Source organism: Melanerpes formicivorus, unplaced genomic scaffold (genome assembly GCF_026170545.1).
Source record: "Melanerpes formicivorus ecotype bairdi unplaced genomic scaffold, bMelFor1.0.p_v2 SCAF_1, whole genome shotgun sequence".
Lineage (NCBI taxonomy): Eukaryota > Metazoa > Chordata > Aves > Piciformes > Picidae > Melanerpes > Melanerpes formicivorus.
The window spans coordinates 27,190,389-27,262,477 of NW_027142353.1; the positions used below are offsets into that span (position 1 = coordinate 27,190,389).

At 40.0% G+C, this 72,089-nt stretch overlaps 1 protein-coding gene across 1 annotated transcript; it reads right to left on the bottom strand.

Annotated features, from left to right (window-relative positions):
• Window positions 1-817: 817 nt before the first annotated feature.
• On the bottom strand, window positions 818-40,582 carry MRPS9 (mitochondrial ribosomal protein S9). Its single transcript, XM_068137824.1, has 11 exons — window positions 40,462-40,582; window positions 30,211-30,390; window positions 18,379-18,441; window positions 18,242-18,272; window positions 16,095-16,174; window positions 9,939-10,021; window positions 6,769-6,844; window positions 5,058-5,226; window positions 3,355-3,463; window positions 2,411-2,580; window positions 818-1,015 (listed from the first exon to the last, which is right to left on the bottom strand). The coding sequence occupies exons 1-11, from the start codon at window positions 40,540-40,542 to the stop codon at window positions 924-926; spliced, it is 1,134 nt and encodes a 377-aa protein (XP_067993925.1). The 5' UTR covers window positions 40,543-40,582; the 3' UTR covers window positions 818-923.
• Between the last annotated feature and the right edge of the window lie 31,507 nt (window positions 40,583-72,089).

The following is a 72,089-nucleotide window of genomic DNA, read 5'->3' on the forward strand; positions in this document are numbered from 1 at the left end:
AAATTAGCGGTAAACCAAAAACTTGTGCTTTCGGGTGAGTGCTGTAACCACTCATCTATTTTGGGAGGCTGTAATTATAGACAGGAGGTGGGCAGCACTGTCATCACCTTCTGCTTCTGATTTTCAAAAAAGAAAAGTTATGACTGTATTTGGCAAAGAGTCCAACGCTATCTTTGTGCATTAGCCATATTCGGAACGCGCCTCCTTCATCAGGCCCCTGGAGATTTAGGGGGTGGAGACAAGTATTCTAAAAGATTAACTTCAGCTTAATCCCTCCAGCTCTTTCTGCATTTGGGGGAAGAGAAAAACTCCTCCGGGGGGTGATTCAGAGCACCTAAATTTAGGTATTTGCTCTGAATCACTCTACTTAACCCAGGGAGGCATCCTGAAGACAACTGATTCCACAGGCAAAGGTTATTTCCTGTGACTGTTCCTCTCTCAACATCTCTCAATTGCCAATAGCATTCTCACTCATTTCTCAACTGCACTGTAGCTTAGATGGGAAGTTGTCACTTATGCTCTAATACTGGTGAGGCAAAAAGAGAGGTACCCCAAAGTTGTCCAAATAGCTATTCAGGAGCTGCCCAATTCCAGAATTTAGACAGTGAAGCCACTAAATAAACAGACTGATTTTTGAAAGTTGTAATCCATGGCCATTTTTTTTAATTGTTGCTGACTTCAGGGGAGCTAAGATGCAAAGCTAGCACACAAGTGACTACTTCAACTTCAGCATTTTGTGAAATGACACCCCAACATCCCACGATTTTAAATACATTTAAAGGAAGTTGTTGCTTTTTAAACAGAGAAAACATAGTGGTTGTAATGAGAAAAGTCTTTATTACTAAATATATTTATACAGTAGTTTTAAATCACAATTCATTATGTTTTGAAAGTCTCAGAGCACTCTGCCATTCTCTAAATACTCAGCGCTTTTTCCACGTGAATTTCCGTCTGGCTCCCTCTTGACCAGGCTTTTTTCGTTCCCTCACACGTGGGTCGTATGTTAGTAGTCCAGCTACAAAACACAAGAGAGTATCTATTTGTTTAATGGATGTTAAACAATAGAGAAATACTACAGGTGGTGGTGTAGCCAATTAACTTTGCATATGAATGTAATATCTAGAAGAACAAGGATTCAGTGTAAAACACCAAAAGGAATTTCAGGATTCCCCTCTGATATGTTAACTTTTCTTTACTAATGGAACTCTCTTCACATTTAACCTAACTAACCACTAAAAAAATTCCACATCATTTTAGGTTTCTAAAATCTCTAGAGCAGTGGTCCCAAAACATTTTCTGGTTGTACACTCCTACTAGTAAAATATTTCTGGGCACACACTCCCCATATATGTGTATTTATAATTAATTTATAATTATATTCACTACTGAAATTCTGAAATTGTCTTCTTGCAACCCAACGGATCATCTTGCACAACACCAGGAGGCACACACCCTACTTTGGAGACCGTTGCTTTGAAGTGCACTTAGTGTTCTCAAAAGTATATTTGGCAATGTCCAGAACTGTTCAGAATTATGCAAATCTCGTTACAGATATGCAACACATTTCAGTGTCAGTTTACATGGGCATCCCTGGCAAGTCTTACATATCAGTGCTGAAAAAAAATATAATCAAGGAATCACGTTGCAGAGATACTAACATGAAGATAGCTCTACTTCCACAGATGGCAAGAGACAGGAAAAATAAAAAAAAATTAAAAAATCACAGTTGTGTGAGTCACACATGCAGGTATTTTCCCTGCTAGTCCAGAAAGCACACTGGTAACAGCTCACTGCAGTTCTGTATTTGCTGAAACAGTATGGATGGCATCTGATCACTGAGAAGCATCAAGTGCTCCAGTTATTCAGATTAATTCTGCTTCACCTTAGGCAACTTGGAAACGCTATACAAAGCAAGAGGTCAAACAAGCTCCTTCAGTCTGGCTTGTTGTAAGTGGTATGTTTATACTCACTACTACCCCTACAAAGCTAACCCTCCAGTGGTGTTTACGTTCAAGAGTAAAACATTTTTTCAACATGAAGAAGCTGAGACTAACCAAGTAAAACAAAATACAATCTTAGGACCTCACAGTTCACTAATGTGTGATCGAGATACATTTGTTAAAGAACAGACATTCATGTTTTGTGATTCTATACCAAGGCAACGTAAGCTGATAAACAGACCCAAGAGAAGTCAGGAAGAGATGGGGAAAATGCTTAAGTCACCAGAGATGTACACAAAGGACGCTAGGAAAACAGTGAAATAAACAAATTCAGATCCCTTTCACACAGCATACAAGGTTTCACTGAGATGATTTACTCAAATGTGCACTATCTGATCCTTAATGATCCTTGTATTATTTCCATTAATTACCAGAAATGCATCAAACACTGAAATAATGTCAAATCCTACCTTGCCTCATGAACTCCACCTCTTTTTCTGTCACAAAACTCTTTAAGGCTTTTGCACAGGCTAAACGTATTGCTCCAGCCTGTGCAGATCTTCCTCCACCTGAGACTGTGCAGATCATATCATGTTTTCCAACCCTGCCAAGAAACTGGAAAGGGAACAACAACTGTTCCCTAAAAATAAAAAGTCAAAACATCGTAAGAATATATAGCATGTAATTTTATACACACATATGTGTATTTCTTACCACAATATATATACAAAACCAAGGTTAACTTCCAGGCAGAGATCCAAAAAGGCATTCATATCCAATTTCCTACTGATATCAACTAAATAAATGGGAAATTAGCTGCCAACGGTATGTATTTCAAGTTCAGTTTTCCATTGCTTTTGTTTCACTACTTATCTATTGATAAGATCTATCAGTTGTGGGTATTCAAACTAAGCAATCCCTCACTCTGTTATTGAACTCAGAAAGTGTAATACAAAACAAAAATCACATCTGCAAAAATTACATCTCCAAAATCTGAAGCTTTATATAAAAAGAGTCTCACCTGGTTTGTTTCCACCATGCTACTGTCTGCCAGAGTAATTACACATGCATACAATTTGCAAATCTCTCCAGAAACTCTTAAAACACACAAACATTTTGTCTTTTTATAAATAACTGCAAGCCCTTTCTAAGGGGACCAAAATTTGAGCTATCCAAATAGTCTGTGCACTTCGGTTTTGCATCCCTTCAGAAAGGGAGAGACAAGAAACACAGAGGAAGGCTTTCCTATCAGTTCTTAAACTAATGACTCCTGCAAACTTGGAAGAAAAGCAAGACCCATTTTCACAAAACAGTTACGGAGAAATAAGAACATAACGCCAACTCATCGGGCTCATGGCAAGACTTTCGGTGGACAATATACATACAGTAACAATACATTTCATAGTGATCTCACCTGTCCTGCAGCACTGGAAAGTAATGTAAAACATTGATTCCATTCACTGTAATTTGTCCAGTCCCATTGTCATAAACTACTGCAGTAGCTCTTGCAGTTTTTCTTTTACCTTCAAAAAATTAAAACTGATCTGTTACGAGCCTTCAACATTCCACAGAACTTCAACTGCCCAAGAGGTTAGGCAAATCTCAACACTTCATACAATACCAGCTGTTTCTCCTTGGGAGATTAAGTTAAAAATTAAGAGGAAATAAATATAATTAATTAACTACTAGCTTTCAATACATTTCAATCCATGTAGGGGAAGGAGGGGCTGTTGGGAGAAGATAGATGTAGAAGTCTACTCCCCATAACATTAGCAGATCAAGACCTTTCTTGACCTAGCGATACAGTATATGAAAATAAGCAGTGTTACCTGCAAACACCTACATTTACCATGAGTTCAAGTTCTAGCAATACTAAAATACTTTATGAAATTATTAAAAAAGTACAGAACTTTAAGATATTCACCTGGAAAAGGTTAACACTTTAATTATAAGCGTGTAAGCAATGCCTGTGCATCATTTAGCATAGTTTCCTCAGAAATTACTACTTCTCTGTAAGAGTATTTAGCTGCAAGTTAAATCAAGACTGTTCTTAAACTTGAAAATCTCAAATAGCACAGACTGCATGTTTATCAGACACTGAAGACACTATTTGAAAACAACAGTGTGGATTAAGTCCCAGGCTGGTACGCTCTGACATCATCTGGAAACCAGTCAAAGTAGAACCATACTCTAGCTATTTTGCCCCTCGCATTCTCTGTGAGCTTTGCTCTTGTCATCATCTGCTGCTTGCTGCCTAAGAACACAAGTAATTTCTGACTAAGACTCCTCTTAAATACACAGCATAGTGTGTGCATGCCCATATGCTTTGTCCAGAAGTCAGACTTTCCTATGTGTGTTGTTGCTACATTATTTCTTCTAAACAACCACTCATATACATCATATCATTCTTCCACTAAGCATCCCTCCATTTAAAATGTAAGCAGCCTGTGTTTAGAAGATATAGGGACCTTCACGGCTTTCTTCAAACATCCCTTCTGTCTCAGCACCAATGACTGATTCCTGTCTCTGCCCCATAATGATAGCTGTCTTTTGTCCATTTGTTAAAAAGAAAAAAAAATTAGGAATTCCCTCTTTCCATTTTCCTAGGCTGTTTGTAAACATCAAAATGCCTTGCTGTTCTTTTATTTGCATCTTCAAAATTCTCCTTTGCTGGACTGCCTGCAACAGTCATGATAAAGGTTACCTAGTTGTCTAAGCATGCCACTTTTATATTGAGTGCATCCACAGAATCCTCCTTATGCATTTGTTTTCCCAGTCCTCTGTTCTTTATGTTGAGCAGTAAAACTCTTGCCAGCAATGGAAGTCCTTTTGTATCCTACATTTAGCACAAGAGGGTCCTCTGCCAAGGTACTACTCTATAAAAACACAGATAAAAACTAAAAATTGATAGACCTTGTGCCACAAACCTCCACTTCACTAACAGTTCCTCTCATAACTTAGTATGCCACAACTTAATAAACAATTATACATGCAATATGCAGATAAACATACAAGATGAAGTAGTGAGACATTCAACAGTGTTGCACCTACTATGAAGAAAGTAGCGTGAAGGAGAAAAAATCTCTGTCTCATTATCAAGCAACTTGAAATTATTACCTTCACCAGTGCTGAAAGCCACTCCTCTCTCATCGTACTTCAAGGGCTCAATAACTACCTTTTGCAACTGTGCAGGAACTTCTTTGGAAAACTTTTGTATGTACTTCTCCTCGATGTCACCACATGGCAACGCCATCAGTTTTTGTAAGAGTTGAATAAATCTTGAATACTGTAGACAACAAGACTTCATTAAAGGATGATTTCTGACAAGATGACACTTTTGCACCTGCATGCAGATGCATCCTTTTTTGTGTGACTAAAGATACCTGGTTCTGTCTTCAAGGAACAATGAAACTTTATTCAAAGCAGAGCCAACTCTCTTGTAATACGGGGTTATTGTATTGGAATGAAGAACACTTCTCTTTCAAAAAGAAAACATTGAGAGAGGTCTTCATTCTTTTATTACTATTTTATTAAAATGGCAAAAGGAAACAATTTTCACCTCATTTTCAGTAAATCAGCATGTTCACTGACTTGGAAATAATTTTATTTCACTAAACTGAACCTCTCAAATTATTATATTTCATAATATATACAGGAAATACCTATCTATCTATCTTTGGCTGTTCAAGCTGAATTACTTTAATGTTTATGATTTCCTTTAAAACCGAACAATCAAGCTATTTAAAAATTCAAGTGATACTTGACTTAAAGGGCAACCTCTCAAAATAAATTATCTTTTGCTACTGTGAGGTTCTCCTTCCCCCTTATGCCCCTCCTTCAAACATGTGATTAAAGAGTAAACTCCACCATGTTAACCCATGTGTGCTAAAAGCTGGCATGTCCTATTATGAAATGTTACTGGCAGGAGCACTAGACTACCTGATCACCAGCTGTGCTATCATCCAAAATAGATCTTAGATACAGACATCACATTTTTTATCATAACCATTACTTACAAGCTGTTATTAAAAGTAGTTTTATCTCTCTGTTACCAGCATCTTCTGCACAAAATTAATACATACAACTACCAGGAAGAATAGTATTACTCCCAGAGATAAAGGGGGACTAGACAGTGACAGAGTTTGCAGATACTGGGGAAAATACAAAACCTTCTGCTCCCACCATATTCATATCAAAAATATAACATGAGATACCTGTGTCGGACCACTGATCTATGTAGCTTTGGATCTTGCTCCTGATTCTGTAGCCAATCAATATGAAAAAGGACTCCTTACTTCTGATCAGTCTTCTTTGTGACTTTTCTATCATTATCATGTCCTTCTTAAGATGAAATACTCAGAAATTCTGTGGTTTACCATTACACAAATCCATCATGTTTCCCATCTTGAACATATACCCCTTCTCTACAATCAGCAACAGAGGTTCTAGCCCTGTCTGATTTTCATCTGTAACAAGAATAAATTACCATTTATTTCTATTATCAAGTGTTTCTATACTCCTCCATTCCTAACTACATCATTAGATGACAAGGATCAAGACCTCTAGGCCTCGCAATGCTACCAGGAGGAAAATTAAACCATGCCAGTTACAATGGAAAACTGCACTACAAGAAAAATGCAACACAGGTCACTTCTCAAGACATGAATGTGACAGTACTGTGAGTGTATTTAGACTTTATGAGAAGACTGAAAATTCTTTTGAAGAGCACCTGCTTCCATATAGTACCTTTTCAGTATCCAAAAATGCACCCCGAGTCCATATTTTTAAGACACAAGTCTCCTTAAGATTAGAAAGATTAATTACTTACATCATCATCTGACAGTTTTTCTAACAACATTTCTTCCAATTCAATCTTAGTCAGCCATCTGCTGCCAGCCAGGTTTCTGTTTAAAATATCACATATATTCTGCCTTTAATTAACCATGCAATTAGAGTTACATCACAAAGGACCACACAGAGTCAGTCTTCATTCAGAAATACATTTTCCATTACAAATGAATATAGATCACATTCCTATAGTAAACATGAGAAGGCCTATGTTGATTTAAAGGATTTCACTTTTGAAAGGGATGATAACTTCATGTATTGAATTAACTACATGAAAATTATGAGTATCAAGTATGCATTATTCATATTATTGAAGTCTGAGATTTGATCTAGAGTAATATTGTAATAGTAAGTGATCCTCCCCACGACTTAAGACTTAATTTTAAAAGCCTGCTGCTAAAAAAATTTGGTTTACAAGCAGCAAAGAACAGTATCAAAGGCAGAACTTTAAAATCAAAATCTACAACAACAGAATTTTGCCTCTGGTCTTTACTTTTCTGATTGATACAAAAAATTCCACTAGCAGTAAGCATAGTTCTAATGCTGCAATGATACACTGTATTCTATCTGCAATGCAATCTTGACCCACGCTGCGCAGAAAGATGGGAAGGTCGTGAGTTCAAGCCTGCAGTGGGCAGTAGTGTCCTCCCTACTCTAGGCATGAGGTCTGGGGTGGCAGGTTGGACTCTATGATCTTTGAGGTCTCTTCCAACCTTAGGAATACTGAATACTGAAAGTGCACTGCTAACAGCAAAAGCAGACATTTCTAAGAAAACGGTTTCACTGGGATGTTAGCACAAAGGAATAACAGTGCTTGAAATAAATCTTTGTGAAATATGTATTTTATAAATCAGCCAAGTAAACAAAATGCCACCATAAATACACATGCCACCATAATCACGTAAATTCAAGGCAAAACTGCAAGCAGTTTCTTACCTCGCCATGTTTTTTAGAAACAATTTTAATGAATGTTTTTGGCAGCTTTAAGGAAGCTGTGATTCAGAAAATCACTCCTGAAAGTGATTTTAAAGTAGTACTTCTTCTTAAGTATGTATTTTAATGCTTTTTCTGAGGCAGAGCACGAGAAACGTTTATTTAGAAACAATGCTGGTTTTAACAGTAATTTTATAAAGCTTCCAATCTTCGCAGAATTTACATACTGCTTCTTCAAGTGATGTCAATGAACTGATCAACTATGAACTTAAAGTAGTTCAAGATCAGGTTAAAACCCTACAGTTAATATGCACACACACACACAATAGATTTTCTAGGGGCGGGAGGGAAAAAACCAACCAACCAAACAACCAACCAACCAACGACAACCAAACAACAAGACACCACCCCACAAAAACAACAAAAAACCACCAAGCAGCACACATACACAAAAAACACACCCCTCCAAAACAAATACACGTGCACACCAAAGAAACCCCAACCACCCTAAATAACAAACCTACTAAAACAAACCACAAAACAACAAAATACCAAACCCCCACAACCTACAGTCCTTCCCACCCACCCTTTACCTACACTTTGGAAATAAACTATCCAGTCTAATATCAGAGGAAGTATCTTACCCAGCATGGAAAATATTAAGTCTCATAAATCCTTTAAATTCTCTGGGCTTTTACAAATTTAACAGACAAAAAAACCCTTTTCACTCTGCCTAGTTTTAGGTCATTTTTCACATCAGTAATTCACATCAGTAAATCCACTCGCTGCACTCAGTTAGGAGTGAGGTTATTTTTCAGCAGCATACACCAAGAAACTAAATTAATTTTTTTCTCATCTGCTAAAAAGCTAACAAGAACCTATGATAAAACATTCCATGGGTTGTAGGACACTATTTGTATCACAAAGAAACACAAACTTTTGTTATTATGTTAAAATAATCTTGGCAAACGAATCCTTTCTGTTCGTAACAAAATGAAATGGCTGAAATGATCTCAAAGGTCTCTTCCAACCTGGTTAATTCTATTCTATTCTATTCCATTCCATTCCATTCTTTCTGTTGTTCTGTTCTGTTCTATATTACAAAATGACAAACCAACATGACATGCAACTGGAACAGCACATAAATCTGGCTAGAAAATACCCAGTAAGAACAAAGATAAAAACAACTTGGACAGTAAAATGTAACTGTATGGAAAAAGTATTAAATGTCAAACCCAAAACTTCCCAGCTGTATCAATTTATTTCATAGGCTTGTTTCATTTAATAACCTAATGTATCATAAATTCCTTGCTAAAATCTCAAAGTGGGAAATCAAAAATACAGCCCAAGAGAACAGCTCTTACAGCATATACCCACTTCAAAAATAATCCTGACTACACACTACAAAACTAACAACTGTAATAGCATCTCCCATAGCTTCTTTGACTTGACACGTATCACTTCTGTCCAGTGGCTAACTGGCTGAAGAGCTGGCTGTGCATGTCACAGAAGTTAGAGGAAAAATAAAAAAACAAACAAATTCAATTGCTATTAATGATGATTAATTTAAAAAAATACAACCAAATAAACTTTTCTAAACTTATTACTGTTTTTTATTATCTACTGGTTTGAAACCAGTAGAGGAAAATAACGAAATTAAGTATCTTAATATTCTTTAAGTTAAATATTGCTAAGTAAAACTATTTTTAAACTGTAGTTAGTGAAGGACTACTAGAGGTCAGCTTCAGACCCTTAGGATTTTTCAACAGATAAGCAACTTACTTGGTATTTTAAAAGACCTTGTTTTCTTATAAAGAGTTCAGCTCCTTTTTCAAAAACTTTACTAATGAAATGATTAGAAAGCTTCATATTCAGAAACAGAATGCTGGATGTTCTGCTTCTATTCAAATTACACTTCAAGACTTTTATGTAGGAGTGAATATTAAAAAGAGCAGCGAAAGATTAAAGTGCAAGAGGAACAGGTGGGTTTTTCCTGTTTTAGTAATGAGAAGTGAGCACTCCATAGGTATTTAACACCAGTAAGACTTTTCAACCTGAAATTACTACACAAATGTTAGACAACCAATAAGGAAAACGTGTGAAAATGTTTGTGAAATAAAAGGCAGATAGGGTGGGGAACCACAAGAAGTTCCAAAACAACATACTGAAGCATTTTGAGAAAAGTAGTATCGAAATTCATTATAAATGGAAGCTTACCTTTTTTCCTTCTGAGGAAGAAGGTCTTGAGCTAACAGTTGGTCTTGATAGTTCTGAACATTCAGGAATTTTTCATATGTCTCCTAAAATGTTTATAGAAAAGGTACATAACTGCATTTTTCCTTTTAGTATTTAGTTATTTAGAAAACACATTTATGTGGTTTTACTCTCTAAACTCTTAAAATCAGAAGAAGAGATCAGAACATAGGTACAGCAATGACAATTAAAAGAAGTTAAATTTAACCCGCCGTTTAGACAGCGTATTTTCATATGCAGCTTAAAGTAATTAATTTTGAATTCTGTTATTTTAATTCAACAGTGTTTGTCATCTTCTGACATACACTCGTAAAAAAAAAATTTCTCAACTGTACATAGAAAAGCAACTACTTTAGTATAAAAGATGTAACTCCAAAACATACTGCACGAACTCCATACTTCCTCAAACTCCTGACAAGGTTTAAAACTGTAAGTAATTTCATTTAGTTTGATTTTTGGACATTTAGAGTGTCAGCTTTATTGATAGTCTGTATCAGTCAGTATTTCCTCTTATCTAGGCATGTCTACAGAGACATACCTAAAGTTGTACATTAACTATAATCAGAACTCATGTTCTAACAGACATTAATGATAATATTTATTCTGAATTGTCAGTATTTTTTAAAGCAGTTTTCTCATAATTCTTAGCTATGCTATAATATTTTTAAACAATGCTGTGACAGTGATTTATCACTTCAGAAAAACAAAAGGAAAGAGATATTCCAGAGAGTCATACTGAAAATATTACAGAAGAAACACACTTTTAATCAAGTATTTTCAGGGTTGTTTTTTTCAGTTCAGATAATTTTTGACACTATTTGGCTCTAAAATACAACACCTAATACTCTGAACTACAATGATTCCATTCATAGGTTAAATAGGAATATTTGGATTGCTACACTACAACAAAGTACTTACATGCTACATAATTTACTTACACCAACAAGCAAAACTAGAACGCTTATAACCACTTTCATATACTTTATTGAGTTTTAGCAAATATTAGGGAGAAACTGCAATGTAAGAACTAGTGGGGACAAGGAGAAACAACTGATTGGTTGTTGTGTTACTTACAAAAAAAAAACAGAAGAAATTGTCAGAAATTTACCAAAGAAATGCCAATTATCAACACAATACTGGGATTTGCAACAGGGTTCAATAAAATTTCTGCAGCAATTCACATTCTGAAAAACCCCAAACCAACAGAAAACCGTGTTTAGTTATAAACACCAACTGTTCAAGCTGACTTATCCACTAATATAAAAATGCACAAGTCTATGAACTATGAACAGATTGATAACTGAGCTGCACTCAAAGCATGTAAATAGGGGAAATTCACTGAAGTCTTTGATGCAGGTCATTGGTGCCATTTCTAACAGCACAGTGGAACAAAAGTATTTTTGTAATAAGTCAGCAGTATAAAATCCTGCAGTACAAACTTGTCCAATTTTCTTTTAGACAGCATAAACACTCATATATTATAGTAGCATGCCTTTCAGAAATCCTTTATTTTTGATACAGATAATGGTACCTGATAGGAATAAGGAAATTTTTTCAACTTACAAATGTCTACTTATCTTCAAACATAGGAAACATCAAACAAAAAGAGCACAATAGATCATAGTTTCAAGTACTTACTATGATACTTCCAAACCTCACAAACCTGTGTATCTCCAAGATAACAAGACATGGTAGCACTACTTTGGGCATGATTCATGTCACTAATCATCTTAATGGCTCCATACAGAGCTGACTATTGGCTGCAAAAACTATTGACTATACTTTAAGAGCAGAAATATGATTTGGGTTAGAGGGCATAAGCTGTGCCTGATACCAAGTCATTTTTAGGCATCTGTATTTAGACATGAAGAACAATCAGTATAGAGGCTTTTGCTCTGGACTGCAGAGCAAGGAGAGCGAAGGGGAAAGAAGGCTGCGAATGCCCCTCAGCTATCTGGGGAGAGCTCAGCAGCAACAAGCTCAACAAGCGTAGACGTTCCCGTGAGCCACAAGCTCCTGTATTTGGAAAAAGCCAGACCAACGAAGAAGATATTTTGGTGTTAGATGATCAGATATACTGGGTTACTATGTATTACAGACACATAAGGAGCTACTTCACTTTACTGCTAGCCTTCTAGCTTACCTCTTGCCTTCATCAGGCAGAGTGTCACCTTCCTACCTGGCAAAAGCAGTCTCCACTCTGTCTCCTCAGAAGTACCCCTCACCTTCATGACACTCTGGCATATATATTTATGTACTGGAATAGTCAGCAAAACACACATGAACCAGGAGCTCATAAAAAACACAACTATATAAAAACTTAAAAGAAGGGCTGGGGATAAGAATCACAAGTGTTACCTTAGGACAGATTGGCAACTGTCAGAATTCTGCTTCTAAGAAGCAACCGCAGTATTTTCAGCTAACCTGACTTAAGGATTTTTGTCATCATATTCAGAAACTACTAATAAGCACTGGCAAATAAAATCAGATATGCACTGCCAATCACTAGTTTTTAGCCTTGGAAACTCATTGTTACAATGAAAAAGAAAGCTTTACCGTAGTTGAAATAGCAAGATTCTACTGAAACTCAAGGTATTCCCAAAGAACACCCATACTCTGTGGCATAAGTTCTAACAAAGTGCACTTCTAAGAATTAAAGTGACCTCTTTAATCTGTTCTGGTTAAATTACAGTAATCATGTCCATTACACAAAGAACCCTTTACAGAGATGAAGTCAAACAACATTAGAAAGTCGTATTTTAAAATAGTTCCAAGTGTAAGAGACACTAGATGTAATTCCCTGCATATTTCTGGCAATGAAAGTGGACTTGCATCTCACATGAACTAAAATTTTAGTCTGAAGCATTAAAAGAAAAAAATTAATGCACGTATTTAATCCCTGTATACTGATGAAGTCAACAGATTAAAAGAACCACTCACGTGTGAAGTACAGTATGTGGATGAGCCTTTGCAAAATCAGGAATCACATGTAATGCCCAATAATTTATCTGACAAATCTTCACTCCCCAACGGCTGAAGAAAGCTTCTGAAGACACACTTGCTTTTTCAAAGCTGGCAGGTGAAGATTTTACTAATCACTTCAGGATTCAATGGTCGAATTCATGAATGTACACATCTGTGTGTCTTGTAAACTCAGCTATTACACAATCAAAACAGCTGATTTTACAAGATTGGCTATGTACTGAAATGCTTCCATTTCTAATAGAGAGATCAAATTTCAGATCTCTAAAGGATGCTCTCTTTTAAAGATTAAAAAAAAAAAGTATTTTACCCTGCATAAAATATTAGCAAGTGGAACACTAGAAGAGGCTTTTATAGGGGGAGAAAAATATTTTGGTTAAAATATGCTGCAGAGCCAATATTTTACATCACAGTTTGCATTTTTCTTTGCTTCCTATGTAGTTTTGACTTCAGCATAAACTTTGGGGATTTGGGGAGTTAAAATTCTTTATTGTTATGTGTTACTGCTGATCCACAAGCTCTGATATATCGAAAAATGTGTAAGCAGCACAGTTAAAATCCTATAAAGAGACCATTTTGTTTTGTTCTGCACATTACAAAAATATTATTCTGAAAAACTTTTACGTTAAATTATGATCAAATATGCTATCCATATCTGTGAAATGGTTTTGTATGCAATATACATTCTTTCCTGTATCAGAAGAAAAATGAATTTTGCTTTTCCCCTACTATTCAACAAGCAGAACAAAGACAGCAATGGAGTATAAAGCAAATACCCTTTACAAAAATTCATTTAATATCCAAGTTATCATAACAACATATAAATAGGCTGTTATAATACATGTGAGCACACTTTAAGTGGATAATATTATTTATTAGCATTAACTAAGCAAATAATGCTGTGATCAGTTACATTACCAGTAATTAATAAAATTCAAGTTCCACATGAGTATGTGGCAATTAATGACATACAATTTTAAGCTAAATATTATGTTTATGTGATTCATTGAAGTAGCAATTTAATGGATATTCTCAAATGGGACTATTACTTACACTAAACTATATTAATGTACAAGTCTTCTTTTTTTTTTCCCCCAGCCAAATTAAATAAAGTATGGTTTTTAAGTCTCAAAGCTCTTAAACACACATTGGTTTAATAAGAGTTGTTAAAACACATGTTGAGAATTTCATGTGGATTTTGGCAGACTAGAAAAAGCCCTGTTAAACCTCACTCAATGGATTTAGTTTACAGAAGCCTATTTTATGAAAATATTCAGAAACAGTTGAAGAACACCGAAGTATCCTATACTAATGAAAAATGCATTTGTCAAACCAATTTGTTGGAAGGTGGTTGCCACACTGTTAGAAAAAAGATGCACCCTATTGTTTCAGAGATTTCTAAGGCAAGCTTGCATACTCCAACTGCGAGGAAGAGCTAAAAATAAACTTGTAAAATTTGTAATTTCTTCATTATGATGGAATGCAACAAAACATCTTGCCCTTGGGTTGCTCTGTTTCAGCCAAAACAAATGCAAATGGCTTGTCAGATGACAGCTGTTTGATAAGCCTCCTCTACAAGACCTGCATGCTTTACTTTTTTCCATGAAACTTGGGATGAAAGGCAGAAGGCAGGAAGAGAATTAATGTAGCATACAGTCTAAAGGCAATGCTACAACCGTGATTAAGTAGAAAAGTTAAAAGGCACAGATTTTCCACAGCCTCGCTGCGTGCAACCCATCCGTGTAACAAGTTGACAGGCCTAGCGCGTCAGCTCCATCATCCTCTCCGACAGCTAAAACGCAGCATTGCATCCCTTTTCAGAGAAAATTTGCGTCTGCACCATGAAGCGTTGTACATTATTTCTTAGCACTGCAGGGGGCTCAAGTCCATATGGAACCTTCACAAATATTACCACAGATCAAACCAGCGGCGTTTCGAGGCAGATTTGACATACCTATTTAAATGAACAGCAGGGGTCCTCGGGCTGCCTCAGGCTGTGCAGGAGAAAACCTCTGTGGAAAGCCTATGCTGCAGCTCCATTACTCAGCAAAGACACACTCTACATTTATCATTCATTTCATTTCTGCTAGGGCAAGAAGCTCATTTGCCCAAGGTCAATAACAACAACAACAAAAAAAAAAGTAAAAAAAAAAAGAGGGGTGTGTATTTTTTATTCTCCCAAAGAAATAAATGTACCTGACAAGTGGGGATTTTGTCCTTTGGATATGCAGAATGCAAATAAATATCAGATAATTCTAATAAAAACACTGCACACTGAGTAAAGCTGTGCACCCAACTTGATAGCATCAGGTATTTTTTCTGACAGATTAATCATGGAACTAACTTTTTAAGATGAACTACTAAGAAAAAAATCTGACATGAGTATCCTATTAAATATTTCTGCATACATTATTGATGCTTTTGCCTTCTGACTCTAAGAAGACCTAAGAAACAGGCATATCTATAAACTTTTCTAAAGAGTAAGATAATGTTTGCACAATTAATGGTCATAAATATGAAACATCTGTTCCTAATCCACGTTAAGATTCAGGGCCTAGTGATAGTGATGTTCCATTAGCTACATTTTTTTTTCATACAGGTAAATAGATACAGATCCTTTATTCCTGGAACCATTCTAATCAGAAAAAGCCTTAACTTTGCATGAATGGAACAGTCTTAGAAAAATCAATTAAGCAGTTTAAATGCAAATTTTCTTCACACTAAATGTCAACACAAATAACATTTCCTATAACTTTACCCTTCAAGGAAAAAACAAATCCTATGTTTTCTCCTACAATGAATTTTCTCAGAACTAGTCATTCTTGTCATAAATGCATTCTCCACTACTAACCTTATGCTACTCACCAGATTCAGCCTACATGAAAGAATTCAGACTATTCAAAGCCTGTCTGGCACCAAAATTGTAAAATAGGACAATAATTAAAGCAAGAACTATTACATGGTCTGTTCTCTACATACGACATAAAAATGCCCCAGTAGTAGATTGGGTGACATAACAATACACATTGCATGTAGCTTTTGTGGTGGTATTACGGCTTACTGTGAAAACGAGTAAACTCAGGAGCTCCTGATATGCTCCAGAATAACATGTACTTGGTTGGGAACAAATGTACTTACATGCATTAACGAATAATATGACTGCTTGCCAGTATAAAAAAGAAAGTGAAATGGTCGCCCATCTTCTCCCCATTGGATTTCTAATGAAAGGCAAGGTTAGACAAGAAAGCAATATACAGTCACTGAAAAAATCCCTTGTATTTAATACCAGTTAAAAACTTCTTTCATAATACTGATTACCTTTTTAAATACCAGAGAACAAAGACATTTTATGGGTGTTCAACCTATCTGCAAACCTAATGAATTAGAATATCTTGTTAAAAACCAACTCCAGCAGCAATTATAACACAACGTTTATGTGTCTAAATATTGTTTACATGAGGCAATAGCTTATATACATCTTAAATAAACGTTTCAAGACTGTATAGTTGGTATTATAGGTAGAAGTTTCCATTTTAGAACAGAAAGAAGTACTAATTAATAGACAACAGAAATCTACATAATGATTGTAAAAGATTAAAGATTAACAGCTCTAGAAAATAGTGCTTTAAACCCTGAGGAAATAGTTAGTTTAGACACATTATACTAAAGAAACAAGTATTTGTACAATTTTCCATATTCAGAACTTGGGTGATATTAGGATTTGTTCTTATTGGCACATTTGTGAGATTTAAATACAAAGACTAATGTTATAGTTTACAGGAAAACATAAGTTGCATGTAATTTATTTTATTAATTAAAAAAAATACACTGTTATTTAAGGAAAAATACATTTCAACTTCAGGGGGAAAAAAAAAATCATACTTAAATATAACATGAAAAATATCTTTTCCAAGTAAGAAAATGACAACAATAAAAAACTGAGAGCATTTTCCAAGCTGAACTACTGAGCAGCCATTTTATCCAGTAAAATTTGAATGAGACTATCTATGATTTAGACAAAAATAAGACTCCAAGAACCTGTCTGCTAAGCACAAAATATAATATACTGGAACATTAAGACATAATCCATCAGGAGCTGAATGCAAAGATGCAAAAAAGTTACTAGAACAAATGTAATATACAGGGCTTCTACCCACACATACAAGTAGTGGAATGTGTGAATTCCCATGTATGCAGCTGTGAAAGGGTATTTTGTTGAAATTACTGTTCAGGGAACACTCTGAAGTTTAAATGTATGATTTTGTACTTCGAAGTGATCAAAGATGTAATGCATATTAAAAAACAAAGATGCCTTAAAATATTAACTTATTGCAAGTGTTACTTTTAGATGTAAATACAAAGATACACATTTATAGTAATTAGTTCTTAGACTCCTCAGGACACAGCTAGCTTTTCAAAGAATTCTTTACTCCTAAAAGCATACAGAATAGTATCTTAGTTGCACCATAAAACAGCCCTTGAATTTTCAAACTGTACAATGATTAACTCTGCCCTACCTTTTCACTTTCTCCTTTGTATTTCACAATACTGTGAACTTAAAAATAATGCATGACACCATTTGAAAGCTGAAATATTTTGACAGATCTTTTAAACATCCTATGTAAAATTAAGTTAGCAATTTCAATGAAGTCCTCACTGACCAACAGACTGGTGTATGAACTGGGACTTCACAGTGTCTTAGGAGCAACACCAAAGAGAGTATAGACAAGTGCAGAATTAGGACTTTCAGATCAAAATTCAATCATGATTAGGGGACTTTCCACTCTCCCTATTTACTCAGCTGGCAATTTCAAAGATGTACTTTCCAGGCTTTTAGAGCAATTAAGTTACAATGAAAACTTTTAGTTTAAAATAGTTAAAAAGTTAAAAATGTTGTTAAATAGTTAAAAATGTAGTTAAATAGTTAAAAATTAGTATTTTATGACTGTGGTAGACAGCTCTGACAAAAAGCTATTGAATGCAACAAAAGATTTTCCTTTTACTTTAACAGATTCTGCACATCATCCTACCTAATGTTTATTTTTAAACTATGAAAAACATTTGTCTATAGCTAGTTAAGAATATGCCTGAAAAAGACACCACTGGTATTCCAGAATCCATCAGTATTTTTTATCTAAAAATTAGAATATCAGACCAGGCTTTCACTGCTTATATCTTAGCAGTTATTAGGAACACAGGGGAAAAACCCCGGGCAAATAAGGAATTTTACATAGGCAAAAAAATTTAACTCAGAAAAGATTAAAAAATTACCCATGAATACTTACTCCTCTGCTCTGGAAAAATTTCAGTAGGATGCTGTAAATAAACAAACAAATATCAGCAAAAGGAAAGTGTTACTTTAAATATCATGCTACAGCTATTCAGAAATGTAACAACAAGCAAAAAAATTTAAAAATCCTACCTTCATTATGGGCCTGGCTCGTTTATCAAATAAGCCAGAAGGAAAGAGATAGGCAATAGCTCTCTGAAAACAAAAAGAGAGATAATGTATGTAACTTTTTACACAAAAGCATCACCAAAACATTGGAGGTGCAGCACAACACTTGTACAGTATGCAATCAAAGCAGTAAGAAAGAGTACTACAGGCGCTGTGCTGAAAAGAAAAGCAGATCATTTCCACAGGAATCATCAGGAAAAGAAAATCTCACTTTGGAGGCTCCTGTATTCCAGAATGAGTGAACTTTCTTCTGTAAAGTTTAGTTTTTATAGTACGCATTTAACATAACCTACCAAATCTACTCAAGCACAAAGACCACCTTTATACGTAGTGATTTTCCCCCTAAAATTTCAAGTGCTGTGACTAACCCATCCCACAGGGAAGTCTGCTGCCTACCTGGGGCCTGGGTAAGTGATATCAGCAGGAGACTACCCAAGCTAATCCAGCCCTCTGACTATTACCCATTGCTGGTAATCCAAGCTGGCAGCAGTGAGATCGACAAGAAGGGCACCAGGACAATCAAAATCAAAAAGGAATTCAAGGCCCTTGGACAATTGATTGATGGGACAATGGGGCAGGAGCTCAAGTGGTGTTCTGCTCAGCTCCCTCAGTGGCAGGGGTGTACACTGAAAGGAACAGGAGAACCCATGCCATCAACAAATGGCTCAAGGGATGGTGCTAGCAGCAGAATTTTGGGTTCTTTGACCAAGGGGCAACTTTTACCACACCTGACCTGCTGGACCTAGATGGAGTGAATCTATCCAGAAAGGGCAAGAGGGCTCTAGCACTAGAGTTGGCAGGGCTCATTAAGAGGGCTTTAAACTAGGTTTGAAGGGGGTGGGTGATGAAACCAGTCTCTCTGGAGAGGAGAGATAGTGACATAAACTAGAGTTAGTTCAGAAATCAGCAGCCCATCTGAAGTACATGTACACCAATGCATGCAGTATGGGTAACAAAAAAGAGGAACTGGAAGTCTTGATTCATCCGGAAAACTATGATGCAGTTGCCATTACAGAAACATGCTGGGACAATTTACACAACTGGAGTACTGGACTAGATTGTTACAAGCTCTTTAGAAGAGACAGGCGAGGGAGAGGAGGAGGAGGGGTGGCCCTGCATATTGATGCCACAGAATTTGAGGTTGCAGATGAAAGGATTGAGTGCCTGTGAGTAAAAATCAGAGGGAGGCCTAACAAAACTGACATCCTGGTTGGAGTCTGTTACAGACCACCCAACCAGGATGAAGAGGCTGATGAAATATTCTATAATCAATTGAAGGCTGTCTCAAGATCATCAGATCTTGTCCTGGTGGGTGACTTTAACCTGCCAGACATCTGCTGGGAACTTAACTCAGCAGAGAGGAGGCAGTCTGGAAGGTTCTTAGCGTGTATGGAAGACAGCTTCCTGATGCAGCTGTTAAGTGAGCCTACCAGGGGTCAGGCCCTGCTTCACTTGTTCTCAAGTAGAGAAAGGCTGGTGGGAGACGTGATGGCAGGAGGCTGTCTAGGGTGCAGCGACCATGAGACAGTGGAGTTTTCAATATGCATGGAAATAAGAAGGAGCAATAACAGAACCCTTACACTGGACTTCCAGAGGGCAAACTTCAGCTTGTTTAAGCAACTAATTCGGAGAGTACCCTGGGTAGCAGCCCTTAAGAACAAAGGGATCCAGGATGGTTGGACCTACTTCAAACAGGAACTCTTGAAGGCACAGGAAGAGGCTGTGCCCATGTGCCGAAAGATGAGCCAGCGGGGAAGGCGACCAGCCTGGATGGGCAAGCAGCTCTTGAAGGAATTAAGGGAAAAAAAGAGGATGTATTGCCTTTGGAAAGGGGGGAGGCAACTCGTGGTATGTTTAAGGATGTTGTTAGATCACGTAGGAGAAAAATTAGAGAGGCAAAAGTCCAGTTAGAACTCAAGCTGGCCACTTCTGTAAAGGACAATAAAAAGCATTTTTATAAATATATTAATGCTAAAAAGAGGAGCAAGAAGAACCTCCACTCTTTATTGGACCTGGAGGGGAACACTGTAACTAAAGATGAGGAAAAGGCTGAGGTTCTAAATACCTTCTTTACCTCCATTTTCAACAGTAAGACAGGAGGACTTCAGGATAACTGGCCTCCTGAACTGGTAGATGGGGTCAGGGAGCAGTATAATCCCCCCAAAATCCAGGAGGAAGTAGTTAGGGACTTGGTGAGCCACTTGGATACTCACAAGTCCAGGGGACCAGATGTGATCCATCCTAGAGTGCAGAGAGAGCTGGCAGATGAGCTAGCCAATCTGCTCTCCATCATTTACCACCAGTCCTGGCTCACCAGCAAGGTCCCAGATGACTGGAAAGTGGCCAATGTGATGCCCATCCACAAGAAGGGTCGGATGGAGGAACCTGCAAACTACAGACCTGTCAGCCTGACCTCAGTGCCAGGCAAGATTATGGAGCAGATCATCTTGGGGGCAAACAGTGCACTTGCAAGATGGCCACGGGCTCAGGATCAGCCAACATGCATTTAGGAATGGCAGGTCCTGCCTCACCAACCTGATCTCCTTCTACGATCAGGTGACCCGCCTGGTGGATGTGGGGAGGCCTGTGGATGTAGTCTACCTGGACCTCAGCAAGGCCTTTGACACCGTCCCCCATAGCAAACTCCTGGCCAAGCTGTCAGCTTGTGGCTTGGACAGCAGCACTCTGCACTGGGTTAGGAACTGGCTGGAGGGCCAAGCCTAGAGAGTGGTGGTGAATGGTGCCACATCCAGATGGCAGCCAGTCACTAGTGGTGTGCCCCAAGGATCAGTGCTTGGCCCAATCCTATTCAATATCTTTACTGATGATCTGGATGAGGGGATTGAGTCAGTCATCAGCAAGTTTGCAGATGACACCAAGCTAGGAGCAGATGTTGATCTGTTAGAGGGTAGAAGGGCTCTGCAGAGGGACCTTGACAGGCTGGACAGATGGTCAGAGTCCAACATAATGGCATCCAACAAGTCCATATTCCAGGTGCTGCACTTTGGTCACAACAACCCCATGCAGTGCTACAGACTGGGGTCGGAGTAGCTGCAGAGCAGCCAGGCAGAAAGGGACCCAGGAATAGTGGTTGACAGCTGGCTGAACATGAGCCAGCAGTGTGCCCAGATGGCCAAGAAGGCAAATGGCATCCTGGCCTGCATCAGAAATAGTGTGGCCAGCAGAAACAGGAAGGTCATTGTGCCCCTGTACTCAGCACTGGTTAGGCCACACGTTGAGTACGGTGTCCAGTTATGGGCCCCTAAATTTAAGAAGGATATTGAGACACTTGAACGTGTCCAGAGAAGAGCAACGAGGCTGGTGAGAGGTCTTGAGCAGAAGCCCTACAAGGAGAGGCTGAGGGAGCTGGGGTTGTTGAGCTTGGAGAAGAGAAGGCTCAGAGGAGACCTTATGCTCCCTACAACTACCTGAAGGGAGGATGTAGACAGGTGGGGGTTGGTCTCTTCTGCCAGGCAACCAGCACCAGAACAAGAGGAGAGTCTCAGGCTGTGCCAGGGGAGGTTTAGGCTGGATGTTAGGAAGAAGTTCTTCATAGAAAAAGTGATTGGTCATTGGAATGGGCTGCCCAGGGAGGTGGTGCAGTCACCATCACTGGAGGCATTTAAGAAGAGACTTGATAGGGCATTTAATGCCATGGTTTAGTTGATTAGATGGTGTTGGGTGTTATGTTGGACTTGATGATCTCCAAGGTCTTTTCCAAGCTTATTGGTTCTATGAGTCTATGACTTCCAGAGGAAATTACAACATCTAATTTATCTTTCTGAAAATGTCACTGTTTGGTAACAGGGCCTACTGACAGACCAAGTATGGAAATTTTATTTAAAGCAAATGACAAAGCATTTTAAACATTTCGAATCCCAGTTTTACGTACTAAGGCAATGTTTGTTGTAGCAGCAGAAGATATTTTGTACAGCCTAAACAAGTATTTCATTGATCACTGCTTTTGGAAACAACTGTCAATCATTACCACCTTTGCTGAACTTGGAAGTAACTGCTCAGGAAAGAATGCCTCTCAAATGCCATCTTTCTTCTCCTTTGATACCTAAGGGTTTGCTAAAACAATTTAGAACAACATGACATTCATTACACAATCATTGTTTATCACTTGTTTCACTAAGTACTAGGTACATAGAAGTAAAAGAAAACAACCTATCACTATTCACACCACGTATAAAGTCAGTACCATTTGCCTCCAACAAATAAAGGAGGAATACCAATATTCCGGATCATTTCGGCAAAATGTAAAGCAAAGCGCCTTACAAGGTTAAGCCCAATGACATTGCATTCCTGTGCAACATCCTTTTACTCTCCCTCTTCAGTGTGACTAACCCACAATTTAATAAAGCAAAAGTTTGAAAACAAATGCAAAGAACTCTCAAAAATAAACCAGAAAAAACCCAGTCATCAAAATCCCCCATATGTAAGGGTCTGGCAAGTGTGGCCAGTTTCAGACTGTGGGTAGCAGAGCTTACAACAGAAATCTTGTGCTTGCACAGTAACGTGGACTAACTGAATAAACCCCTCTAGCAGTGGTCTCATTTGTATTTCCATTCAACAGTAGAATTACAATAAAATCAGGGTTTAAAATCTTCTCTTAAGAAAAATGGCTCTTTGTTGCTTAGGCTACCTTAGGGCTATTACTTGCTGATATTTTTTTCCACAGACACGGAGTGGTTTGTCAGTGCTTCAACCGATTTAATATGCATGGAGTGTAAAAAGACCTAACCTATTACTTTCATTAATCCCCTACTGGCATTCTGAACAGAAATTTTGAGAATTCTGAAGCAAACAAAAGGCTTAACTTGATTTTATGAAATGGTAATTTTGTTTCTCTTAGTGACTATTGTATTCCCATTTGTTAGTCAATGGGCATTTTATGCATACACACAGTAGGTGAACACCTATTTATGAACAAATGGGGATTAATTATGATGACAATAGAAATCTGCTGTGAGCCAAATGATGTTAAACAAACACATCATATAACATATTAAGATAATTCATTACAGGATACTGACTGTGTGTATACTTAAGACATAGTCTTTATACAAGCATTCCCAGATTCTCAGTCCGTTACTGTAACTATAGCACCTTAATGCCAGATATAGTAACATGTATAGTGAAGAGTGGCTGTTGAGACCTACTTCTAGAAGTTCATTTTCTGTTGCTTGGGTGTATACTCTTGTCTTTCACACATAACCAAACTCTGCATTAAGAAATCCCAGTACCTGTTTCTAGCTCTCTACACAACAAACAGACAAAGAATCATAGTTCACTTTGTAAGTTTGCTTCCTCTGCTGTTCCAAAATAGAAAGAAACAGTCTTCCTGCTCTCTCTTTTTGTGATAATGTAATCAAGGATGAGGTACTTTGCTTTACATTGGTACCAACTATCCTGGGATGCAACTGTATCCAACTTCATTCAGAAGGTTCTTCTACATTTTAAATAGCTGTGTTCTCAGATTGTACTTTTAGCACAGTAAGTCAGTTGGCCTCTTGGAATTTTACAGAAGCTGATTTGATCTAAACAAATATTTCACTTTTGTGAAAAGGAGTCTTTCCAAAAAACTGTAATTCTCAGTACTGCTGTGTACTAGCAATAAAGATGGCAGATCAGCCTCAGGAATGACATCACAATCAGGCTCTCCATACTGTAGCTGGAGCACATGAATAACCATGAAATATTTTTCTGTGATCTTTAGACAATGTCTTCAGATTTGGAACACAGTCTTCATTTCAGCAATCTCCATGTCTCTGAAGTCAAAATTCTGCAGAGAATTAACTGCACATTCCACATTTTCCTGAACAGGTAGAATATCTTTCTTAAAACTTCATAATCAAGGTTTAAATGATAGCAGTAGAGTTCCCAAGAACTCCCAAGATTTCATCAGTTTTCCATTCCAGATGAGGTTTTCAGCTTAAAGATCATGGTCCATATCTTCCTTCTAGTGCTTGATTTGACTTGAGCTCTAGATGAGAAGGGAAATGTGCTGAATATAACCAAGAACTACTCTTTTCAGGCCATCATCTTGGCTATACAGGATTCATTCACCCCACTGTAGCCTCCACAGGTTCTGGGCTGCTATTTCACAATTCTAGTTGTTAAATCATGCTGTTGCCATTGTCTTCAGAAATAAAACACAGCTTTCTGAAGAAGAAAAAACTGTAATTATTTTCAGCAGAAACAACTAAAAATCCTGGTACCTAGTAACACAATGGTATTTCCAAAAAGAATTACCCAAGATACTCAAAAAAGATTAAATGGGTACAACCTGCTTCTGCTATGAGTTCCTGAAAAAAAAACAAACCCCCAAAAAATTAACCATCTCATTCCAGGATTTGGAAGTGTTTGTTTCTAAACTCCACTGTTGATCCACACAGGAAAGAAAAAAATCCCAGACAGTAATCACACCTTAAAAAAAAAGCAGACCATCACAAATGCGTTAGCAACAAGATGGTTTACATCAGGTATTTCTTGAACTGTGGTGGCAAGCTTAACACGCCTATAACAAACTAGAAGGAATTCTGTTATATCATCACTTGTTGAGGGATCAGATGATTCAATATACTACTCATAGAACCGCAGTATCTTTCATTTGCAGCTGTAAGTCTGAATTCAGGCCAGCTGGAATACAGAACAAGCTTCCATCCTTATTAAAAGAAACCCTCATTTGTGGCAGATCTTCAAACATGCAAACTAATTCATTAAAAATAACCTGTCCAGCAATCCGTGTGGCATGTCGTGCAAATTCAGCATGCTTCTGACACACTCATTTTCCCTCCCCATCGTCTATGTTGCACATGCTGACTTCTGACCCTCCTTCCCTTCCTATCTATGAGCCAAGATGTTTTGTTCACTTACTTTCTCAAACATCAAAGAGTTACTGAATCAAGCAATCAGCTGGCTCCATAAGGATTTTTTTCTTCTCCCAATGTCTTGAGAAATTAAGAATTCAGTGTATCAACTGAAATAGAGTCGAGTCATACTGGGATAGGGGAAGGAAACTGAGACAATTCAGCCCTTAACCTGCCCTAAATGGGAGAGGTTTAGCAGGCCAAATGGACTCATTGCTCTCTACAGCTACCTGAAAGGTGGTTGTAGCCAGGAAGGGGTTGCTGTCTTCTCTCTAGCAACCAGCACCAGAACAAGGGGGGACAGCCTCAAGCTGCACCAGGGGAAGTTTAGGCTCGAGGTGAGGAGAAAGTTCTTCACCGAGAGAGTCATTCATCATTGCAATGGTCTGCCCAGGGAGGTGATGGAGTCACCATCCCTGGAGGTGTTCAAGAGGGGACTGGACATGGCACTTGGTGCCATGGTCTAGTTATGAGGTCTGTGGTGACAGATGATCTTTGAGGTCTCTTCCAACCTTGCTGATACTGTGACCTTACCCACATGTATTCCTACCCTTTTGCTGAATCCATATCTCAAACACTAAACATTACACTAATTTTCCTTGCTTGAATCATGTGCAAAGATAGTTATCTAAGTAGCAATGAGAAAAGGTAATTTGTAGAAAACAATAATAATAAAAAAAATAAAAATACAATCTAAAATACCTTTACCTTGGGGTTCTCTGCAGCAGCACGCTTTTTGTCAGAAGGCTCAAGAAACCAAATCATTTCTTTTTAAATATACACTAAACTTTAATCACCAAAACAGTGAGGAAACAGTGAGGTGAAAGGTGATACTTATTCTTTAGAAGTTTTCAGCATTCAAAATTCAGAATATCTGAGGTCGAACCAGCAATAAAGGAAACAAAAATGGGATGGGAAATGTTAACTATGAAATATTTTTTTTAATCAAGGCAGAAAAAGTTTAAAAATTTAAAATAATATTTAAAAAAGGTGAGATACCCAAGTTTACCTTGTAAACCAAAATTATCCTCTAACAACTAAATAATACAATTTATTGATACCACCCCCACCATTTGTCAGTGTTTAACTAAAGCTGAATTCCAGCTTTGACAAACAAATTTCAAGTTCGCAGTGATAGAGCATTTTAACCTCACCACTTGGATGAAAAAAAAAAGCAAGACAGTGTTATATGAAGAAAACCACCTTTTTAATATTACTTTTTAAAAATATTAAAGTTATGGCAAAAAAATGGGAAAGTCATTATTCCTATCTTAATTTCAACTTTTCTAAAGGTCACAAAATATTAAGAGTTAAACCCCCTATCCCCACCCCAAAAAAGCCACACACACCAACAGGTTTTTTTCCTTCCAATGGAGCTACATTAAGATTTTTTTTAAATAGCTGAAGCTGGACTACTTTTTTTTTAAAAAAAAGACAATATAAAATTGAGTATTTCTTGTAAGAACAATGCTGGACAACACACTCTTCTTGCAGACAACAAAGTTCAGAAGTTCATTTTGTTCTGAATAACATTCCTGACATTTTACGTATGCCAATATTCACTCATTTCTTGCACTTTGTGTTGCTAAAGTTTGAATGTTATTTAGCATCAAATATGCTAAGGCACTTTTAAAAGCAACTGAATACATCCTACTTTTTATTAAAATAGTCTTAACTTATTGAAAGAAAACTATAACCTACAAGGAATTTTTCCACATTTAAAATTTTCATAGCAAAGAACCTCATTGGTATTTTTTATTATGCTAGTGAAGACAAATGTGTATGTTAGATTCAAATTATTTTATCTGCTTGACAACAACCTATTAGGCCATAAGGCAGACAACAAGAGAAAAATAACATAGGTCTCTAGCTTTTAAGTTTTACTAACTCTTATAGGAAATGAGTATTGCTTTGTGATGGGCTTGTATCTGGGAAAGCATTTAGAGACTGCATAAAAATAAGTAATAAAAATACTGGCATATAAATAGGTCATGAAGATTAAGATGCTTTTCTTGTATTAATCTTACTTAGATTTCTGGGCTTTAAAGCAGAATATCACAGAACTGACAGTGGAAAATGAAGGTGGGCTGTTTACTACAAGTGTAAGTTAAAGTTAAATCACCAAATAAAAGGATTACAGACTCAACCGGGAAAAAGCACTAGGTCAGGACTGCAATCTCTATTAATTAGGTATCCCAGCTGGGCAGTGGGTATGCAGCTGTTAACTTGATCAATGACTTACCTAAATGTCATCTCTACTGATTCGCTTATAAATTACCAGCAAGTGAGACTAATGTACAGGTGCTAATTTATTTAAACTGTTCTCTGCAGTTCTACATAGCTTTATAAACTGCATCTGGCACCTAATGTTAGCTGTCAGTTGTACTTAGACATGCCTGTCCTAACGACTCTGTTCATTAGAAATGAGCACAAATTATGAAATATTGTGAAAAATGATACATCAAATGGAATGGGCAAAGCAAATCAATTAGAAAAACTTCATAGCCCATATGCATTCATAGGAGAATAAAACATCCTAGCTTCAGAGTGAGGTCTATAATACCAATTAAAAAGCAATTGGTAGACTTCTACACAGTTATATATCAATTTGCTGGATTTTTTTTTTCTCCTCTAGAAATACAGTTGTAATGCACAGCTTAACTTTTCATTCCTAAATAAAAGCATCAGTAAGAGGCACTTTTGCTTCCACAACATCCAGAAGGATTAGCAACTAAGTCAACTTATTTTCCTGTTTGAAATTTCACAAGGTTTAGCTTTTATTAAACTATACCTAAAACTCCACTGAAGGACAAAATCCCATGATGTCTACTTTAGAAATACACTGCACAGACTGATTAACAGTAGAAGACATGGAGGTATATAAGCACTCATGAGAAAGAATTACTAGTGCTCAAAATGTAAAGCTTGATAATTCTCCTGCCAGTGCTTAAGCAGCTTTTATATTTTTATAACAGAAATTTAATTATGCATAGCAGACACTATTACACACTCTTTAGTATTTTCCAACACTTGATGGAATAGGAAGAAATGCAACATGTACTACAGATACTTGGTGTCACCAAACAGAACACTGCTCTTCTGGCTCCACTTCTCCCTCCTTTCAGAAACAGTCTGCAAGGCAAATTCCCCTGCATTGCACGTGTAAAAGCTGATTTCCGGAATGAATCTACTTTTACTAACAATGCAGCTCAGTTAATTTTGTGCAAACTATCATAGTGGTGTGGATTTTCAAAGAAACCACTATTTAGGTATGGTTGTTTTCCATTTCTTGCAGTCTTACTGTCTATAAACCTTCACCCTAGAATCTATCAAGGAAGGAAGCCAGACTGCAGACTAATGCATTCTCCCACCATTAACCTTTCGGGTAAACTAAAATAGCATCATCGCTGTACTGTACCAACATGGGAGGTATTCTAGTGGCAGGCCAGTGCAGGAATACTAAATGTAAGGACAAAACAAATCTGAAAAATACATTAAGGAGAAAATTCTATAGCCTGCACAGAAATAAGAAAGCCAGTGTACAGAAACCGGATGCTATTAGTGCTGACTCAGATGCCTTGATGAATACTTGCACTGCTGTCAGGACCTTATCCCCTCTACACTGAGACTGGTAGGGTCTCAGTGTCAGCACCTGTTTGTAGAAGTGCAATGTGGCATTTAGTATTTTGAATGAAAGTAGTCATAGTATCAGCGCATAGCTTTGTACTCAAAGCTTCATTTCCTATGGATTTGTGACTTGAACTCAGCTTCCCATATGGATTTTCTGATACCTGATAAAATTCAAGTTTTATTTCAGCCTTTTTCTCAGCAGGCCATTAACTGTGTGTCTCTTTTCTACTTTGCTATCTATTTTCAGAGCACTTTTCAGAACTTAGTTTTGAAGCCTGTCAAATGTGTTTGAAATCAGCCTGTATCACCACCTACAGATGCAGTTCTTTCTTGGCATAAGCATGCTGTCAAGACCTCTTATGTGGACATAGCTAGGCTGACAGAATTTTGCTATTGAGAAGGGTAACAGTCTCCTTGCCCTGAAAAAAAATAAACCACACACATCTCTTTTGGCACATACCACATTACTTCATCTACCCTAAGGGCCCTGCTGATACACTGTGCTGCCATGCCTATAGTAATAGTGCTGTTGCTGCACAGAGAAAGCTTCAGCGGAGACTTCACACAGCTTCACCTAAGTGAATGTCATCAAATGACATTTCTTCTCCCTACCTCTGACATGTGATAAAATAAGACAGAAATGACAGAAGTGAAGACCAGGTGGGACATAAAAAAAAACAAAAAACCACCAATAAAAACCCCATGCAACAAAACATTTTGCTGAGTGAAAGGGAGTGTATCTACTATACATGAGCCTCAATGACATGGAGAAAGAGGACACTCATCTGACAGAGTTTAGAGCTACTGATAGGAGCTTCAGTTCACATCTATATTAAAATTCCTAAGTTAAACCACAGTACTAGTTATAAAACATCCTATAAAATTTAATTTGCATTACCAGCAATCACAGTATCACACAAGAAAAGCTGACCTAAACATACACGGCAGGTCAAATTGTGAGTAAATGTTTCAAAGTGCTACATAAAGCTTTACAGTGCCTCTTATAACCTCAGACCAAGGGGATTATCCATTAGTACTTTTAAAAACAACCTACTGTGCTTTAGCAAGATACAGTATACAGCTCTATACTGTAATGTTTGACCTCACATGGAAGCAAGGATAGACTCTCTATTCACACTCACAGTTGAATGTTTGCAATGTATAGTTGCATTCTTTCTTATTCTGACAGTTTGATTAAAATTCACAGAGAGCTGAGGGGCTCGTGCTGAAGTGCTTTCAATACCTGAAACTCTACAGTAAATTTCTTCTCCAACAGAGCAACTGTACTTACATCAATATCCTCTTGGGTGAAAGTTTCTGGATCTTCTCCCATCATGTTGGCTAAATGTCTCTTTCCTAGGTTGAACTCTTCAATCTGTTTTTTAATAAATTCCTCTGTGTACTTTTCAGGTCCTGAGGCTCCTATATTCTTCCTCTGCACTGTTGTAGTGGTATAGATTAGCCTTAACATCTAACCAAAACAAAAAAGAGAAAAGCAAGAGATTTATTTTGCATTTTTGGTGCAGTGAGCTCTAAATAAAATGAATACTATAATAAGCCATTCATACCTGTAACAAGATTCAACACATTATTGTGATAAATTAGAAAAGACAGTATTATGCATGAAACCACTATCTTCCAGTCATTTAATACACATAAACACACACATTCTAAAAGATGAGCATTTTCTCACATTACAATTAATTCAGAAGATTTTTCTGATGGTAAAGCAATGTAGTACCATACCAAGCACATCCAGCAAAAGCAAAACAGCACTGACCCAACTGATGCATTCTTAAAAGAGGCTTTGGGTTTTTTTTTTTAATTTATAATAAATCTATTAGCAGGTTTTCCCTTCACCTAAAGGTATCCCATATCAAAGTATAAGAACAATCTGTGGGGCAGCCCTCTAGCAAGTTTCAGAAGTGTCTCTCTGCACAAATGCTGCTAAAGGCTCTCTCTGGAAATGCTACGGTGTGCTCCTTCCTTGTTCACAGTGCCAGAATGGTTCTTAAGCTATTTTCCTGTCTCAGGTAGAATGATTAGAAACTTAGTAAGGTGGTTCTCACCAGCCAGTACTACTGAGCCAATGCTCAGAAGTCATAACTTCGTGAACAGTTATCTTTCAAGCTTTGTGGGATACAGCTTTGGCTTCTACTTCCCTCAAGACAAACAGTAGTTAAGATGACTAATTTCCATCAAGTTTTTCTGCCATAGAAACTGGAGCTTCACTGACAGAGTCAAATGTCCCAGATCTAGCCTAGTGCAAATATTATGCACTATTTTGTCTCTCCAACATTAGTATTACAGTCTTCTGCAACCTAATTATTCCAGAAACTGAATGAGAACCAATTATTTGTCTGGTCTTCTGTGGGTGGGAGGAGGAATGGAATTAGAAGAAAAAAGGGTATGTGAGACAGAAAAGCAAAGACAGAAAAAGAATCATTCCTGAATCAGAAAAATACCCCGTTCTACTCAAAGAGTGCTCTCAAGACACTTCTCACTGGTCTCTTCAACATTGCACAGCTTGGCTTTATGAGTAGACAGTGCAGTTTCACAAGACAGAGCAAGCCCATCTCACAGCCCAGCCCTTGAATTCCTTTTTCCTCCACCTCCTTCAATTGCCCAGTGCTAACTCTGGTGCTCAGACCCTTCTGCAAGCCAGGCCAGATCCCAAAATGCAGACACCAGCTTCTGCATCCTCCCAACAAGTGGGCAGCTATAACCTGAACCAGTAAGCCCAAGTAACTTCAGAGCCAAAAATGACATGAAAAGGTATCTGAACCACACAACTGGAAGTAGGGAAGTTGAAGCAAGTCCTCTCTTTATCTTGACTTGTTTGAGCAAATTATTAAATTGCCTCCACTATTCCTGGAGCTGCAGCCTCAGTCTACCTTTATCCAAACATTAAAATTCAAACATACATAACAAAGTGAACTAGTTAGCATTCTTATTATGAGCAAATGAATAAAGCTAACATTTGAAATTACTAAATGCCCAAGAGAAAAGAACTGTCTTCTTGCAACTACAATTTAGCCATGCTGACTATTTTGATGGGTTTTACCACAGTTGAGCTAACACGAATAGCATAAAATACTTGTTATCTTACTGTAACGAATATAGCATGAACCTTCAAAAGCCAGTTATAACCACAATGACAGAAAAACACATCAAAACAAGATGACAAGATGGAAGACAAACACAAATGTGTTCCACATTCTGTTACTAACAGGAGTTAGCTTACACAAACTCTTGTGACTAGAAGGTTTGGATGTTCTATGGTCAAGTCCTAGATGAACTAGAAATGAAACACAGCCTTTCTTGTAATTTCAGACCCTAGTTGGTATTCTTGACATCTGGTAGTCCAGTATGGACTGGTGCAACACATCCAATTTGTTTCACCAATTTGTAAAGCTATTCATGATCAATTTACCTGTCCATGGCTGTCTCAGGTTTCAATGTATAACAGCCCCACTTAAAATTTCAATTTGGAATAAAGATTACAGTACTGTGCCTTAAGCTTCTGTATAGCACATGCTTGTGATGCAGTATAGGTCCTATGAATTCAACATGGCTCGATACAGAAGGCAAGATAATCTTTGAATAACAAGCTCACTTGAAATGGAAAGAACTGACCTTCTATGCTTTTACAATGTGACAAAAAGATATGCCTCAGAAAAGTCACCAGTACCTCTCTCAAGAAAAATATAAAACCAGCTCCAAAGTAGAATTTGGCTCTGAAGAATCTGTTGTTGCTTTGTAGTCTCCACAACTCGTATGTATCATATGCAATGCTAGTCCTAGTCTCCCTTCCCTTTTTTGTATTTATTTACAAAACATTTGGATTTTCTGTGAGGTAACATTGATACACACAGAATTAAAAGACCAATAATCAAAGTGTTAAACATACACATTTTCTACAGTATTCTAGTGATTTGCTTAGAATCTAACAGTAAGGAAAACAGAGGTAACTGCATATTCTCTCCCAGTTACTCCTCAGGAAAGAATTAAATGTATCTTCTGTCTTACTTAATAGTAACTAATTATTTGTAATTCTTAATGAACATATGATTCCATATTACTTGGCCAAAATTGCTTTCCCTCTGCTATGCCTTAAACAGAATACTTAAAAAAAAAATCTCCATGTTATTCCTGTCAATTTCTAGTGTAATTTTCTCATTTTTACCCTTCTTTCCTCAAGCTATTCATATTTCTCCCTAGCTTCAGTTTGGCACTAATCAAAAGTCCCTGGACACACAAACTGTTCATAATTAGAAAACAGCCTCTTATGCAAATTAATATCTATTGTATTGGTACCTCTTCTGGGATAAGAGTACCATTTCATGGGTGGTACAGGCAAGAACTGCAAAGCACAGCTAAATGCTTCTGGCCTTTCGGTCAAACAAGAAAGGCTGTTCCTCTACTTCCTAGAGGAAACCACTGAGGTTTGCATTTGCTTCTATACACATTTCTGAAAGCATTACTACAGACAGGTGCCTCACCACTTTTTTACAGAGTAACTGTTAACAGTACTCCTGAAGTAACAGACCCTTCCACTAGGACAAGAGAGAAAGGAAAGCCTTTATTTCGGGACACACTTCCTTGGTACTGACCATCCCCTCCCAACTCCTTCCCAGGCAATCTAGTACTAAAATGCTGTTTGGCAAATCCTGATTTCCGGGGGATCTTAAATTTATAGAAAATCAGCTTATGTAAAATTTGCCTCATTAAAAAAGTAAGGCGAGGAGGGGCATTTTTAGACAACTTTGACTTTTCTGCCCTATTTTCCCCCTGAGGGAAAAAAAACACCAAAAAACCACCACCACCACACACAAAACAAACACACAAACAAATCTCCTACAACTGAACAACCACCCAAAAAAAGGGGGAAAAAGAAAAAAAACCAACAAACCCAGAACACTTAGTTTTACTCATCCTGTTTATTTTGTTTCACTGGAGTTATAGGGATATGAAATCAACACAGGTCACTAACAGAGGAATCAAACTTCCTGTGCTTCTGGAATGGGAGGAAAGCAGACCCAACAACAGGAGGCTAAATTCAAGAGAAAATGTCCGGTTTATGTGACATAATTGCAGGGATTGAAGAAGACACCAAATGATGTGTCATGCATGCAGTTACACCATTTCCATGCTGCTTCCATGCTCTAAGCTGGCAGACTTCAACCATCTCTTTTTCTGAAATCATGCAGTGCACAAATTTGTATTAAAGTTATCTTCACAACAGAACTTCACTAGGACATGTAGACCTGGAGCTGTATAACCACATCAGCACGAAGGACTAAAGGTGCCCTGTGTTCATTGATCAGATTACTGCACAGCTAGCACCACTGAATCCCAAAGATGTACAACATAAGACAGTTATGCTCTGGTCACTTTTCACACAAGAGAAAAACACATGTTGCAGTCATACAGAATGGAAATGCTTGAACCCATCCCAAGTTTCCACAGAATTACTTTCTGTTCAATAGGCAAGTTTTGGCTTTATAGTGCGCTGGTTTACAAAACTGTGTTTTAATTGCTTTATTCAACGTTTAAGTTATCTCAGGTTTCAATTGGCCTACCAGTATCAGGTTTATGATATAAGAAGCCATTTGTAAAACATCTCAGAAACTATCACAAGGTGTCAGCAAACATACATAAGTGATTTTTAAACTATCACAGTATCACAGTATCACTTAGGTTGGCAAGGACCTCGAGGATTGTCAAGTCCAACCTATCAACACAGACCCCATGCCTAGACCATGGCACCAAGTGCCACGTCCAATCTCCTCTTGAACGCCTCCAGGGTCGATGACTCAACCACCTCCCTGGGCAACCCGTTCCAATGACGAATGACTCGCTCGGTGAAGAACTTCCTCCTCACCTCGAGTCTAAACCTCCCCTGGTGCAGCTTGAGACTGTGTCCCCTTGTTCTGGTGCTGGTTGCCTGGGAAAAGAGACCAACCCCTTCCTGGCTACAACCACCCTTCAGGTAGTTGTAGAGGGCAATGAGGTCACCCCTGAGCCTCCTCTTCTCCAGGCTAAACAATCCCAGCTCCCTCAGCCTCTCCTCATAGGGCTTGTGTTCAAGGCCTCTCACCAGCCTTGTTGCCCTTCTCTGGACACGCTCAAGTGTTTCGATGTCCTTCTTAAACTGAGGGGCCCAGAACTGGACACAGTACTCAAGGTGCGGCCTAACCAAAGCAGAGTAGAGGGGCACTATGACCTCCCTGCTCCTGCTGGCCACACTATTCCTAAAGCAGGCCAGGATGCTATTGGCCCTCCTGGCCACCTGGGCACACTGCTGGCTCATATTCAGGTGGCTGTCGATCAGCACCCCCAGGTCCCTCTCTATTTGGGAGCTCTCCAGCCACTCTGACCCCAGCCTATAGCTCTGCATGGGATTGCCGTGGCCAAAGTGCAGCACTCGGCACTTGGACTTGTTAAATGCCATCCCATTGGACTCTGCCCATCTGTCCAGTCGGTTGAGGTCCCTCTGCAGAGCCTTTCTACCCTCTAACTGACTAACATCTGCCCCTAACTTTGTGTCATCTGCAAACTTGCTGATGACTGACTCTACCCCTTCATCCAGATCATCAATGAAGATGTTGAAGAGGACAGGGCCCAGCACTGATCCCTGGGGGACACCACTGGTGACTGGCCGCCAGCTGGATGTGGCACCATTCACTACCACTCTCTGGGCCTGGCCCTCCAGCCAGTTCCTAACCCAGCACAGAGTGTAATGGTCCAATCCACGGGCTGACAGCTTAGTCAGCAGTTTGCTGTGGGGGACGGTGTCAAAGGCCTTGCTGAAGTCCAGGTAGACTACATCCACAGGCCTCCCCACATCCACCAGACAGGTCACCTGATCATAGAAAGAGATCAGGTTGGAGAGGCAGGATCTGCCCTTCCTAAATCCACGTTGGCTGGACCTGAGCCCTTGGCCATCCTTCAGGTGCACAGTTATTGCCGCCAGGATAATCTGCTCCATCACTTTCCCTGGCACTGAGGTCAGGCTGACTGGCCTGGAGTTTCCAGGTTCCTCCATCCGACCCTTCTTGTGGATGGGGACCACGTTGGCCAGTTTTCTTCTGATGAAATACTTCACGAAATCAACTATAAACTTGTCAAAACGAAGTCTCTTGACAAGTAACCCCAAAACTGCATCTCCTCCAACCAGAAAAAACTACTTTCTGTGCATACGGGACCACAACTGCATATTAAATTTTGTTCACACTATATACTACACAAATAAAAGATAGCTTTAAGTGTACAGATACATGGCAAGTGCCAGAGAAGTGTAACAGGAAACAGAAAATTTAGATCCAGTGGCTTTGAAACTTAAGTTATTGGATAATAACAGACCCTTCAACTGCAGAAAAAGCTGCTCCATTCCAAGCATTTAGCTCTGGAAGACTGACCAAATTGCTAACATCTCCTCCTGATATCAGTATAAACATCATCGACAGGGATTTAGACAAGGTAGCCAACCAAGCAAATTAAATAGCACTCTGAACTCTTCTGTTGATAACAGACATTCAATCACATAAGTGATTGACAGTAGCTAGTTCTTTTTTAATTTCTAAATTATGCTCTCTGCAGTTTGCTTATTAGAAGAACAAGAAACTAAATCTGTTGTTCAAAGATAACAAGTACTGGAATTACAAAGATTCTCTCCCACTTCCAATCACAATGTGAGATACTTTCAAATACATTAAAAAAATACAAGAAATACAAGCCTTTCCCCGACAAAGGTAGACAAGAAGTAATGAACTAAATTCTAGCAAGAGATTTTTAGGGTAAGCATCATTAAAAAAAGTTCCCTTACAGTAAGGACAGGTGTTTGATGTAAGAAATTGTTATAGCAGGTCAGAACAATGATATATCAACTTAGTACTCTGTCCTCAATAGCCGCCAGTCTCAAAGCCACAAGAAGAGGACAAACAAGTAGTGATCATTTTCAAGGGATGCTTGCCCAGTTTCCAGCAGTCTGTGGTTCAGAGACATGCTGACATCTTGCTTTTATCAGTCCTCAGTGGAATTGCCTTCCAAGGTTTTTAAATTTCTTTTTGTGTTCACATAAGTGCTTAATACCCTGAATATCCTCATCAAATGGTCTCACAGGTTAACTGCAACTTGTGTAAAGAGAAGTCTCCAAGTTTCCTGGGCCCTGCTTTCCATCAGTTCCCTTCATATCCTTTGGTTCAGACAGTTAGACGATTTATATATAGCTATAGAATTACATACTGATAACAGATCTCTCAAGGCCTCTTCCAGCCTTACCATCTAGGATGACTCCTCCTTCAAGATAGTATCCTTATGTACAAAAAAAAAAAAGGTTCTTGGTTCAAACTCAAGAAAGTTCCTGGGTAGGAAAGCTAAGTCACTGTCATAATCACACCTTTGATACAGGCTAATCACAGAATCACCAAGGTTGGAAGAGACCTCAAAGATCATCAAGTCCAACCTGTCACCACAGACCTCATGACTAAACCATGGCACCAAGTGCCACATCCAATCTCCTCTTGAACACCTCGAGGGATGGTGACTCCACCACCTCCCCGGGCAGACCATTCCAATGGCAAACAACTCTCTCAGTGAAGAACTTTCTCCTCACCTCAAGCCTAAACTTCCCCTGGTGCAGCTTGAGACTGTGTCCCCTTCTTCTGGTGCCGGTTGCCTGGGAAAAGAGACCAACTCCCTCCTGGCTACAACCTCCCTTCAGGTAGTTGTAGAGGGCAATGAGGTCACCCCTGAGCCTCCTCTTCTCCAGGCTACACAAGCCCAGCTCCCTCAGCCTCTCCTCATAGGGCTTGTGCTCAATGCCTCTCACCAGCCCTATTGCCCTTCTTCGGACACGTTCAAGTGTCTGGATGTCCTTCTTAAACTGAGGGGCCCAGAACTGGCTGCTTTTAAACATTTCCAGTAATGGTGACTCCACCACCTCCCTGGGCAGCCCATTCCAATGGCCAATCACTCTTTCTGTGAAGGACTTCTTTCTAACATCCAACCTAAACCTCCCCTGGTACAGTATGAGACTGTGTCCTCTTGCTCTGACACAGGTTGCCTGGGAGAAGAGGCCAACCCTCTTCTGGCTACAACCTCCCTTCAGGTAGTTGTAGACAGCAACAAGGTCTCCCCTGAGCCTCCTCTTCTCCAGGCTAAGCAACCCCAGCCCCCTCAGCCTCTCCTCATAGGGCTTGTGCTCCAAACCCCTTGCCAGCTTTGTTGCCCTTCTCTGAACACGTTCCAGCAAGTCAACATCTTTTCTAAAATGAAGGGCCCAAAACTAGACACAGGACTCAAAGTGTGGCCTGAGCAGGGTGAGTCCAGGGGCAGAATGCTGGCCACAATGTTCCTGATGCAGGCCATCAGGAACCCCATCAGGTTCCAGCAGGTCAGGTGCAGTAAAAGTTGCCCCATGATCAAAGAACCCAAAATTCCAATGCTGGCACCATCCCCTGAGCCAATTGTTGATAGCAAGTGCTCTTCTGTTCCTCTCAGTGTACTCCCCTGCCACTGAAGGAACTAAGCAGAACACCACTTGAGCTCCTGCCCCATCAATCAATTGTCCAAGGGCCTTGAATTCTTTTTTAATAGCTCTGGTGCCCTTCGTATCAATTTTGTTGCTTCTAGCTTGTATTACCAGCAGAGGGTAATAGTCAGAGGGCTGGATTAGCTTTGGGAGTCTCCTCGTGATGTCCCTTACCCAGGCCCCAGACAGGGAGCAGACCTCCCTGTGGGATGGGTCGGGACGACACATGGGTTCCTCAGTACCCCTCAGGAGACAGTCCCCAACAACTATAACTCTTCTCTTTTTCTTTGTGGAGCTGATCATTATAGTTGGTGGGGACTACTTGGCCTTATGCATCTCCCCAGATGGCTGCTCCTCAGCCCTCTCATCCCCACTGCCCTCGTCCTGCAGGGCCTCATACTCATTATGCAAGGAATATAATCAAAGCAACAGAAACTATTCCAACTGAGAACACAAATTCAAGTGTTCAGAGTATTTTCAGTCTTATTCTCATTCCTTGGACAACTTAGGCTCCTGTATTTCTGACTGCTGCAAAAAGAACAACTCACATAGGCACCAGGTCTTTCTTTATCCCTAACAGTAAAGTTAGTCTACAAGTAACCAATATAAACAGTTCCAATTGCTCCTTCCGGTATTGCCTTTCACTTCTTTGCTGCATCTATCTCCCATTACCTCATGGTTTGGTTTAGTTCAGTCACTGAACAGTTCTTCAGTCCTTATTGTCCTAAATGACTTTGTAATTTGAAAGTGTTACCAGAATGCCTTTTTATCCACTTGCTGCTCACTGATTAAATATACATACAGGTATATCAAATACCACTCCACAAACAGTGGCTGTCCTCAATACTGACAGCAGCTAAGCATTTTAATTAAACAGCAATCAGCTGAGTACCAATATCTCTCAAAACAAACTGGTAATTCTCTTTAATCGGAAGTTACAGCACTTGTGGAGCACACTTCTTTCCCCACTGCACCAACTGGGAGATTTCATTATCTACTTACCTGCTGATGAAACACAATTTAAGATGACCTACCTGGAAAAATATAATTTTAGAGTATAATCACAGAATATTTTGGGTTACAACAGACCTTTAAGGTTTTTTTCGTTCAACTCCCTACAGTAAGTGGAGAGATCTTCAACTAGATCAGGTTGCTCAGAGTTCTGCCCAACCTGACCACGAATGTTTCCAGGGATGGGACATCTGCCACCTCTCTGACAAACCTCTGCCAGTGTTTTACCACTCTCATTGTAAAACATTTCTTCCACTATATCTAGTCTAAATCTAGCCTCTTTCAGTTTAAACCCATTAGCCCTTGTTCTATCACAACAGGTCCTGCTGAAAAGGCTGCCTGCATCTTTCTTACAGGCCCTCTTTACATATAAAGGTCACTCTAAAGTCTCCCTGGAACCTTCTCCAAGCGCAACCCCAACACCCTCAGCCTTTCCTCACATGTCTTTCCAGCTCTCCGATCATTTTTGTGGCCCTCTTCTAGTAGCTGCTCCAACAGGTCCATGTCTTCCCTTGGGTTGAGGGCTCCAGAGCAGGCCCCAGTATTCCCGGTGGTCTCACCAGGGCAGATTCTGTTCTAGTGATACATATGTGATAAATCAGCGTTTTCTTTACATTAAACGCCGCTCACAAAAGAGCTGACTTGAACGCGGCGCCGGCCGTCACATTCCCCGCCCCAGTGCTGCCCCTTCTGCCCCGCGCACACACCGCCGGCACCTGGTAGGCCTCCGCTCCGTCGGCCCGGCCGCCCAGAAGCGGCACCACAACCCGGCCCAACCAAGGACTTCGAAATGAGCGCGCTGTCAATTCGCCATGGACACCCCTGCCCCGCAGCAGCGGCGGGGACGTGAATCCGCCCCATGGCCGCTCGCTTCTCCACCTCCCGCAGCCTCCGCGCTACCTTCCTGCCACCGCACGAGAACTACTCCCCCGCCCCAAAAGCGGAACCCGCAGGCCCCAAGCACTGAGGGCCATAGAGAAATGGCCCGGCTCTCACCTGAGCGCGCAGGCCGCCAGGCGGTTCCAACGCACTCCAACGGCCGCCCAGCCGCAGCACGCGCCGCAGGGCCGCCGCCATGCCCGCAGCTCCCTTTCCCGGCCGCCAGGGCAGAGCAGCCCGGCGCCGCCGATTGGCGAAGGAACTAGAGGGGCAGGGCCGGAGACGCGCCTGCGCGCTGCACTCACCCCCGACTGTGCGCCGCTCCCGTCCGCGTGGTCGAGCATCGGGGAGCGGTTCTGGCAGCGTCGGGGCGTGTTTTGGGAGGGTGGCTGGGCGCGGACGGGTTGTAGGAATAACTTTGAAAAGTAAATCATAGCGGCATTATTTAAACGCACATTAGTATTTAAAACTACTTTTTATAACTTGCAGTATGGTCGCACCAATGTCGGCAGTAGACCCCGAGCGTGTGCCTGACGCCAGAGGTGGACTCTTACTCCGGTAAAACGCCTTTGAAGGAAAAGGCTAAAACTATTCGTGCTTACACAGGTAACATTGAAAGTTGCAAGCGTTCCTGGAAACATTCAAGGTCAGACTGGAGTGGCCTCTTCGCAATCTGATGAGGTTAAAGGTGTCCCACCTCACTGCAGGCAGATTGGAACCAGATGACCTTTGAAGGTCTCTTTCAACCCTAACCATTCTATGATTCTCTGGTGCAACACCACTACCGTAGAGAGCTGCAGCAACAAGTATGTTTCATGCTAGCACTGGGGGTTTTATTCAGTGGGGGAAGAAACTTTTCTTTAGAAATAGAATCATCATTTAGGTTGGAAAAGACTTTCAAGATCAAGTCCAACTGTTAACCCAGCACTGCCAAGACCACCATGTGTATCTACACATCTTTTAAATACCTCTATGGATGGTGACTCAACCACTTTTTCACACAGCTTGTTCCAATGCCTGACAGCCCTTTTAGTGAACAAACTTGATAATATGCCACCTAAATTTCCCTTGGTGCAGCTTGAGACCATTTACTCTTGCCCTGTCACTTGTTACTTGGGAGAAGAAACCTAGGCAACCCACTCTACAATCTCCTTTCAGGTAGGTGCAGCAGTTGTCAGTTGCTAAGGGGTTTTGATATCTATAGTCACCTTCCAAGGTGTCATTAATCTGGATGCTGAACCTTGACAACTTGAGACATTGTTCCTCCAAGTTGCATAATGTATACCCTTGGAGGTAATCAGATTTTGGCAGTAGTGTTTTCTACTATGGGAAATGTGGAAATAAAAAAATTATTTTTTAGGAGTTCTACTTCAGACTTACTTGGACCTTATTCTCTTTAGGAGCAGTTATTAATTGAGAGGAAATTCAGAAAGTAAATCTCTTCTTTTATGGATTTGGTTTTCTTTTCACTTTTTCACAGGTGGCTCTTGCTTCTCCCTCATGTAGATGTAAATATAATTTCCTCCCTAGGATATAAAATAAGGTATTAGAAAACTGGCTATGGGAAGGGAGGTCACCCATGTGGGGAGGTCAAGGAGAAGCTCCCTAGAAAGACGTGTCTCTTCTCAGTCGCCAACAGTGAAAATGAAAATGTTGGTAGTTTTATTCACATGGATACATGAAAGTGAATGCAAGTAATGCACCACATGAGAGCAGTGAGTTTCTCTCCCTGTGCACATCTGGCCAAGCACTGGGAACTGCAGCCGTGCTTTCATTCACAGAATGCATAGGGATGGCATTTGGTTACCAGCTGTTTCTCCAAAAGAGAGAAAGAGGATTGGATTAGGGTCACAGTGCCACTGACCCACCTCCTGGATCAGCCAGCAGAGCTGAAGGAGCAGAGAAAGCCAGAGATGGTATGGCCTCTCCAAGGCCCATGGTGAATCTCATCTGCCATCTGTCGCCCCACAGTTTGGCTTTGTTCAGTGGCGGAGGAACTCCTCAGTCCACACTGCTCTGAGTGATTGTTATCTCTCATTGTCAGCTCTACAGAAACAAAGTGCCTCTGGAGTGAACAGTTTTCATTCCCCACATATAATTAATTGTCAATTAAACTTGAGGAGCAGAACCACCTATAAAATGCCATACACTTATACTTGGAAACTGGTTGATGTAAATCCAGCTCCCTTGACTCCCTAAATTTATCTGCTCCTGTACACGCTGTGAAAAAAATCCTAAATGCTTTTCCAGTCTGAAGCATGTTTTCACTGACATGAGAGTTCATGTCTGAGGTTATAAGGTTGTTCTCACAAATCATTGAATGGAGACCTCAGTATAGCTGGAGTTCAGCATTTAATGACAAGGACCATCTTGTGTCTCTCTTGGGTCTTCAGAACAGATCTTTGTCCTTAGAAATTAATGGCTGCCTGTTCAAGGTAGAAGATTTTTGCACATTTCAGTTAGTTATGTTTCCCAACCATCCTGCTGCTGCCAAAGAGTTTACCTGGACTTGCTTTTCACTGGAAGACACTTCCAAAGAGATGCCTGGGTGACCGATTTTTAGACCGATCCTATATTTGAATGTGAGTGCATGTAGTTAGTAGTTGGGATACTTTGAAGAAAAGACACTTCTATGGTGGGCACAGCTGATGTGTCCCAGAAATGTTCATTCAGGTGGAAGGATTACCACCTCTCCTCAAATAGGAGAAGTCTGCGTTTGCCAGTTCAAAATCAGTTTTTAGCACAAGCCAAGGTAAGATAAAACTGAGTGGAAGATATTTACATGCTCAACCCCTTGTATCCCCATCCCCCTGTCAAAAGTTTATTAAGACAGAGGTGGAGAGGAATGCAAGAAAACCATGTTTAATCTGCTTATGATGAGATTAACTCCAAAGGGCTTCTCTTTCTATCTCTGCATTTAGTTGACAGACTGTAGATGCTTACATAATCCGTGCAAACTACCCTGATGCTTTGCTAAACCCTCTGCAGATCTTTAGTCTCTCGTGTGACAGGAATGTCCTTCTGAAACCAGCTGGGCAATGTTCAACTGTGAGAATGTGGTCAAATTGTGAACCTGCTTACTCACATACTCGGGTAACTTGCCAGTTGTGCTGTATGCAGTCACATAACTGGGGACTGTTGCCTGCGGTGCATTACCTGCTTTTGTTTTGAGACTTAGATAATGAGGGTAAAGTGTGTAATTTGGTATGATAAAAAGCTTTGGAGTGCTGTCTTTGAGGGATGGGCTGACATTAAGAAAATAGTGCTTCTGTATGGGGCCTGAGGTTTCTGAAGTGAAAAGTTGTTGAATGCAAAATAAGGAAGCTAGGCTGAGCATGCCATGTGTATGGGTCAGGGAACAGCCTGAGGGATGCATCTGTAGTATATGCAAACTCTTGAGCACAAACCTAAGGCTGAGCCTCAGCTCAAATTTGTTATTTCTCACATTACCAACCTACATTCAGACAGTCCTGCAGTGAGATTTGGAATGTCCTTTTGTAATCAGAGGTGGGAATGTAGATAGATGTGTTCAGGTTACTCCTATGAATAGTGTGAATACAAGTTGCTTGAGGAACAGCTATCCTGGTGTAAGTGATGGAGATGTATAATTCTCCATCTCACTGCCTCATAGATGCAGACAAAAATATGGCAAGAATGGTCAGGCCAAAGGTCCGTTGAGCCTGATTGGCTTCATTCTACCACTGGTCAATGACACATGCTTATGGAAGAGGAGAAAGAGCAGATATACAGAGATACTTTCCTAATAATGTCTCCTGACCTGCAACAAGCTGAAGGCAATATCTTAGGCTTAGATCTACAAAAAACTGATGCAGGAGAAGAAGGCAGGACTTCATGGAAGGTGTGGTAGGGTGTGCTGCTGTGCAACAAAGCAAGCTGATCTGCAGCAGAGAAGGTGGGACTCTATGAATTGGAAAACAAAGCAAATAGTTGTAGAAGAGTTAAAACTCAGGATGCTATAATCTAAATCTGCTTCTGAAGAGATGCCTAAGTTTTTTTAGTGCTTTCCCCTAAACACAAACATAAGGGGAGATTTGTTTTCAAATTCTAAAGTATTCTTACAAACTATTTTCTGTTCTCTTTTCACCTGTACCTTTATTCCTTAGGCTGTAAGTATTTTGGCTGAAGTTCTGGTGCAATCACCAACACTCATACAGGGACTGAATGGTTGGGTATCACAGTCTGCGTGGTGGCAACATTCCTCTGAGCCTATTCTTCCTGTTTAGACCCAGCAAAGTTTAGGAGCACCCAGATCCAGTGTTCAGCAAAAACATGAGGTTTCAGCTAGAGACCACAGGGAAGAGTGACTTGACAGAAAGCTTTGTCTTTCAGAAGCTGATCAGTATGTGTTTGAAAAAAAACCCAAAATGCATGCTAACATGCAGAGAATTCTGTAGTATTTTAACTCTGTTCCAGTTAAGCGATTCCTAGATATTTTATGGCATATCTATGCTTTTTGACATAAAAATTGTTTCAAATTGATCTTCTTTATCACTAATGAAAAGCTTGAGGCAGATGTATACAGAAGTCATGCTTTCTTAAGTGCAAACAATTTTATTTTTAAAAGCTAATAATAAGAACAACTATTTGATTACACCTACTTTTCTTCAAATGTTGAGTGAGCACACTCCATTCTGTAGACTGCATACACTAGCTAGCTAAATGTTGTCAGTTATGTTATGCTATAAGAGGCACAGCAGTTAGGGGGCTGTCAATCAAGTCTGTTGTGAGAGAGATCTCAAAAATCATTCTTCCAACATTATTTATGAAACATAAATATAACATTTATATGACAACACCAAATACACAGATACTGCATTTCATTTTCTAGTGAAAGTAGTTTGTACTGAGCACAGAATTAGTAACAGTGAATAAAAAATAGCTGGAGATCTCTGCTTGTAAAGCACTGCCCCCTGTTTTGTTCGTTCCTACAGATTTCCTTCTGTATGAAAGAAGGTGTTTCCCAGATCTTCACTGCACTTTGGATCACAGCCCCACATCTGTTTTGTCTTTTCTTCATAGTCCAAGAGTTGTTGGTTGGTTTTTGACTTTTTTTCCCCACAGCTTCTGAGTGTCATTGAGCATTGCAAGGCATTTTGGGGAGCATTCTTTTCTGTAGTGTTATCTTCCAGCTCTGCCATAATTTATGTGCTTGAGTAGCCCCCATTGAATTTACAAACAGTTCTCAGAATGAAAGAGAACTTATATGGATGTAATTTGGAGGCATCTGAAGACAGTTTTATTCCACATGGATGCCAGAGTCAGCCCAAAGAGATCCAAGTGCAGTGTCTGGGCCTATTTTTACTTGGCAAGTACTTTTAGACTATGTAAAATGTCTTTGTCATTTGTCTGCCATATGCTTTGCCTCCGTATGTTTATCGCTATTGCTATTGCTGATTCAGTATTTCAATAATAGAATCATTTGGAGATGTTTTTGACTTTTTTGTCTCTGTATAATTAGACTAATGTCATTACTGAGCCCAGCAGCAACTTTGAGTCAGAGCTGGCATTATATCTGGAAGCTGTGCTTATACTGCTAAATGAAAGAGGCCTGAGGACTGGCCTACAATGTGACCGTGATGGAGTCACATGAGCACTGATCAGGGCCACCTTCCTCATACGGCAGAGCTTCTTGAAACTGCCCAAAACAGAAAAAGAAATACAAATAATCTTCCCCATCCACAGACACAAAGCAGTTGTCTCTTAATCACACAGCAGGAAATTTATTTCTATTCCCATTACTGAACTGTTCAGATTTATAAACTTTTCATTATTGATTTTTCTAAGTACTAGAGACATATATATTCAGAAGAAAACAGTAGTTTTTCAAATTGTATATGCTTCCTGAGATTCATTTATAGATAGGGAGTAGACACTGTAAGTCCTGTCTACTTCACCAGATAACCAGAAAATACATCTCAGAGCGTGCCTTGTGAGACAACACAAGGGATATGCCAATGTACAGTTTATGGAAGCTGCTGGAGGTTGTGCACTCTACCTGTATCTTTGTCAGACTGCAAGCTCCATTTTGGATTTAAGGGTGAGATGAGCCTTCTTGTGGCCTCACATCTTTCTTGCTGGATTACGATTCATGTAGGGTGTGTAATTGTCAGTGGCCAAGCATTATTCCATGGAGTCCTATGGTCCCAGACACTAAGTTACTCCTTCTGAGGAGATTAGGTTGTTGAGAAAAATATGGTCATCTTGGCCACAAATGAACCTGGCAGGAGACCTCATTCGCCTGTTGAAAGCTGGATGTGAGCTGAAAAATTACAGAATAGAAGTGGTCCTCTCAGTTTCTTTGGAGCTCAGGAAATGGCAGATCCAACACCTATCACTTTTCCATGTTTCTTGGAGGTGCTCTGAAGAGGACAAAGTGGTTATTCAGAATTAAATTTTTTCTCCTCTTAAAATGAAAACAATGAACAAAATAACCAGCCCATCCACAGCTGAAAAGGAATCTTGAACTTTATTTTAACAGGCTTTGGACCAGCCTCTGAAGTAACGAAGGACAAGAAAGTATGACTTAAAACATTTGGGATTTTTAAACAGCCATAGCAGGAGAAGTTCTGAGTCATGAGAGCTTCCACAGAAAGTGAAAAGAAATACATGCAATTCATCTTTCATGGAAATAACAGAGAAAGAGGAGGACAAATTTGATCCAGATCAAGAAGGGAAAAAACCAAACAAACAAAAAACACCAAGTACTGCTGTTACTTTCTGACCATTATATTCAAATACAAAGGAAATGTTCCTCAGTTTTCTGCTATAGAACACTTTATAGAAACAAGCTATTTGTCTGTATTGAATTTATGGAAAGGTTATATGGAAAGTGTCCAGCAAAACCAAGTATTTAACGTAATATGGATGTCTTCCCCAGATGTTCTAAGAAAAGAACCGATTGTTCTTCTTTGCTTTTTTTCCTATTTCAGCGATGAGCCACTACCTACATTCTGTCCTGTAGTACCAATACTTGAAAACCCTGTCAGAACAACAGCTGGAAAAGCTCCCTTTCTCTCGTTCTGCTGTAAAAATTAGACCAGCTTAGACCAGCTTTAGGATAGAATAGAATAGAATAGAATAGAATAGAATAGAATAGAATAGAATAGAATAGAATAGACCAGACCAGACCAGACCAGACCAGACCAGGTTGGAAGAGACCTTCAAGATCATCACGTCCAACCCATCAACCAATCCAACCCACCTAATCAATTAAACCATGGCACCAAGCACCCCATCAAGTCTCCTCCTGAACACCTCCAATGATGGTGACTCCACCACCTCCACGGTCAGCCCATTCCAATGGGCAATCACTCTCTCTGTGTAGAACTTCTTCCTAACATCCAACCTAAACCTCCCTTGGTGCAGCCTGAGACTGTGTCCTCTTGTTCTGGTGCTGGCTGCCTGGGAGAAGAGACCAACCTCCACCTGGCTACAACCTCTTTTCAGGTAGTTGTAGAGAGCAATAAGGTCACCCCTGAGTCTCCTCCTCTCCAGGCTAAGCAACCCCAGCTCCCTCAGTCTCTCCTCATAGGGCTTAGTCCACAATAATCCTGTGAGGGTGCAGATGGAGAGGATGGTAAGCACAAGAAGCCACTTTATTATTTGAACATCAGTGCAAGAGTTAACCTGAGTGCAGAAGTAGTGCTCTGCTCTCTGACAGCTAGTCTGACACCTGGAAAATAGTTTTGCCTCCAGGCATTTTATGCTTGCCTAGAGAACCTGTCAGCCATTGACCATGTTGGGCCAAGTTCCAACTCCAGGAAATAATCCTGAGAAGAACAGTAGGAAGCATTATAGAATGTTTTCTCTTCTCAACCATCTGACCTGCAGGTAGAAAGGCAGTATCTGTTTTGACAGCTCTTGCTCTGTCATCTTCCACCATCAAAGAAAGTGCTTAAGAAGGCAAATGACGCAGTCTGGAGCTAACTTAGGAAATAGCACACATAATTGAGATTATTACAAGTATCAGTAGGAACTGCCTGAATCATCACCTCTTTACATGTGAGACTCTAATACTGCATGTCAGCCTAAATCTGAACATCTGCAACAAGCAACTCTGTTTCGTGGATTATGGTTTCAAAATGGGAGGAGAAACAGAGGAGAAAAAGTTTGCAGATTTTAGGGGGGGAAAGAGAAGGAATCTCCCAACTTCTGTGAGCATAGTCACAAACTGACTGATTTACTTACTTTTTGATGTCACGGGTCATGCAATTTATAATGTGCTGCCACAATCCAGATGACCATGGTTGGCTGGCAGCAAATTATCCTGAACCTTGTGGAGGTAAATAGCCTCCAGCTTATTTTAAAGAATGACAGACATTTTGTCTCTTTGGCCAAGCCTTTTCAATAATTTATAAAGTTACAGGGAAAGGTCAATCTGTGCTTAGATATACAATATGTTTAAAACAGATCATATTAAATTATTTCAATTTACTTACATAAAAGCAAAGCAAAATGAAAAAGCTGGTTAAAGATCTCTTGGGACAGGACTTCACTGTCCCCTGAGGTATGATTGATTTGCACTTTTCTGGATACAGTAAAAAAAATAAAATCAAACTTGAGTTTCATTAAGATTTTTTGTTGGAATCCAGGGATTCTGAGTAAATATAAGGTTTCTTTATGCAAGGAACATTCAGGGGAAAAAATCTTTTTGAAAATGAAGTTGTCAAGGAAAATGTAATACTATTCAAAATAAAAAAAGAATACATAGTTTCAAACACTAAAAGGAAAAAAGTCAGCTACTCTTTTGTGGGATCTATAGGACAGACATTTTTTTCTTTGGTTCTCATTATATTTCTGTGTGACTATCAGCACTGCTTCCTCTACATCCTAATAAATCTAGCATTGAAACAGAACTTGAAGGCAAATCTAAAGAGATGACACCATTCTGTATTTTGCTTTTCCATAAACTTCAGGAACTGCTCCATACCTTACTGATCTTGCCTATACATGCTTGGCCTTACTGATTTGATAGATGCTGTATCAGATCCTGTCTAGATAACTTTTATACACCCATTTTCCTTGGATTTTCATTCTGCTATAATTAGAGAACACAAGACAACCATGTATTTACCAGTTCTAGAACCAGCACCTTTTAGGAGCAGGACTTCAGTCCCAGTACACGTGTGCCAGGACAAAACAGTAGAATGATTAAGAAAGTTTACTTTGATTTTTAAAAGTGCTTTCCTGAGAAACTGCAAATGTCCCGCTTCAGAGGAAAAATATTTCTTTTAGATGCATTTGTTGTAAAAGATCCAATTCTGAAAATGCTCAAACAAATTAATAACTTTACTCCTGTGGACTGTATTTAAACAGTTCTTTCATGATTAGGTTATTGATTATTGTTCCTGCATTAGGAGTACTTTCTCCTGACATCTGAGTAGGAAAAGGATTGAGGGATATAACTGGCAGAAATATTCCTTACATGACTGGATCTGTCCTTCTCCCTCCTCTTTTCTTGATAGGGCTATTATTCTTGTCTTGATATGGACATTTTCACTCCTATCTTGTCAAGGCTATTGCTTCATCCTGACCTGATAATGATACCTCCTGCTTAAGCTGATAGCATGTTTTAGGAAACACACAAGTGCTTTACTTATAAATAAGAAAGCTTTCTGGTGAGGTGTTTCTCTCAGTGTCATTTCATTCAGTGGACAATACACAGAAGAATGTTAAATTAAGTGAGGAATTATCTGGTAAAGTACACCCAGAATAGTGCTCAGGTCACTTTTTAAACATCTTACTGGAACCTGGAAAAAGTTTGCTTCACAGTGAGGACCAGGCTTGGGGAGCTAAGATTTGTTTTGCCTGTTCCTGATTTAAATTTTCTGCAAATTATATATGAGGTTTAATTGTTACTTTAAATTGGTTTTTTTTTAGGTTTATTGAAAACTGGTTTTACACTCTGCCAGCATGTGATAGCCAAGCACCTTCTAGCTATTTTGAGAATGTTTGCAAACACACATCGGTCTTCAGATTTTTTCTCATATTAACGCAAATATTAGATGTATAGGATTGGAATAGTTTTAAATTCTTAAGAGGAAGCAAATTTTTATATTCTGATGTTCATGCTTCGTAAGGGTTTAAGAACCATAGGGAAAAAAGGTCCTCCAGAAGTACCAGAAGGTACAAGGGGGTGGACACAGGAAAGCGTAATCTTTGTTATTTCATCCCCATCAACCTGCACCCCACTATATAAACGGACATCACAGTCTGTTCTTCCCCATTATCTCTTGTTTGGTAATTCAGGGGAGGGTTTCCGCCTTGAGTGGCCTGGCTAATTTTTGCTGTGCAATTCTGCCCTTGGCTGGGAGGGGGAAGCAGTGAGGCATGGGGGGGGTGGGGGGTGGGGTGTGCGGTAGTTAAGGCTTGGGTTTTGGCCTGGCTGGGGGGAAGGTTTTGCAAGGTTTTACCCTAGTGAGGTTTTGGGGAAAGCCCAGGTGGAGACCTGGGCCAAGGCTGAATATGAATGTTTTGTGGGTTTGTATATATTTGTGAATAATAATTTCCACATAAATGTTCAATTCTGTGGAGCATTATTATTTTACTCCTTGAGGGGGGAAGGAATAAAACAGCATTCTGTCCACTCAAATTAAGGCAATGCTGAAAATGAGATTATAAATATTTTGCTTCTTCACTCCAATAGTAGAACGAGTCTGACAAATGAATCCTGTATCTGAGTGAGATTTCTCTTTTCAAATATTAGAGGACCCTCACAAATTCTCAAATCTTCTTTTCATTACTAGGTAAACCTCTCAATTAAGGTTTAGTTCTAGATAATGTTTCCGTGGTTCTGTGATTCTGCGATAATGGCAACAGTGTGTTTTAGCCATTAGAATACATAGAACAGCTTGCCACTATCACTGAATGATGGCGCTGCTCTTACTGGTAGCGAATATGCTTTTCAGAAAACCGTAAAATTTAGGAACCTTCAGAAGTTAAGTTTAAGGTCAGTGAAGCAAATTAACAGAAATGTAGAGCAGATGATTATAACAAAATCAAATGTAAAGAGCACTGTGTTTTTTGAACTTGGAGGATCTGAATTATGAACAGAAACGGAAGAACAATTACCTCCTCTAGGAAAAACACATACCATCAGTGAAGGCAGAGAATAAATGACTAAAAATACTTTCAAAAATTGATGGATTATGTTCTCTTGAAACTCGTTTTAGAACTGACCTAAGGATTCTGCTACCTTATTTCTTTAAAGATTTTCTTCTCCAGTGAACAAAGGTGTGGCTATTAATGGCATGCTATTCAATGTGTTCACCCCCCAAGAAGGGATTTCAGAGGCAAGTCCTTAGGTTTCCAGGGCCGGTTAATGAAATTTCTTCAGGCCAGGAACTTTCAGCTTTCTGTAGAAGATGGCAGCTCTACCACACCGCAGGACTGTCCTCAGGAGCCCAAGAGTTCAGCCTCTCCCTCCACAAATCATGCCTTTCTGGCCAGCAGAGAGTCATCAGATGCCTTGTCAGGGTGGTGAGCACTCTAATGCTTAAATATTAAATCCCAACTACTGTTTTGTGAGTGCTGGCCAATAAATACCCATTGGAGTTATGTATATGCAGCTTGCAGCCTCTTAGAACCCTACTAAAGATGTGTGAACAAGCTGACCCAAAAGAGGAGCTGTAAAAGGGACTGGACAGGGAAGTGTCTCGTTTCTGCTTAAAAATATGCACTTTACACCAACATATATAGTGTTTGTTTATCCTAACACAAGATCTTCTCCATAAATAAAAGACAAGAATAAAAAGAGTAATTAATATTCTCCCTTTTGTACCTATTCTGTACTTGCTTTATAATTTGTAGCAGATGGAAGCCAAATGTTTTGAAAGAATCAAAACCTATTTTATATGAAGATGGTTCACCATCTCAAAATAACTTCTCCTTAGATTGCAAATTATTATTTTAATCTATAAAAATATTACTGTTGAAATATGATAATATTTTGAGTAGCTCCAAGTGAAATCACATTCTTGAACCTTCCTTCATGTTCCAAGTCTGAAGAATCTTCCTTTTAATACCACTCTCTTATTGTTTTACTTGTCTTTGGAAAAAATCTAGAAAGTTTTATGCCACAGCAATATTCTCACTCTCTGCTAACAAGCTGTTACCGTTCTATTTGCGGTAGATTTTCTTGATTTAGATCAAAATCTGTTTTTTTAAATTTAATTTGTTGCAATGGCATATATAGTACATTATGAGTAATTCTAACACCAAAAAAAAAAAAAGTGTCTTTTTTTTTGTATTTGAGATTTAAGTCAATATTTAAAGGAATAAAAGTCAAGATACGAAAATAAAAGAAACAGAACTGAGTGAAGTAGAACAGAGAAGGAAGTTGGCAAAATGGACTTTCCAAATGGTGACAATTCCAAATACGCATTTAGAAGTGAAAATTAAACAGGCCATGGTGGTGGGACAGAAAGGAAACAATAGTGTGTGTCCAAAACACCCAAATAAACAAGCCTGAGAATAAAAGCTCTTATTCACAGAAATTATTTCTCCAAATACATCCTTAGGTTGCTTAGCCAGAGCTTCAAAACATCTAATATCAAAAGTACAAAATACAGATTAATTGTATTTAATCTTAAAAAATCAATTCAACGTTTCAAGTGTCAATATTATCTAAAAATGTTCAACAATGACCTAGTCTGATCTTTCCTTTAGACTGCTGGGTAAAACCCAGGTGAATAAGTATACTCAGAAATGTAATTTCTTAAATAACTCATTTGCCAAGTAGGTTACCACTTAGAAGCTTCAGTGAAACCATTTGTTCTTGGAAAGCATCTAATGTGTTAGTATTGCTGGGAGCAGTCCTGGTATGTTGGTGTCAGTGTAACAGAGATAGCTCCTAACTTTCAAAAATACTTGAGAAGAAAGTCAGACAAGTTGAATGAATGCACCTATAGACAGAAGACTTTTGTCCATGATTTTTTTATACCTGTCGGCCCTGAAAGACAAGTCCACAAACTAATCTGTTACGATGATTTCAGGAATATCATTAGGAATTTTTTGAAAATGTGGGTGCCTATTTTCTGAATGGTTGCCATAATGGAGGAGTGGTTTATTGCAAGTGTTTTTGAAGCAAAAATGCTTTCTCTTACATTGGCATCAGAGAAGAATAGCAAGTGGTTGTGTAATTGCATGTCAGAAATACAAAAGTGTGAAGAGCCAGGAAGCAGATAATGCCACTGTTAAATTGTGCAGGAGGGCACATCATGTGTACTTTACACTTCACATTTTATGATGCCAAAAGTTAAAAGTGTAGTATAAAAATTTCAGAAGCTGAACTACATGATAATTATGATAATTGGGCATATTTCTCTCCAGGGAGTGAGCACTAATAGTTAAGAAGTGACTTGATGTTAAAATAAAAATATCTCTGTGCGCTGATTAATGAAATAAAATAGAATTCAGGAGGTTTATTGCATGGTAGTAAGGCATATGATTTGTACTTCCTGTGGGCCACAGTATATATTTATTAACAACCATGTCTGTGTTTACAGTAAGTTAAGACAGTAGCAGGACATACCCTCCCATCTGAAAATTACCACTATGGAAACGAACACCTAAGTGGGGATTCACAGAATCACAAAATTATAGTGGTTGTAAATGGCATCTGGAGATCATCTAGTCTAATCCCCATGCCAAAGCAGGTTCACCTCCTTTTCATTTTCATATTCCCTATGAGCTCAGCAGTCCCATGCTCTGTAGTGCTTTCATTTCTGGTACCCACCAAAAGCAATACTTACCTTACTGTCATTGACAAGCACTCTTCAGCAGCATATGCAGATGAGGTATTGCTCTCCAGAGGCACTCCAGAGTGCCTTGGATTTCTGAGGGCAAGTGAAGTGGTCTGGCTCGTCATCCACCCTCGCAGTGTCTCCAGACCTTTGGGGAAAAAATGTTTCACATCTGGTCCTGAATTTCTGCAGAAGCAGAGTATGTCTTCAGTTGGCAGGCATTTAGTCTACGTTTGGTGGTCAGCGAAGCCTCCTGAGGCCCTATTCTGGCACTGAGGCCAACTGTCACAAAGTGGTTTGCAACTATATTAATATAGCTTTTACCCTTCAGCAAAGGGCAGCCACATGCAAACCACTGGCTGGACGTGGTGCCAGGGCTGAACTAATTCTTGAACTATGCTTGGCAAAGCCCTGTTTGGCAGAGACCAAGCTCTGCCTGAAGCCATTCTAGCTGTGTAATTTTACAGTATAGCTGCTGGACTTCCCCTGCTCTCTTTAATTTGTTTGTATATAGCCCTAGAAACTGGCTCAATAAGAGTCCCAAGAATCAGTTACATCAGTGAAGCCACTGGCGGCTTCTGACATAACATAGTGGGTCTCAAGTGAGCTCTTTTGTGAGGACTGCATGCAGCGTAGCAGACTACTGTGGCATAACCTGACATTGCTTTAGGCCCAAGATACAGCCAAGGTTGCTTGTTGCTCTGCTAGAGGATGGTTACCGGTAGAATCAAACCCATCAAGTGTAGTCCTGTGGTCTGGATTGCAAAGAGTAGTGCTTCTTTCTCTAGTTACATTAGGTATTCTTTTATCTTCTCCATCCCAGTCCAGATGTTGCATGCCTTTTGCCTACTTCTCTTCTCCCCTCTGCTGAAATAGGCCAAGGAGTGTGATCATCTTCCATACCCTGACTTCATGCATGTGTAGGAGAAAATCTCTACTGACTTTAAGAATCCCTTTCATGGTGACACCAAGGTCCTTGGTATTGCCTTTGCTAGGATATGTTCTCTTCATGCTGCAAACTGGGTGGCCTGGGCTTAGAAGGGGGTGACTGTCTCGTGAGGTACAGAGGTGGTTAATGGTAGGTGAGGTGACATTTGCCAGATTTTGTGGGGAGCTGAGTTGCACCACACAGTACCAGAGCTCATCCTATTGAGATTGAATCTCTCTAATTCTCTCAGGATATAGCTATTAGACACTTGGGCTCTTGGGCTCAATCCTTTAATTGGTATATTTAAATAGAATATTATAGATGTAGAATTTAGAATGAATTAAGCTGTTTCTCCTCAGGAAACAATGGTGGATCAGTGCTGAGCCATCTTAGGTGGTAGAAAGTCAGGCTGGTTTCCTCATGACCTTTGGACTGAGGAAATTGATAGAGGTTTTAAGTTGTGAATGTATTAGGTGTTGTTTAGAGTTAAAAAGGGGCTTTTTCAGAGTCGTCTTGTCAGGCTTGGTTGAACACCCAGCTTCTGAAATCTGTAGGGACAGAGTCAAGCAAGAAGAAAGCCTGGATAAACCAACTGGTACAGGGAATGCTCTCTAAATTCAGAGAAAATCTTCTGAAATTCACCCCCCTGCCAGACTCCTCCTTTTTAAATGAGAGACTTCTAACACAAGTCCCTCAGCTTATTTTGGTTGATGCAGCGTGACATAAGACAAGCAGTTTAAAGGCTGAGGCAGCTAAATCTGGTGTTCATAGACTGACACTGAAAAAGAGGACCCAATTGTTTTCATTCTGAAACAATTTTCATAACTGATTTGTCAAAGTTATTTTCTCTATATTAGGTTAGAGGAATATGATGATGGCATGGTGATAAAGCCTGTTTCTCCTAGGCAGCCTATTTGTGATATTTGTTTATTGTCTTTGTAAGTACATTCTATTAATGGCATATATTTTTACTATGTAGACGATGCAGTGTTAGAAGCCACTTTCCACACAGTTTATTCTGAGATTGTATGTCATAACATTGCTTATACTGACATGAATATTACTTGAGCTTACAGTGGCAGAGAGATAGCTATCTCAACAGGATAGTAAAACAGCTGATTACTTCCTGAAGCACCTCTTTAAATCAAGAATCTTCCCAATAAAATGCCTTTTTAAAATCCTTTTAATATTAGAGCATACAACAGTTAATCACCTTCAAAAACTGTAGGTATAGCAGTAGAAGTAGAGAAATGTCCTTTCTCTTTCCACTGGTACTTCATCCTTGTCTGAGTTTAAAGTACAGCTTTAATATTTTTAAAAGTCTTAATAATGAATTCATAGATAATTTTTTGTAAAATTGAGAAGAAAAAAAAGAATGCTGAAGGCCTCCACTCAGTCTAGACTGCAATTTTTCTTTTGTGCAGAGGCAAAATGTTTGATGTTATCCCTGAATAATGTTGAACAATGTTTTATCTATCAGAATTATCCAAATACAAGCAAAGGGCAACTCCATATTTCAGTGACCTCACTGGTCCTTTTGTTGGATGGCCAGCTCCACATAGCTACAGGTAGTTATATGATATGAAAGCATAAGGCATCATAAAAAGTGGTGCTGTAATCTCTGGAATACACGTTTTGTTATCTGTGCACATATTTGCTTCTGCACTAGAAAAGTTCCAAAAGATTGCATCAATTAATTTTATTTCATCTATGTTACTAGACCTAGAAAAAAAAATCCCTGACACTGACATTTTGAGTCCAGTTCAAACTTGTTTAGATTAACTTCTCTTAACTTCTCTTAACCTAAGTGCAAACAAAACAAGGGTAAAACAACTTCCTGGGCACCACTGATGTTGTGTCTTCAGTGAAGAGTTAATGTGTATTATCTGTGCTCGAATTACTCTGTTTGTATTAGTTCCATTTGCATGGAAGCAACCACACTGTGAAATAACACCTGAGTTTGTTTTGTCCACACCATGCTTGTAGGTAATACTAAGAGTTGTGGATGGGCATCCTATGGATTTTTTTACTGAAGCAAGCTGCAAAACAGAACGAAACAAAACATGCCCAGTTAATTGCTTGTAAGAAAAGGCTGACCTCTTTAGATAAGCAGAAGGCACTGAAGGACTGTATATCCTTGAAGTTTTCCCATGGAGCAAACATATGTTCCTGCTACAGGGAGATCAGTTGTTAGACTGCATCCACTAGTGGGCCAGCCGGTTAGCGCTACTGGCTTCACCAAGCTGAAGTTAGGATCCTTGCTATGAGTGAAACTTGGGCAACATTTAAGCTAGTTAGCTTTGCAGAGATGTTCCTGCATTTGGGATTTGCGCTCCTGCACAATAAGACACAGATTTTTTCTAGTATTGCAAGACTCATAGTGTTGCTCAGATCTTCTTAGTGACAATAATATGACAGATTCTGGATGAGCTCTCCTGGGTGCGCTGTGTCTGCAATGTGCTTTTGAGGTCAGATGTCTGTTCAGAGAGGCATATTTTCCTGAGCTTTGTTCTGTGATATACCCTGGTTTACCTATCCTCTGACATATGTATAAAACTTAGTAATTACATTAAAGAGGTACCTTCACTCTTCCAAAGTTAAAAAAAAAAAATAAAATAAAATAATAAGGCAAAGAATGTAACAGTTTGGAGGACAGATTAGTACATATGGCAGTTCAGTGCTGAAGTAAATTGAAAATACTAGCTAGCCTTTCCAAATAGGAATCTATGTTTAGGAATATAAATACATTTTTGCTCTCTTAAATGCATTTTGAAGGTGCTGAGTTGATGCAAACTCTGAATGTTTTTCATCCTCAAAAATCTGGCCAGTTGCTTTCATGTCCCTGTATGTTATGTAGTCAACCCAAGTTTGACAGTTTTGGCTCTAAGGTTTAGCTTGACTGAAAACAAACTGGCTTCAAAACTGTAGGGGAGGTTAGTAGCAGCTGCTCAAACCTATGTATCCAAGAAAGTAAATCTTAAAATGTCAAGTGGATTTCTTTTCATGAAGTCAACCAGCATTGAACAGGAATGGAGATGTATCTGGAAGGGTAAAACTAGACCTGCTTCTGCTCAGATGATATTTCTGAGCAACCCTGCCCTGGGTCAGGGGCTCAGGTGGACTGCTGTACAGGAACCTGAGGATTGTCATGTTTGTAACAACATCTATGATTCAGATGTTGTCCTCTTCAATCCTCAGTTGAGGAGCTATGAACTGGCACAATGATAAACTCTATATCATCCCTCTTCAAAACAAATTAATAATCCTGCAGCAAAAAAAGAGCTGCCCAGGCTGTGGCAGAGTGGTAGAGAACTGCCGTAAAGCACTTGTAATGCTTTGTGCATCTACAGATAAAGTGAAATTCAAGGTAGCTAATGGTAGTTAGCAAGCAATTGAATTTGGTACTGCTGAAACTCAAAAGCTGAGAGCAGAATTAGTGAACCTTTCAGATTTAAGTGTTTGAAATTCTAGCATAAAATTATCTTTCAGTAATGGAAAAAATAAAAATTAATATTGGAATGATTCTTCATTCAAGAAGTGCAAATCTGTCTTCAAGTTCATTTAGCAAAGTGACATTTAAATTACTATGAAGAATTGTGTGCACACTATATGTTATTTGTAATTTCATAAAATGTTGAGATGAGGTTGTCCTGGGATCAGCATGTGATTAAAGTGATTATATACCTTATATACATGGTATGTTTCTTATTCAGTCACAATCAAAATAGAATCTTCTATTAATACAATAATTTGGACATCATAAATGAAATCTCAGTTAAATATTTTTTTGTTTCTATTCACAGCCTTTTATTCTCTATTAACAAATTCATTCCTCTTACCTAAAAAAATATGCTACTTTTCCCATCAGCACGATGGCTGACATCTGCTAGGATGACCTCTTGCCCCTAGCAGCAAAGCTCTGCTATGTAGAAATGGACGACAGGCAGATGCTCTTCTCCCAGTTCTACGGAAATTTAAAAATATGAGTGGGTGCAGAAGAGGGCACCAAATACTAACCATCAAAGCAGGCACTGTTTTTCTTTCCTTAACACTCATGCTGAGTGTTTTTCTCTTCCTCACTACCAACCGTTGTGTATGCATATGCATCTTAATACTCAAAATGAGTATTTTTATTGTATTCTAAGTCCAGGAACGCTTGCATCCAAATTCCTTCAGGCCTTTTGGTCTTCCTTTTCTGCTATGAAAATTAGGATGTGAGTAGCAGACAAGGAAAGAATATGCTACCATAACCCATGCTGGGACTCTGTGTTGCTCATGGCTGATATCTTTAATGTCAGGCAGAGGTTAAAGTTACTAGGCCCAGAAGCCCACATTTCAGTTCCTGCTACACTTGCTCATTTCACCCTGAATGTAATACAAAGAGGACTTTTAATGTAATGTGACGTTTGTATGGCTAAAATTACCTCAGGAAATTCCAACATTAAGATTTCTAGTGTGATATGGGATTCTGTTGCACAAGTAGCACCTTTTAAATTTTTTATTGTTTTTATACTTGCAGTTTATTATCTGTGACACACGCATTCTGACCCAGTTCTTCAAAGTCAGTTGAAGTCAAAGCAGTCAAAGTTTCATCACAGCAATACAGGGATAACTGAATAATTACACACTGGTGATAAGATGCAGTGGCACAGCAGAAAACAGAAATTATGACTTTACCTGGTTATGGGATCCCTGGACCACAGAATTAGATTCCTCCACCATTGTTTGCTTTTCCTGCACCCTCTGTGTGTTGGTTGAACTTTTTTTGTGCATTGTAGGTGAATATCTATAGTCTGTTCCATACATAACTCCCATGATAAAAAATAATCCAATCTAGAATGCCTTTGGACGTGTGCACATGTAGTTTTCTTCTGGATTAGTAGAGCACTGAACTGCCTAGTCCATGATGCATGATAGCAAAACTCTCAAGCACGTGCAAAAGAATGCTTTGTTTTGGTGTCTAGGAAACTTCATGGCTGAAAGCAAAGGAAATGGTAGATGTTGGACATATGAAAGGCAGTTATGCTGGTTTTGTTCAGAGACTCAAGAAACAAGCAGATGTTAGTATCAAAGAACTGAAAAGGTTACGAATTAGCAAGTGAAAAGATAAATGTTGTTACGGGAATACAGATAACTAACTAATGACAGTGGAATACTCTGGACATACTATATGTAGAGTGATTTATTTTTATTTATTTGTCTGTCAGTCTATCTCTCCAACCTGATCTCCTTCTATGATCAGGTGACCCATCTGATGGACGTGGGGAGGCCTGTGGATGTGGTCTACCTGGACTTCAGCAAGGCCTTTGACAGCGTCCCCCACAGCAAACTGCTATCTAAGCTGTCAGCTCGTGGCTTGGATCATTACACTCTGTGCTGGGTTAGGAACTGGCTGGAGGGCCAAGCCCAGAGAGTGGTGGTGAATGGTGCCACATCCAGCTGGTGGCCAGTCACCAGTGGTGTCCCCCAGGGATCAGTGCTGGGCCCTGTCCTCTTCAACATCTTCATTGATGATCTGGATGAGGGGGTTGAGTCAGTGATCAGCAAGTTTGCAGATGACACCAAGTTGGGAGCATATGTTAGTCAGTTAGAGGGTAGAAAGGCTCTGCAGAGGGACCTTGATAGACCGGACAGATGGGCAGAATCCAATGGGATGGCATTCAACAAGTCCATGTGCTGAGTGCTTCACTTTGGCTACAGCAATCCCATGCAGAGCTACAGGCTGCGGCTGGAGTGGCTGGAGAGCTCCCAAACAGAGAGGGACCTGGGGGTGCTGATTGACAGCTGCCTGAATATGAGCCAGCAGTGTGCCCAGGTGGCCAGGAGGGCCAATGGCATCCTGGCCTGCATTAGGAATAGTGTGGCCAGCAGGAGCAGGGAAGTCATTGTGCCCCTGTACTCTGCATTGGTTAGGCTGCACCTTGAGTACTGAGTCCAGTTCTGGGCCCCTCAGTTTAAGAAGGACATCGAAACACTTGAGCGTGTCCAGAGAAGGGCAACAAGGCTGGTGAGAGGCCTTGAACACAAGCCCTATGAGGAGGGGCTGAGGGAGCTGGGATTGTTTAGCCTGGAGAAGAGGAGGCTCAGAGGAGACCTCATTGCCCTCTACAGCTACCTGAAAGGTGGTTGTAGGCGGGAAGGGGTTGGTCTCTTCTCCCAGGCAACCAGCACCAGAACAAGGGGACACAGTCTGAAGCTGCGCCAGGGGAGGTTTAGACTCGAGGTGAGGAGAAAGTTCTTCACTGAGAGAGTCGTTCGTCATTGGAACGGGCTGCCCAGGGAGGTGGTGAAATCACCATCCCTGGAGGCATTCAAGAGGAGATTGGACGTGGCACTTGGTGCCATGGTTTAGTCATGGGATCTGTGTTTATAGGTTGGACTCGATGATCCTCGAGGTCTCTTCCAACCTAAGTTATACTGTGATACTGTGATACTGTAATAATATAAATGCCTAAAAAGACATGAAAAAAAGTATTCATGCTTTCCCACACATAGGATAGAAATCTGTACAATACCCTTTCATCAGATCTGCATGCTGTTAGGGCTATGCATATTCATAACTCAAGCTTTGGTAAAGCTTGGGAAACAGCATGGGTGCTAGTTGCTTAAATTCAGACTCTCTAAAAATCTAGAAAAGGTACATAACTTGTCTGTAAAGCAATGGTGATGATTGGAATCCACTGATGCTAGGAACTTCACTGAGAAGTAGTTGTCTGTGCATGTTAATTCCAGGTACTCCTCTGTCAGGTTACTGAGGGATTCATTAGGTTCTATTCCGTGTCTGAGAAGGTAAAGGAGTCTTGGATAGTAGCTGTGCAAGCATCACTGTCAACTCATGGAAAGCTGAGTGCCACTGAAAAGTATTTTGACTTCCACTCAAAAATACTTCTTTTAAACTGAAGCTTTACTGTATCTTTTTGCTTCTCTCTTCTGGTTCCTGTACCACAACTAATATAAAGCACTCATGTCCATTCTCCTGGATCTTTGCCGTCTGTTTCTACTTGATGTATTAACACTGCCATTATTCCATGTCTTTCATCTAACTGTCCTATGAAACCACAGTTACTTCCCACTTACCACACTACTAAATAAATGCTTTCACCCATTTGCTCAATGTTTGTTTTGGAAGGGACACGCAGCAGACGTCTATAAACTTACCTCATTTCTTGCTTTGAAAGCTTCGTAACTCCCCCTTTCATTGTGTATCCCTGTCAACGTCCATGTTCCCACTGTTGTCTCTAGTTTCTGGCTTAGGCTGTCTCCTCCTTTAGGCAACATAATCTTTTATGATTTGCTGGTGCAGCACCTCATCTTGCAGTATAATCTGGGCTCTGGGTAAGAGTATAAGGTAACACACTAGGACTAGATGGTCTTAGGCAATTGCTGTATTTCTCTGTTCAGGAAAACTGTTTGCAGACTCCTGTACTGGATCTTCAGGGTGCAGGCAGAGGAGGAGAGGGCTGGTTCAGGTGGCCCTTCTGACCCAAACTGCTGTACAAAGAATTCTCCAGAGCAGATGGAAGTGAAGACTGAGCAGGGTCAGGTCCCACTTTCCCACTGTTATAATGGCCTTTTGGTTTGCAAGAAAAGTTAAAGCTGCCCTCCAGAGCTTTTATTAGGAAGCCTCTGGCTGGTGATCTGCCCCATCTGCTTCATCCAGGCAGTGAATCAAGCCTGTTGTACTTAAACCATTGACCCCTACTCTGAGAAATACCAGAGAAGAATAGACTTTAACTGAATCTTTCAGTAGCACCCTCTCCCCTTATTTTTCTCCCTCCCTCCCATTGTCTTGAAGCCAAGTCACTTTTTGTTTGCCGGAGGAAGATTAAACAAAGGAACCCACCAGCAGCGCCAGGGTTTTTTGATGCACGTGTTGGCTGTATCACTCAGGCAGCCTTCCAGCAGGTATGTCCATGCAGCTGCAGAGCCTTTCACTGCCAAGCCATAAAACTGCTGGCAGGTCTCACCATCTGTGAGGAAGATTGTGTGAGAACTTGCCTCTTTACTGGATGGCTTTCAAGACAAATGTCACCACTGACCCCATTAAGATAGCCAATGTTCAAGAGGCACCATAAGGCATTGCAAGGGTGTTCTCTTTTCTGTCCTCATTGAGTGAGTCATGCAGTTTTGTAGATGTTCCCACAACAAAAATATTTTCATGCTTGTGACATTTTAATACGGAGAAACACTGAGTAATTGTGAGACTCTTTCCATTGAGTGTCACATTCTGTGGTAACCATTAGGGTGGGAAATTTTGAAATTTTTAAGCTACACTGCTACCATTACAGGAAAGAAAATGGGCAGGGAAAGAAAAGGAAAGCCAACCCAAGAGCTAACATTCAGAATCTTCTTCATTAGCCTAGCACAGTCTCTGGAGAGAAATAAGTGTCCTGTGTATCTAGTTGATCACCTATAGATTTTGGACTTGCTATTCACAAAATTGAGATCCTTTCTTCATCAAGTCCTTGCAAACAACTCTACCATCCAAATGGGTGTGTGAATTTAATTTCTGGCTGATTCTGAAAGATACTGAATTAAAAGTAATTTGAATTAATGTCTGACTGCTGCAGTGACAGCATCTGTACCTAAGACCACGGCCTGCCTGTAAGTTTGTTTCAGGTGTCTCATAGTCTTAGAGTCTTAGAGAGTGAAAAGATATATGTCTACTGCATCTGTTCAGTATTCAGATTACATAGCTATCCAGAAATTGTTAACCAAACGTATTTGCTTTCATGGGGAAAAGTACATTTTAGTATGAAAATCCAAGCCTTTTTATCCAAAGAGATAAGTTGTCTTTTCTGTTCTTTTCTTTAACCTGTATGAGTTTCACCTACAGCTATAACAAATGCAGATAAGGGGAAATGACCAGTAGGCTCCTAGTTCAAAGGCCACAGAAATCAGTGGGGCATCTTCCCTTGCTTTCAGTGGATCATGGATCATATCCCAAAAGCTGACCTCTGACTTGACAAAGAGCCTAGCCTTCCGTTCAGCTCAATGATGCTTAGTGAGTATGTCTAAGGCATTTTTTGAGCAGTCCTAGGATGGTGCAAGCAGGAAATACACTGAGCATGATTTAAAGAGATAAAAGTTATCTGGCATTTTCTAAAGATTATCTTGCACCATCCAAACTTTTTAATCCAGATGCAGCTAGCTGTTACGGTTGTGTTAACCATCTGGTACTATAGTCTTTGGCTGAAAACGGAAGCAATACACATCAGCATTGTTTTTTGTTTCCAGGAAAAAGGAACGCTGTTTTTATGATTATCCATTCATTTGGTATCAAGCACATTTCACACATGAGTTAACTGGAGACCTGCAGCTGATATATTCTGGGGTAAGAAGAAGGGCTTTGTATGGCTGATGGTAGAAGCAGAGATGGAGAGCGAAAGGTTGCAGTTTCAGTGTAACTGAATTCAGTGTAATTGAATATAGTATCATTAGGATTTTTTAGCTTTCCCTTCATAAAAAGATTTTTTTATTCAGTGGTTCATTGTCTAACAAAAGTCTTTGTAGTACCTTCTGGTTTTGCAGTTCAATGCAGATAACATCTTCAGCCATATTATGCTGAGCAAAAAACCATTTGTAATTGCTTTGCACTAACCTGCCCAGCAAACTACCAGGAACTCACTTTTGCATTATTTTATGCACTTGAAAACTGTGTTTTATTCTAAATAACTGATGTGTGAAAAAAATTACCAGCATTAGAGGGCAGAAACGAAACTGTGAAGGCAAAGGGCATGTTAGCTGCTTGAAAATTATATTCATGGTACACGGCAGCACCAAATTACATCACCCAAGGGAACCTCCTGGCTTCTTATTGCAGGGAGGTTGAACTAGGTGACCTTTAAAGATTCCTTGCAGCCCAAACTATTCTATGATTTAGTGACTGTCTCCAGGGAGACACAACATCTTTTCAAGAATAAAAGGAGTGCTGCCACCACAACACACAGTATGGGACACTGAAGTTTTCTGTTTCTTCTGTGTCCTGTCTGTGACAGAGCTGGAGTAGGTCTCTAACCTCAGGTTTCTCTGTGTCTCCTGGAAACAAGCTAGCACCAAAAAGGATCAAAGATAAGAAATTCTGGATTCATAGTTCTTGGCTTTGTTTGACTGACACACAGAGTTCAGAAGTGATACAGGCCAACAAGGATGCTCAGCTATTGCCTGCTTGGCAGCAGTTGAATCAGCTTTTGGGAGGATAGAGTCCAGGTCCCCCACAGGTTGCCACTAAAAATGCCCCCACTGTATTTCAGTGAAACAAACCTTTGTTTCTGTCAGGCTGCTGTGTGAGCCCCTTCTCTCCTTCCAGTTGTGTTCAAGCTGACATGCAGTGCTCTCTGTTGAGAGGCTCACTGCTATGGCTCAGCTCCCAGAAAGCTGACTATCATGGAGATTTTCCCTGTGCCATGCCTTCTGTATCGGCATAAGAATTTTCACAGCCTCAAGGGCCTCTGTCAACACTTAAACCACCTGACAATTTTACTCCAGGGCTATTGGTGGCCAGAAGATACGGGTGAGGGCCACATGGCCTTTTCCTGAGCTGTCACTCAGCTAAGGATGATCCCTCATCCCACAGTGTTCAAACACCCATCTTTACCTTATGTATGTCATGCAGCTCCTGTGTATCTTAGAAACCTGTCACCTCAGTATCTAAATCCCAATGGAACAACTTAAGCAACTGAGGGGAAGCTGGAACTGAGGCCAGATTTCAGTGAAAGCTACTCATCTAACCCGCTGAGGCGTCTGAAACACTTCCACTGAGGTATATATATCTAAGTACTTGAATAGCTTAAAGGATCTGAGCTTAAGTGCTGATGTGACTGTTGAAAATGGCTCCTACGTCACTTACACTTTATTGAAAAAAATTAAGTGTTAAATACAGAGAAGCTTCAGAAATGCTGCAAATACATATATAGAAAGAGCTGCACAGGCTTCTTTGAGCACCAGCAAGTTATACCAGATAGCATAGCTGCTCACATATCTGCAAGAATGAACAGATCAAGAGGCCAAACAATCCAGATTCCTGAAACCCCACTGGAAAAAATATTCTAAGTGATAGGAGCTAACATTACTACAATTGGAATTACTCTTGGGATTAGAAAGGTCCACCACATTGCAGGTAGATTAGTGGGCAGCTGGGTTCACCCTGTCCATTAAGATGTAATAGCACATTCTGTTTCTTAATAGGTCAAACATTATAAATCTGGTCTTCAAAACAGTCTTCAGAAGTATTCTGCATGGGCAAGCTCTGGTAAGTTTGAAATGCAGGGCTATGCCTGCACTTCTTAGGAACAGCAAGCTGCAGCACAGAGAAGGGTAAGCTCTGCTTTTTGCAGTTTTCTTAGTGCCATTTGTGGTCCAGCTAACTGCTGTGCGGGAAAGCTTTCCAGCATACTTGGGCATCCTCAGGAATATGGCTTTCCATATGATCCAACATGCCACACAGCAGCCATGCCTGCAAGCCTGCAGTTGGCACATCAGGCAAGGCTGATCTTGAGGACAGACTTTGGCAGGCAGGAGAGACATCCCCTCAAGGAAAACTCCATGTGTTTCATTGAGAAGGGAGCTGGCAAAAACACCTTTTACATGCTTCTGCTGTTGCCATTTACCATTTGTGAGCAGTAAGGGTCAGACTGTCTGCTTGTGGTGTTCCTGCAGTTGTAAAACATCAGATCTTCTTTGTTGTTTTTCTCTCTGTGTTTGTATTTGTGCTGTGTGAATCCACTGTTCATGCCTGAAGAAAAACTCTTGCTAGCAGTATCAGGAAGGAGAGGAGTCCCCAGCCTGTCCTCCAGCTGACAGAGCTGGAAACCTCCCAGTAGCAACTGCCTCTGTATTGCACTCAAGTGAAGGAGCAGCTAAATCTTGTGCCTCATCTTCAAAGTGCCTGACAGTTTTGCTAGCTCTGTAAACAGCGTTACTGATAATTTAAAAAAGGAAGAAAGGAGGGAAGAAAAGAATCAGTAAATCAAATGAGCACTGTCCAAAGCAAATAAGGAAAATAATGGCATAAGGGGAGGCAGCAGGTAAACTCCTCTGCCCTGCTTTGCTCAGGGCCTCATCTATACTTCCACTACTCTAAATTGGCATGGTGACATGATGAGGAGACAGCCATGTTTCAGAGCTAATATACATCCTACATCCTCCTCATCACAGCTGCATCTCACCCTGCGGTGGGTTATCCTCTCTCTCCAAATGTTCGAGTCATTATCAGTTTGACAAATCCAATATATATAGAAAGATCTCCAGGCAAAATCTGTATTTCCAGAAAACGAGATTCCTATACCATCTGCAGCTAATTGTTTCATACCATATTTGTCTCAGTCCTGCTGAGCCCACTCTAGGCCTGCTGAGCCCATCACTTACCCACTTACCCTGGTTTTACACTGGAGGAGCTCCACTGTCTTCAGCAGATTAATGCAATTAACACTTTTGTGTGTGAGAGAAGAATCCAGGGATGAAGGAACATACACTGCCACCACAAGTCACCCTCATCATCACCTTTACACCAATGGGGACACAATTTGGTGGCAAGCAATGAGTCTGGTTTTCAAGGGAGAAGGAAGGGAGGCAATCAACCAAAACTCAGGTTATAGTGAGAAGGAGAGAGAGTTATTGCTGCCCCTGAAATCAAATCCAAAAAACACGCATGGATATGCCTGCTGCAAAGGGCTACGACAGTGGCCCTGTGCTCCCTGCTCACATAGGGTGATTGGCAGAATTTCGTCTCATTCAAAATTAGAGAAAGCAACAGAGCTCAGCAGTAATCTTGATTCTAGAGCCTTGTTGAAACTCTAGACACACATATCTGACAGATACAACAGAGATTAATGAGCCATGACCAGAAGTTTGATTTTTCTGTCAAGTGCTCCCATCCGTTTTAAATAAACAGGGGAACAACATTGTTTGAGACATGGGAGTCCATACATGCATTCTGACATTACATAAACTCCAGCTCCTGCTCTCTGTTGTTTAAACCAGGCAGGCTGCTTTTGGTACTGTGTGTGTCTGAGCTGAGTTATAACTGCAAACCACTGAAAAATGTTGGGGCTTTGTTGTGTATTTTTTTCCCCCATTAGCCCTTTTGTGGCTACTCTTGTGATGAGCTTGGCTCCTTGTGTGTTGTTTCGTTTCTCCTCAGCATGGACTGTCTGGTGTTTTACTACTGGAAACTGTCAAATGTAGTATCATGTTTACAGCTAAATTAGTTCAGTTTAGTGTCACTGGTGTATTATCTGGAGCACATGAGTGCCTAAAAAGCCCTCTGCTTTGTTTTAAACAGCACTCTGCTTTGTTTTTTTATGGGATTTTGGAACATGGCTTCCTCATCCCTTCCAAGTGCAGTGGGCTAAGCCAGCTAGAGCGGAGCCTGAGGAACACGTCGTGTCATCTCTTTACGCTTCTGGTTACTTGCATTAGGATCAGGCATTGCTCTCATAAAATAATAATCTGTACATAGACATACGAATTTGTCAGGAATTCATGGTAAAGCAGTCCCAAAGGATTTTATACCACAGAAATGTGTTTTGAGAATTCCTCTATTTTTACTTCTCAGAAAGCATGGTAGAAGCCACAAACAAAAGAAAACACTATCAGAGGATGGTTTATACCCTGAGGTATTTATGGGAGGAGAGAAAAAGAGAGTGAAAGAATGCTGCCATAAATCTAACTGGCCACAGAATGTCACTCTTGCTCCATGCAAATAAACCTGAAAAGAAATTTACCTGGTAATATAAAACCTGAGTCTTAAGGAAGGCAGCTCAGGGAAGCTTTTGTGTATAGCGAGATGAACTACAGGTATAAAGGCATGTACAAGTACATACACACACCCAATCCTACTGGCAACTGAATGTTATACCTGAACAAAATACCTTTGCAAACCACCGGTACTCTGATCCAGGTCTGCATCCAAAGTCAAACCCTGCAGATGACTCTTCTCCTGAAGGGTCTTACCAGTGGGCCTGTGTTGAGGGGCTTTGAGGGGGAAAATTCTCCCCACACTGAGAAAGGCACGCACAGAAAGTCCCAGCCTGAACTTAGGCCATGTCAGTCTCACTGCTGAAAACACCTGATTCTCAGTATGATTCTGGTTGTGAGTGAGGTCCTTTCTGAGATGCAAGATCAGGGCCGTGGAGAAACTGGCTAGGCTATATTATTTCAAACAAAAGCTGATTTTGAATAGAAAGCACTCTCAGTTTTGAAACATGAAATAAAAGCTGCCCTGGAATTGAAATTGTCCTTGACTTGATACTGCCTACAACTGAAATTGCCACTAAATTTAACAGACCGATGCTTATCATTTAATTACCCCTGACAAGAAGTCACCGTCAGGAAGGAACAGTATCAGAAAAAACAAATCTTTTGGCTTTTTCTCAAGGCTTTATTTCAAGTAACATGTATCTGCTTCTTGAGTCTGTGACCTTGGCCAAACTAGGATGCAAGGTCACTCCTCAGGCAAGGGAGGGACCCCACCATGGTGCCACCTCTACGTAAAGGGTGAAGGCACCAGCTGCAGGGCACATCCACTTTTATCCCTTTGGGGGAAAAAAGCTTTCTCTGAAGTACAAAATGAGACTTGGTAAGCAGAGTAGAGATTGTTTACTCTCCTCCAGGGGTGGAGAGGTCTGGGCATGAAGGACTAAAGTATCCCTGCTTCCAGCTTGGTGAAGCTTCTCTGGAGAAGATACTAGAGCTTGTATGACCTGTCTGTGGTCTGCCCCAAACACATTTTTACAGATCAGCAGAGATACAAGAAAATGTTTTTCTTCTCTTACCATATTTTGCATGACTGCAAGAACTTTTCATGTCTCAGGTTGGCCTCAAAAGTGCAAATCTTGAACAAAACAAACCAAAACAGAACAAAACAAAAATCCCAACATCAACAAAATAATAAAATATACACATTTAAATTGAATTAAAAAAAATTAGTTATTAAATGTTGGTCTTTGGTAAGCTCTGAAGTGTTTTGACTGAAGTTTAAAGGTATTTTACAGTTTTGGTGTAAATTACTTAGATTTCAAAACAAGCTTCCTTTCAGTCTAAAAAAGACATCTTTTCTTTTGAAAGTGTAGAAAGAGAGTCATTTAATCACTTTTTTTCCCAATAGTATTTGAATATGACATAGTCATTTAAAAAAAAAATCCCTCTCCTCCTTAAGGCTTTGATTTTGGCAAAGCCACATTTTCCAGTGAAAATCGTTTCCCTCAACGCTTCCCAGTTTTCTCTAATATTTACATCTGTTCTTCTCTGAGAACATGTCACAGCTGTAGATCAACAGGAATCACACAGAACACAGTTGATTTATGGTCAAAGTAATATTTCTAAATCAACTTGCATTTAAGAGTAGTGAATAGTACATGTCCATTCACCAGCAATGTATCGTAAGGACTTTGTACTGCTTTTATATTTTTTTACATTGCTTTTTGCATAATTATACACAATTCATGTGTAATTGTAATTTTTACAATTATTTTACATAATTACATGTTATTAGAGCTGAAATTTGGGCACAGTTAAAGACTGTGAGCCAATGTTTCAGACACCCACCCTGATGGCATCATCTGTCTCCAGAGCTGGACAAATTGGACCAAAAGGGACTACTGTACTCCAAAATTAAGACAACATTCACAGCTCATGGCTGTGAAGTGGCAAACAAAAGGGAAATTCTTTGGCACTTTTATACTTAGCTGCAGCTTTGACCTTGTATCACATGATCCCAGTTAGACATGGAACTCCCAGGGAGTCCTAAGGAAATTTGTGGAAGCTGCACACCACTCTCCTGCATCTGTCCCTGCTCTGCCTACCTCTCTGACCCCCAAATCACAAGCACTTGGATGCTAGGCAAACCTACCAAGGGGCTTCCATTTAGTCCCAGAATGTTGATTCCTCTGGGAAAAAAAAAAAAAAAAAAAGAAAAGTTTCCATGTACTTGGTAAATATGGAAAAGAAGAGTCCCTCGTGCAGCAGCCATGGGGCGTTTTCTTTACCAAGCAGCTCAGCCATTTTCTTTACAAGAGCAGTTACTTAGTTGGACACACTACCCTCTGTGAAGGTGAACATTAAAAACAAGTTCAGTTCCCAGGCTTCATCGGTGCCTGCTTTTTGGCTGGCTTTCCACTCCTCAGAGCTCAGGAAGGCCTCTTCAGCTGAGGCATGCAGGGTGGGTACATGCCTTGCTTCCTTGGTTAGATTATCCCTCATCCCCTCTGCATTTTAAGAGATTTGGTGGGCCCGTTAACAGCTTCTACCTGTTTTAAGACGTGTGACAGGAGGCTGAATGGCTTGCTTCATGCAGCCCCCTTCACCCGCCACTCCTGCTAGTGGTGTTGACATGATTTATAGAAATCATAAAATGTGGTGGGGTGACCTCACGAGTGTCCAGCTCTCCTCACGCACATCTCCAGGCAGAAGGGCTAGTATTTATAAACAGTGATATATTCATGTCTCAGTAACCTGCTTTATTTACATTGCTCGCACAGGGCACTGCCGCACAAATGAAATATTATTCCCTAGCATGTGCGTTTCGTTTTTCTGTTGGCTGTGTGTTTTCTTTCATGCACTGCCCTTGCTGTGTCGGTGAGCTTGTCAGCAGTTCTCCTCAGCATGGGGCTGGGAAGAGGGGAAGGGGAAGAGTTTCATTCATTGCTATTCCCGGGGTTGCACGGTGACAAACAAGTGTGGGATTGGTGAAGCCTGTGTTGGGGCTGCAAGCTGCACCTCAGTTTCTGCTGGCCAGAGGGGAGCGACCTAGTACCCCTGCATTATCAACTGGTTGGGCTGCTGCCATGCAGTCTTTTATCACAGCTGAACCTGCTGCCTTTGGCATCCCGGCCTGCTGCATCCTCTGCTTGCTGTGCTGCTTCTGGTGGGATGCTACCTTGTGGGAGATCCTGCTCTTGGCCAAGCTTTGATGAGGGCAGTTGAGAGTTAGTCAAGCCATAAGCTCAGGCATCTGGATATGGTGGAACCAGCTGGAATTTTCTAGCAAAGTTATCTATCCACAGTAATTTTTAAGATCTTTTTACTACAGCCTCCAAATAGCTCATTTCTGGCTC

Coding starts and splice junctions, on each gene's coding strand:
- MRPS9 (XM_068137824.1), bottom strand. CDS start 40,542: ATGGCGGCGGCCCTGCGGCGCGTGCTGCGGCTGGGCGGCCGTTGGAGT. Junction 18,442..30,210: donor TCACCCAAGAGGATATTGAT/GTAAGTACAGTT, acceptor TTTTGTTTTCAG/AGAGCTATTGCCTATCTCTT. Junction 2,581..3,354: donor TTTCCAGTGCTGCAGGACAG/GTGAGATCACTA, acceptor TTTTATTTTTAG/GGAACAGTTGTTGTTCCCTT.